Source organism: Ascaphus truei (assembly GCF_040206685.1).
Source record: "Ascaphus truei isolate aAscTru1 chromosome 12 unlocalized genomic scaffold, aAscTru1.hap1 SUPER_12_unloc_2, whole genome shotgun sequence".
In the NCBI taxonomy this organism is placed as follows: domain Eukaryota; kingdom Metazoa; phylum Chordata; class Amphibia; order Anura; family Ascaphidae; genus Ascaphus; species Ascaphus truei.
The window spans coordinates 7,023-79,111 of record NW_027453838.1 but is presented as its reverse complement, the minus strand read 5'-3'; the positions used below and the strand labels follow the sequence as shown (position 1 = coordinate 79,111).

General features: G+C 44.5%; 5 protein-coding genes across 5 annotated transcripts; 3 read left to right on the top strand and 2 right to left on the bottom strand.

Moving 5' to 3' along the window:
• The first annotated feature begins 37,761 nt into the window (after positions 1-37,761).
• LOC142473558 (histone H3) lies at positions 37,762-38,614 on the top strand. Its single transcript, XM_075580715.1, has one exon. It carries the CDS (start codon positions 37,788-37,790, stop codon positions 38,196-38,198), a length of 411 nt encoding a protein of 136 aa, XP_075436830.1. The 5' UTR covers positions 37,762-37,787; the 3' UTR covers positions 38,199-38,614.
• On the bottom strand, positions 38,376-39,630 carry LOC142473556 (histone H1-like). Its single transcript, XM_075580714.1, has one exon. The coding sequence runs from the start codon at positions 39,594-39,596 to the stop codon at positions 38,940-38,942; it is 657 nt and encodes a 218-aa protein (XP_075436829.1). The 5' UTR covers positions 39,597-39,630; the 3' UTR covers positions 38,376-38,939.
• Positions 39,631-49,388: 9,758 nt separating this feature from the next.
• On the top strand, positions 49,389-49,780 carry LOC142473535 (histone H4). The gene has a single exon (XM_075580695.1). It carries the CDS (start codon positions 49,397-49,399, stop codon positions 49,706-49,708), a length of 312 nt encoding a protein of 103 aa, XP_075436810.1. The 5' UTR covers positions 49,389-49,396; the 3' UTR covers positions 49,709-49,780.
• A 16,828-nt stretch (positions 49,781-66,608) lies between these two features.
• Positions 66,609-68,040, bottom strand: LOC142473555 (histone H2A type 1-like). Its single transcript, XM_075580713.1, has one exon. The coding sequence runs from the start codon at positions 68,009-68,011 to the stop codon at positions 67,616-67,618; it is 396 nt and encodes a 131-aa protein (XP_075436828.1). The 5' UTR covers positions 68,012-68,040; the 3' UTR covers positions 66,609-67,615.
• A 249-nt stretch (positions 68,041-68,289) lies between these two features.
• Positions 68,290-68,838, top strand: LOC142473533 (histone H2B 1.1-like). The gene has a single exon (XM_075580694.1). The coding sequence runs from the start codon at positions 68,338-68,340 to the stop codon at positions 68,716-68,718; it is 381 nt and encodes a 126-aa protein (XP_075436809.1). The 5' UTR covers positions 68,290-68,337; the 3' UTR covers positions 68,719-68,838.
• Positions 68,839-72,089: the final 3,251 nt, after the last annotated feature.

Here is a 72,089-nt window from a genome sequence, read left to right as displayed (position 1 = left end):
TAAATTGATTGCGCATTTGGCAACCGCCACTAGATGCGAGATTGCAGCATTATGGAAGCAACAGAAAATACCAATCATCCCCACAATTAAAAATAGGATTTGGCATGTCTGCCGGATGGAACAATTAACGAGTCTAGTTAATGACACCGGCAAAAAATTTCTAAAAGTCTGGACGGAAGGATAGTTGGTGAAGATAGAGCACAGCTGCAGACGCCCTGCAATGTGAAGCAGGGAAAACAAAGCCAGGCCACTCCGCAATAGTAACAAAAAGTGTATTAAGCAAGCAAACACATACAGGGAACAAAAATAGAACAGATAGAACGCACCTACGCGTTTCGTACAATAGTACTTTATCAAGGTGAAGCAAGAGTAAAATAACAGCCTATTTATACCCACCTTAAACACTTCTAATCAACTGGGTTGCGGCGTCATGCGCCGGCAGCTGCAAGCAGTCGCGGCAGAGTGACGCGCATTCACAGGGATCAGGGTGTATCAGGCAGTACACAGGGGCTGCCACGTGACCTCCGTCGCATCATAGGGATGACGTCATCAGCGTGCGGCACGTAGGCCAGTCACGCTGACGCAGAGTCCATCTCCATTAGTTCGGGATATGTCACGTGATCCTAATAGTTTTTTTACAACACAAAACTTTATTAGTGAAACATAATATGTAAACAAACAGTAAAAAAACATTAAAAAAACCAAATCAATGGCTGGTTAATATGATTTCACAAACTGAGTTTTAACAAGAGACTCATTAGACTATTAAGTCACAGACTCCCAGTCTAGGTATAATATATATTATTGTAGAGATTTGATCTATATACTTTCATTGAATAATATATTATAATAATAAACAGATACAGTCATAATACCATACCCATTCCTGGGACCGAAATAGAACCTTGCTAGTTCATGGAGGCTTGTAAAACAGATGTATATATATTATTATTACATCATGATAAAAAACAGTTTGTAGAAATAGAAAACTTGAAGTACAATATACATTTTGAATTTATAATACATCTAAGAGAGGAGAAATATGATACCTATTATGTGTCTTATATACTTTAATTAAGATATGAACACAGACTGGGATTGCATAACTAATATTAAGCATTAAGCAATATCAGACAGTATTTGATACAACTATGATCATTGAAGACCATTATAATAACAAAATATATATATGAAATCAGTATAAAATAGAATTAATGAAAAATTCATTAGAAAATTATTACATTATTAAAGAAAAAATTGATTAATAAAATAAAAGTGTAATCAATCAATCAAAATTATTTAATTATTAATGTTAATTTCATAATTGGTAATACATTTGTTAATCAAAAGAGGGGGGGGATAAAAATCATTTACTGTGATATATTCATAAAGTCAACTAAATTAATCGTTTAATAATCATAAAAAATCACAAAAAATGACTTAGATCCCACTCTGTGTTCATACCCAGGGGTATTCTGGTCTTTAGGGTGAAAATCCAATAGGATTCACGTCTGTCTAAATACTTAGTCCTGTCACCACCTCTTGGGAGCATAGGTATTTTTTCAATTCCTTGGAATGAGAAGGAGTTAGTGTTACCTAGTGAGCAATTATGGAAATGGTTAGACACTGGGTGACTCTGATCACCCATCCGTATTAGACGTAAATGCTCCAAAATTCTGATTTTTAAACATCTTGTTGTTCTCCCGACATATTGTCGCCCACATCCACATTGCAGAAGGTAAATTACAAATGTTGAATTGCAATTTATGAAGGATTTTATGTTATAATTTAAACCAGAATTAAATGAGCAAAATTGTTTGCCATTTTTCATTTTTAAACATACCTTGCAATGTGTACAGGAGTATGTACCGAGGGGTAAATTAGGAACTGCTTTTTTGTCTTCATTAGATTCAAAGAGACTAGGGGACAGGCTATTGGACAAAGTTTTGGCTCTTTTGTACACTACGTTAGGACCCGAAATGATATGTGGTTTCAATACTGGATCTAGGGTTAGCACATTCCAATGTTTTTTTAAGATGTTTTTAATTATTGGCGCTTGTTTGCTATACGGGGTAATAAATGAGGGGCTAACATTGTCCCTATTCGGTCTTTGTTCTTTCCTCAACAGCAAACTTCTGTCTAAGTTGGATACTTCCTTTAGTGATCTGTCCAGATCCGCTTTTTTGTAACCTCTATTGAGGAACCTTAAATATAGGTCATTTACTTGATGATTATAGTCAGACTCACTCGAGCAATTTCTCCGAGCTCTGATGAATTGACTCTTGGGTATCCCCCGGAACATGTTTGAAGGATGACAGCTGCTGGGTCTCAGAAAAGTATTTCTTGAGTTGGGTTTCCGATATAATGTAGTTTGAATATTTAAAGTTGTGTCCACATATAAGCAAAGATCTAAATAATTTATGTGTTGTATATGAAACGAATAAGTGAAAGTGAGATTAAAGCTATTAGTGTTTAGTGATGAAATAAATTTGTGCAAAGTAGTGACGTCACCCTCCCAAACAAACAGCAAATCATCGATATACCTCTTATAAAATAAAATGTGCTCCCTATAAATGTTCAGGTCTCCAAACACGTGGAACCGCTCCCACCAACCCATGAAAAGGTTGGCATAGGAGGGGGCAAAGCTTGCATCGCCGTTCCACGTGTTTGGAGATAGTGAACCCCATTAAACAAGAAGAAATTGTGAGTGAGTAAAAAGTGAATCGCATCCAAAATAAAAGTGTTTTGTGCTGGTGATAAATCTGATTTGTTTAAAAAATAATCCACAGCAGTCAAACCATGTTCGTGGGATATCACGGTGTATAAAGACGTAACGTCTAATGTCACCCAGAGTAAATTGCTTTTCCATTTAAAGTCCTCCAGTGTATTTATTAAATGAGTACTGTCTCTAATATAGGACGGGAGCTCTTGTACCATGGGCTGTAGAAAGTGATTCACATACCGTGAGACACCATCTCCCAAAGAATCAATACTGGAGACAATTGGTCTCCCAGGTGGGGAGACCAATGTCTTATGAATCTTCGGGAGATGGTGAAACACGGGTGTGACAGGGAAGGGTTTGTACAGATAATCCATGTCATTATCATTCAGGACACCTAGCATTGAACCCAAGTCTAACAAATGTCTAAGTTCCCTCTGGTATCTTATAGTAGGATCAGATGGTAGTACAGCATAGGAAGACACATCCCGAAGTTGGCGCAATGCCTCCTTAAGGTAGTCATCCCTATGCTGTACTACCACTGCTCCCCCTTTGTCGGCATTTTTTATTATTAAGGATTTATTACATTTCAGATTATTGAGAGCTATAGATTCGTCATAACTAAGATTACTGATTTTTATATCACAATAACCTGTATTGAAAGAAAAACCTTTCTGTAATAATCTTAGGTCTCTCTCCACAAGGTTTTCAAAAGTGGAAAGATGTTTGCCTTTGACAAAGGTGGGGTAGAATAATGATTGTTTCTTCAGACCTGAGCTAGATCTTCCCAAGAAATTGTATTGGTAGTCAGATTCAGAAATAGGGTTAGTATCTAGGTCTTCTAAGTCCCGGATAAGACATTGCACCTTAAATGAGAAAATGTTAGATTGGATATGATTGGATTCATGCATTGTAACATCTGAAAAATGTGTATCAACATTAGTAGTAATACATTCAGGTTCAACTGATACAGTGTTGACTAATTGATCCTCAACATTATTGATATTCTTATCACTAAAAAACTTTTTCAGTGTACATTTTCTGATACATTTGTTTAAATCAACCATTGTTTGAAAAAGGTCAAAATTGGTATCCGGTACAAAACCCATGCCCTTATTAAGTAATGATAGTTCATCTTTTGTTAATGTTACATTAGAAATATTGATAACTGCACTTTCTTCTCCTAAAAATTCTTCTTTCTTTTGGAGGGTGCTCCCTTGTATTGAGTTTTTGGTTTTCTTGCCCCGTCTTGTTCTTTTGAGTTTTTTGAAGCCGTTGTGTAGTTTGTAGGTTCAGATGAGGTGGATGGACGCGATTTGTATTCTGAAGATCTATCCCTTTGTTTACGTTCCCAGAAAGGTCGTTGTTCTTTAGGTGCTTCTGCCTCAGACTGTAAGTTCTCCTCTTCTTGTGCATTAAAGAAGGAGACTGTGTGACCCAGATATTCTGTATCTGAGGTATCAGAGTCTGCTTTAGATTTTAGGATAGATTTTTTTGCCCAAGGGTTATTAATTTTGTCCTCTGGTGTAGAGTGAGTAGGGTGTGTCGTGCGGCTGGACCTTCTATTGGGTGTAGACCTTTCCCATAAGTACACTTGGTTGCGCTCGTAGTCAAGCTTATCTCGTTCAAATTTTTGTTGTTTCTTTTCTAAAATGTCCTTTTCAAAATCTTTAACTGACTTGGCCAAATTAATGTCCAATGCTCTGAAACCCTCCATTTTGGAGAACTTGGCTAGATGTTTTTGTGATAGCTTAATTTCTTTTTCTAAGTCAAGTTTTTCCTTAGACTTGGCCTTAACAATCAGGGATATTAATTTGGAGGAGCAATCATTGAGAATCATTTTCCACTCTCTCTCAAAATCCTGATTGATAAAGCCAAATGTAGGGGACTTTTTCACCCGTAACCCCCTGGGGATTCTTTTCAGCAGTAGATAGTTTTCCAAAAATATGAGATCCCAATAAATTCGAGTATCAGTAATAAGTAATTTACTAAATTTTAGGAACAAATCATGAAGATCCGATGAGTCCTCACAATCTGGATTTGGTAAATTTTCAAACATACGTTTTGCTTTTTTTGATCTTTGAGTATTGTCCAAGTAATTGGAAACATAATCACTGGTGATATTGGGGGTATCAGTCTCCTCTAATTCCTCCATGTCCATTACACAGATATATGGAGTATAGAATTATGTAGATATGCAAATCTTTGTTGATTGATAAACAGATTTTCAAACAGAATTCAAAAAATTATATTCAAAAATTAATAAATCAAAAATTGAAAAATTTGAAAAAAACTTATATCATGTGTCTTCCCCAGATGGAACAAAAAAAAGGGGGGTTAATCCCCTGTATGTGTGCTGCAATGTCAACCATTGACCTGTTGTAATACTCTGGGATGAGTGTGGAGTGGTCTGGCACATATGATTGATACAAGTCCAATGAGCAACCACTTAGAGGTAGATTCAAGGAAATGTGGTATATGTGGTGCTCAGAATCAGACCGGTAACTTCTGTAACATAATTGTGATTGAGACCATAAGCTTGGTGGTCTGGCGACGACGGAGTGCCCCTCAATAAGGCAATAATGCGTAATAGCTGTAGGGGAAGTGACAAGTGGAGTCAGTTGGGACAGCCACTGTGATGTACACAATAAACACCCTAGCAGTATATAATTGAAGGAACTATGTCCATTGAATAGCAGGGTTTAGATAAGGCACATTGGCACTTTACCTGCACATCCGGGGGGGGCACTCTCAGGATCAGTAGCGTGCAGTCCATCAGATAAGAAGTCCAGAAGGATAGTTGGTGAAGATAGAGCACAGCTGCAGACGCCCTGCAATGTGAAGCAGGGAAAACAAAGCCAGGCCACTCCGCAATAGTAACAAAAAGTGTATTAAGCAAGCAAACACATACAGGGAACAAAAATAGAACAGATAGAACGCACCTACGCGTTTCGTACAATAGTACTTTATCAAGGTGAAGCAAGAGTAAAATAACAGCCTATTTATACCCACCTTAAACACTTCTAATCAACTGGGTTGCGGCGTCATGCGCCGGCAGCTGCAAGCAGTCACGGCAGAGTGACGCGCATTCACAGGGATCAGGGTGTATCAGGCAGTACACAGGGGCTGCCACGTGACCTCCGTCGCATCATAGGGATGACGTCATCAGCGTGCGGCACGTAGGCCAGTCACGCTGACGCAGAGTCCATCTCCATTAGTTCGGGATATGTCACGTGATCCTAGGAAAAACTTGACTTAGAAAAAGAAATTAAGCTATCACAAAAACATCTAGCCAAGTTCTCCAAAATGGAGGGTTTCAGAGCATTGGACATTAATTTGGCCAAGTCAGTTAAAGATTTTGAAAAGGACATTTTAGAAAAGAAACAACAAAAATTTGAACGAGATAAGCTTGACTACGAGCGCAACCAAGTGTACTTATGGGAAAGGTCTACACCCAATAGAAGGTCCAGCCGCACGACACACCCTACTCACTCTACACCAGAGGACAAAATTAATAACCCTTGGGCAAAAAAATCTATCCTAAAATCTAAAGCAGACTCTGATACCTCAGATACAGAATATCTGGGTCACACAGTCTCCTTCTTTAATGCACAAGAAGAGGAGAACTTACAGCCTGAGGCAGAAGCACCTAAAGAACAACGCCCTTTCTGGGAACGTAAACAAAGGGATAGATCTTCAGAATACAAATCGCGTCCATCCACCTCATCTGAACCTACAAACTACACAACGGCTTCAAAAAACTCAAAAGAACAAGACGGGGCAAGAAAACCAAAAACTCAATACAAGGGAGCACCCTCCAAAAGAAAGAAGAATTTTTAGGAGAAGAAAGTGCAGTTATCAATATTTCTAATGTAACATTAACAAAAGATGAACTATCATTACTTAATAAGGGCATGGGTTTTGTACCGGATACCAATTTTGACCTTTTTCAAACAATGGTTGATTTAAACAAATTTATCAGAAAATGTACACTGAAAAAGTTTTTTAGTGATAAGAATATCAATAATGTTGAGGATCAATTAGTCAACACTGTATCAGTTGAACCTGAATGTACAGTATTACTACTAATGTTGATACACATTTTTCAGATGTTACAATGCATGAATCCAATCATATCCAATCTAACATTTTCTCATTTAAGGAGCAATGTCTTATCCGGGACATAGAAGACCTAGATACTAACCCTATTTCTGAATCTGACTACCAATACAATTTCTTGGGAAGATCTAGCTCAGGTCTGAAGAAACAATCATTATTCTACCCCACCTTTGTCAAAGGCAAACATCTTTCCACTTTTGAAAACCTTGTGGAGAGAGACCTAAGATTATTACAGAAAGGTTTTTCTTTCAATACAGGTTATTGTGATATAAAAATCAGTAATCTTAGTTATGACGAATCTATAGCTCTCAATAATCTGAAATGTAATAAATCCTTAATAATAAAAAATGCCGACAAAGGGGGAGCAGTGGTAGTACAGCATAGGGATGACTACCTTAAGGAGGCATTGCGCCAACTTCGGGATGTGTCTTCCTATGCTGTACTACCATCTGATCCTACTATAAGATACCAGAGGGAACTTAGACATTTGTTAGACTTGGGTTCAATGCTAGGTGTCCTGAATGATAATGACATGGATTATCTGTACAAACCCTTCCCTGTCACACCCGTGTTTCACCATCTCCCGAAGATTCATAAGACATTGGTCTCCCCACCTGGGAGACCAATTGTCTCCAGTATTGATTCTTTGGGAGATGGTGTCTCACGGTATGTGAATCACTTTCTACAGCCCATGGTACAAGAGCTCCCGTCCTATATTAGAGACAGTACTCATTTAATAAATACACTGGAGGACTTTAAATGGAAAAGCAATTTACTCTGGGTGACATTAGACGTTACGTCTTTATACACCGTGATATCCCACGAACATGGTTTGACTGCTGTGGATTATTTTTTAAACAAATCAGATTTATCACCAGCACAAAACACTTTTATTTTGGATGCGATTCACTTTTTACTCACTCACAATTTCTTCTTGTTTAATGGGGTTCACTATCTCCAAACACGTGGAACGGCGATGGGGACAAGCTTTGCCCCCTCCTATGCCAACCTTTTCATGGGTTGGTGGGAGCGGTTCCACGTGTTTGGAGACCTGAACATTTATAGGGAGCACATTTTATTTTATAAGAGGTATATCGATGATTTGCTGTTTGTTTGGGAGGGTGACGTCACTACTTTGCACAAATTTATTTCATCACTAAACACTAATAGCTTTAATCTCACTTTCACTTATTCGTTTCATATACAACACATAAATTATTTAGATCTTTGCTTATATGTGGACACAACTTTAAATATTCAAACTACATTATATCGGAAACCCAACTCAAGAAATACTTTTCTGAGACCCAGCAGCTGTCATCCTTCAAACATGTTCCGGGGGATACCCAAGAGTCAATTCATCAGAGCTCGGAGAAATTGCTCGAGTGAGTCTGACTATAATCATCAAGTAAATGACCTATATTTAAGGTTCCTCAATAGAGGTTACAAAAAAGCGGATCTGGACAGATCACTAAAGGAAGTATCCAACTTAGACAGAAGTTTGCTGTTGAGGAAAGAACAAAGACCGAATAGGGACAATGTTAGCCCCTCATTTATTACCCCGTATAGCAAACAAGCGCCAATAATTAAAAACATCTTAAAAAAACATTGGAATGTGCTAACCCTAGATCCAGTATTGAAACCACATATCATTTCGGGTCCTAACGTAGTGTACAAAAGAGCCAAAACTTTGTCCAATAGCCTGTCCCCTAGTCTCTTTGAATCTAATGAAGACAAAAAAGCAGTTCCTAATTTACCCCTCGGTACATACTCCTGTACACATTGCAAGGTATGTTTAAAAATGAAAAATGGCAAACAATTTTGCTCATTTAATTCTGGTTTAAATTATAACATAAAATCCTTCATAAATTGCAATTCAACATTTGTAATTTACCTTCTGCAATGTGGATGTGGGCGACAATATGTCGGGAGAACAACAAGATGTTTAAAAATCAGAATTTTGGAGCATTTACGTCTAATACGGATGGGTGATCAGAGTCACCCAGTGTCTAACCATTTCCATAATTGCTCACTAGGTAACACTAACTCCTTCTCATTCCAAGGAATTGAAAAAATACCTATGCTCCCAAGAGGTGGTGACAGGACTAAGTATTTAGACAGACGTGAATCCTATTGGATTTTCACCCTAAAGACCAGAATACCCCTGGGTATGAACACAGAGTGGGATCTAAGTCATTTTTTGTGATTTTTTATGATTATTAAACGATTAATTTAGTTGACTTTATGAATATATCACAGTAAATGATTTTTATCCCCCCCCTCTTTTGATTAACAAATGTATTACCAATTATGAAATTAACATTAATAATTAAATAATTTTGATTGATTGATTACACTTTTATTTTATTAATCAATTTTTTCTTTAATAATGTAATAATTTTCTAATGAATTTTTCATTAATTCTATTTTATACTGATTTCATATATATATTTTGTTATTATAATGGTCTTCAATGATCATAGTTGTATCAAATACTGTCTGATATTGCTTAATGCTTAATATTAGTTATGCAATCCCAGTCTGTGTTCATATCTTAATTAAAGTATATAAGACACATAATAGGTATCATATTTCTCCTCTCTTAGATGTATTATAAATTCAAAATGTATATTGTACTTCAAGTTTTCTATTTCTACAAACTGTTTTTTATCATGATGTAATAATAATATATATACATCTGTTTTACAAGCCTCCATGAACTAGCAAGGTTCTATTTCGGTCCCAGGAATGGGTATGGTATTATGACTGTATCTGTTTATTATTATAATATATTATTCAATGAAAGTATATAGATCAAATCTCTACAATAATATATATTATACCTAGACTGGGAGTCTGTGACTTAATAGTCTAATGAGTCTCTTGTTAAAACTCAGTTTGTGAAATCATATTAACCAGCCATTGATTTGGTTTTTTTAATGTTTTTTTACTGTTTGTTTACATATTATGTTTCACTAATAAAGTTTTGTGTTGTAAAAAAACTATTAGGATCACGTGACATATCCCGAACTAATGGAGATGGACTCTGCGTCAGCGTGACTGGCCTACGTGCCGCACGCTGATGACGTCATCCCTATGATGCGACGGAGGTCACGTGGCAGCCCCTGTGTACTGCCTGATACACCCTGATCCCTGTGAATGCGCGTCACTCTGCCGCGACTGCTTGCAGCTGCCGGCGCATGACGCCGCAACCCAGTTGATTAGAAGTGTTTAAGGTGGGTATAAATAGGCTGTTATTTTACTCTTGCTTCACCTTGATAAAGTACTATTGTACGAAACGCGTAGGTGCGTTCTATCTGTTCTATTTTTGTTCCCTGTATGTGTTTGCTTGCTTAATACACTTTTTGTTACTATTGCGGAGTGGCCTGGCTTTGTTTTCCCTGCTTCACATTGCAGGGCGTCTGCAGCTGTGCTCTATCTTCACCAACTATCCTTCTGGACTTCTTATCTGATGGACTGCACGCTACTGATCCTGAGAGTGCCCCCCCCGGATGTGCAGGTAAAGTGCCAATGTGCCTTATCTAAACCCTGCTATTCAATGGACATAGTTCCTTCAATTATATACTGCTAGGGTGTTTATTGTGTACATCACAGTGGCTGTCCCAACTGACTCCACTTGTCACTTCCCCTACAGCTATTACGCATTATTGCCTTATTGAGGGGCACTCCGTCGTCGCCAGACCACCAAGCTTATGGTCTCAATCACAATTATGTTACAGAAGTTACCGGTCTGATTCTGAGCACCACATATACCACATTTCCTTAAAAGTCTGGACGCCATGGCTGGCCCAGACAGATATTCCAGGGGTAAGTGCCACAGCAATCTTCCAATGATAGCAACAAATGCGTTCTCCTTTGAGGGCAGCGAGACACGACATCACACAGCGACGGACAGGTAGGCGGACATCAGACGACGGTCCCGACCACACTTAGGGAAGAGATATGTCGGGCTCAAGCTAAAGCCCCTCCGCGAAAAAGTTGGAATGAGACTCCACAGGAACCCAAGACGGATCCAAAAAGCCTCAGAGGTCGACACCTTACCTCGCACAACGACTCCTCATACCCACCCCCCCTCCACCCCCTTCCCCCCCGGCCCTATGTCATGTATGTCTGGTGTGTCGCGTCTATTGTGTTAGGTAATTCCCAATGTTCGTCGTGTTAATATGGTGTTCTTTGTTCTATTAACAAAAGAAATGGTGTACTCTACAATGGGTTGTGATATACTGTATGCTTAAAAACACCAATAAAAATTGAAGTTGAAAAAAAAAAAAAAAAACCTTTTTCACTGACTGCCCCACACCTCTGGAATGCCCTTCCCATCAGTACCCGACTAGCACCCTCTCTATCCACCTTTAAGACCCACCTTAAGACACACTTGCTTAAAGAAGCATATGAATAGCACTGTGGATATTCTGAACACATGATACATAAAGCTTGGCCCCCTGCAGACGCACTTACCAGAACTCCCTCCTACTGCCTCTGTACGTTCTACTTACCTACCAATTAGACTGTAAGCTCCTCGGGGCAGGGAGTCCTCTTCCGAAATATTACTTTTATGTCTAGAGCACTTATTCCCATGATCTGTTATTTATATTATCTGTTATTTATTTCATTACCACATGTATTACTACTGTGAAGCGCTATGTACATTAATGGCGCTATATAAATAAAGACATACAATACAACACACTCGTGGAACCAGATAAACCCAGATATTTGGATGTATTGGCTGGGTAAGTGTATTACCAGCCTAGCATTCCCAGGGAACAAAGAAACACACAATTACACAGGCACAACTACATTTCACAGAAAATACAAGTTTACACATAACATGCTGGCCACATGAGCCACAGGTAGATAGGTGTACAAGGTAATCCTGTATATCCATCAGACAGATATGGGGCCAGGGAGTGGGCTTACCTTTAATACTCTGGTTTCTGGGACCCTACCGTTATAGTGAGCACCACATTGAAGGCTTACCAAGGGTTTTATTCCACTCCCCATTGGGTTGGGATCGTCCAAACCTCTCTGGAACAATATGCAGCAGAAGACTTTCCAATCTCCTGCTTTAAAGTCCTGCTCTCCGCTTCTCCGGCAGAGCCACAGTTCCACAACACAAATCATGTTTGAATTTCCCGCTGGCAAGGATCTCAGCCTCGTTTTCAGGTCGCACAGCATCAGAGCTCAGCGCTTTGTTCACCACCATGTTAGGATCAGAATGAACTCTGGAGCGCTAATCGGGTGCCACTTATCTAGCTTTCCCGCTACCGTAGGAAAGCATGGAAGAGGGGATGGGACCAATCACCGCGTGGAGTTACTCTTGCAGAATACTTTAGAGTAAAACAAATACCTCTGGGGTTAAGATAATTTAATGCCTACAATATTTAGTGACAATAAGTGATGTAACGCAAAAGAAAGTGCTTAGGCACTACAAACCATAAAAATAGAAATACAACCAATATAGAAACTAAATAGAATATGTAACAGTACACAATGTATGCAGGGCAGCCAGGAACACTAGCAGAACACCACCAGAGAAAGCACAAAGAACATATACAGACCAGCACCCAAAAAGTCCAATAAGTCCCAAATAGAGTCCAAACAAATGAAGGGGGGGATAATCCAGTACTTCTCCAAGGCGCCGTGACCTCTGACCCTATGCGTTTCGTGACTGACGTCACTTCCTCAGGGGAACATCCCCTGAGGAAGTGACGTCAGTCACAAAACACGTAGGGTCAGAGGTCACGGCGCCTTGGAGAAGTACTGGTTGTGAGAACGTGTCAGTCAAGTAAAGCAGAGAACAGCGTCATCGAGACATTGCGAGAGAGGCTGTTTTGCATATGTGCAGGTGTGTGTGGATTTCCCTTCCTCGGCATCCATCTTGGAGAGTGCTCCGAAGTCAGAGGAAAATGGGACATACAGTATATCACACATTGGGGAGCCCGCAAGGACCCTTACTGCTGCCGGCGTCTACCTTACTTGGTCACACACACGTGTTATTCCAGTCCTGCTGTAAGTAGGGTTTTGGGTTTTAACCCCCCTGATGACCCGCTGCAGCAGGCTCCGTTTGTTTTAATAAATAGTTATTTTATTTTCAGCTTGTTTGTTTAGTGTTATGTCTCTTGTTATGTGTTCTATGTTGTTTGTTTAATTTTAATATTACGTATTACACTATTATATTATTTTTGTTTCTGTCCCTATGTCACTGACCACCGGATTGGAGATCTTTCAGTGATTGGACCATCTGGATTCTCTCCCCCTTCATTTGTTTGGACTCTATTTGGGACTTATTGGACTTTTTGGGCACTGGTCTGTATATGTTCTTAATAAGTTATGTTGTGACAAATGTGAGAGAATTCTGAAGAAGTGTTCTTTCGATATTATAATCCTAACCACCGAAGAGATCCAGAAACTGCCACAGTACTGATATCTAAAGAAAAAAAGCACAGAATTGGAGAGCAAGATACTACAGAAATTCACCACTGAAGAGATTGAAGCCTTAAAATGTAAAATCAGGCGTGATTGCTGAACTGCATGGACGTATGAGCCATTAGCTCCGTTCACAGCCGGTGGCAAATTTAATAAAAAATAGCATCACAGCGTAAACACCAACACCAGAACCTTACCCATAGCAGCCTTATATAGCCAGGAAGTCGAAAGGGACCCATTCGAAGTGAACCTCCACAGTCCTGACTGAGTATTTTGCGAAAGGGGACTTAGCACGCGCCAAAAGCCAAGAGGGAATGACGCGAAGGGGCTCAGACTCAGAGGAGGAAGACAGAGTGGAGAATCCCAGTGACAATCAGATTCTGAGAAGGAGGGACATGAGGGAATTCTGTCTCGATATCAAGAGATGTTTACAGATGGAACTGGCTGCATTGCGTGCTGATATATGCGGGATCGGAGAGATGACAGACTCCCTAGAGAAGAAAATGGATGCCACAGTGAAAGCGCTACACAGAACCGACAAGCAAGTGGCGCAGGTACAAGAGTCGGTCAGGCATCTCATGGATAGGCAGGAAGATTCCGACAACCGAGACCGCCGGAATAATGTGAGTCAGGGGAGTGCCAGAAACCGAGACAGACCCAGAGGAGTTTATGGGAAGATGGCTCAAACACTTAATGCCCGATCGAGCAGAGCAAGACCTACATCTGGATCATTGCCACAGAGCTTTGAGGTCACGGCCTCAGCAAGGGGACCCCCCACAAGACATTATCACTCGGTTCCATTTCTTCAGAATAAAGGAGGCGTTCGGACAAATGACCAGGAGTGAAGTGGAATTTGAGGGCTATAAAATACAAGTCTATCAGGACATCTCCCCCACCACACTCTTAAAAAGGAAGCAGCTAGCCCCTGTCACCAAAGTGCTGCGGGAGGAAGGAACCCGGTACAGGTGGCTATACCCGTTTGGGCTACTGGTGGTCCAAAACGGAGCGGCCAACACACTGAGGCACCCTGAAGACGGAGCAAATTTCCTCACCAAATTGGGGCTCCAGGACAAAATACCGGAGGAGATGTCCGCAGGGGGATCAGCCCCAGAACCATCCTGGAAGGATAACAGGAGAGGAGACAAGAAAAAGCAATCCCGAAATCCAAAGTGAGGTTGTGCTCCAAGTTGCAGATCAGTGCCTTCACCTACCTGTTCCAGTTGATGTTTCGTCGTTGCGAGCCTATTTAAAGACTTGTTAAGGTCAGTTGACGCTCCCGTCCCTCAGCCCTGACAGCGCTCCTCTGAGAATGGCGGCCATCTTGGATCGGCTCTCGCTCCACACTGGAGAGGGGGCGGAGCAAGATGGCGACGTAGGAGGAAGTGCCACTTCTCGCGAGAGGCCGGATCGCAAAGAGACTTGCCACACACAAAATAGCGCCGGAACCGGATGGAGAGGATGACGATACGATTACCTTCCGGAAGTCTCCTAAAGGGTACTGGCCGGGACCAGAGGCGGCAGTAAAGCTCGGAAGCAACACCACCAGGCGAAGGCACAGTGGACTATGCACGACACGGGATGAGGGGGAGTGGGGGAATGGGCAGCAGCAACAGGAATATAGGACCTACTGTCTCTATTAGTAAATAAAAAAGCTGGAATGTAAAAGGAAAAGGGAAAGGAGTATGGGAGGAAGGGAACACTAAGGGGGCTCTCAAAAAATAAAAAATATTTCATTAAAAAAAAAGAACCCAATCACGCAGCAATATATCATAGCACCCCTAGCAAGAGAGAGTAGCAGTTGGCTAGACATATACATGAGACATAGTAGGCACAACAGGGCTATCTGCTCAAAGAACCCCCACATAACTATCTCCCATTTACTGGGGCTCACTTCCGAGCTACTCACGCTTAGGGTAGCAGAGAAGGAGGGAGTACATAATTCAGGACACAGGCCCTCCGAGCTTTACATGAGAGCGAAGTTACTAGAGTAGCAGGTAGGGTTTAAATAAGTTTGAGGTTAAAGTTGGTAGTTAATGTTTGAAGTTAAACAAACAGAGTTCAATAGAGTCTCAAGGAACAACTAAAGCGAGGAATAGAGAGTAACACTACATGCAAGTTCAGAGGTAGTTGCAAATCTGAAGGGACCGTGACGGATGTGGATCAAGAAGAGTTTAAGATTGGATTATGAGATGAGAACTAGATTTAACCGAAAGTTAGGGGATAGGTTAGACATCACACAGGACCTATTCAGCAACTATCTAACAGCTACAGTAAATATAGGAAATATAGACGAAGAGGGATCCATCGAGTAGCATAGAGAGGGTAGCTTGCAGGTAGCAGGTCATGATCATAAGAGCAATAGTTGCTAAGATAATTCCAGACGCAGTCGCCGGCTGGAGCTGCAGTCTGGTCGGTTCCGTGGGCCTACAACCTCGACTCGGGGCTTTCACCCCGAAGTCTGAGAAAGTCCTTTGGGAGGAGTGGGATCGGAGCCACCAGGTCGGAGGGAGGTGTACTGGAAGAGGCTTCAAGGGATCCCCACATCCCAAAGGCATGGGAAGGACAATGATCATGGTCTATTGATTTCTTTCCCTTTTTGTGTATCTTTCCTTATGTGTCCTTTGTCCCTTGTGTGTCCTCCCCCTCCCCCCTATCTTCTGCCTAGGTGGAGCAACGTTGTGGCCCGAGGTACTGCAGGACAACGCAGGGTGGCAGGGGCTCCCGGGGGTCGACGCGTCACCTAGCATGGGATCTCGACTGACGAGAGGTGAGAAAAGACACACACCATGATGCTGACGGTTATATCACATAACGCTAAAGGGTTAAACTGCCCCCGTAAGAGAAAGGTGGCCCTCACGGATTACAGGAGAAAGGGATCGGATGTGGTCTTAATTACAAGAGACTCATTTTAGCTCCACCAGTTTTCCGAAATAATTCGACAAACATTTCACGCAGGTATTTCTATCCTCTGCAAAGGAGAAGAAACGGGGAGTTGCAATACTCATACAAAAGAGAGTAGATATGGTTGTAGACACAATCAAAAAAGACAGAGAAGGGTGGTTCCTCCTGTTGACAGGATCTATACATCAGCAACCCATCACACTAGTGACGATATATGCTCCAAACGGTCATGATACTGATTTTTACGCAGCAACTTTTAAAGCAATCTAGAAGCACGCCAAGGGCACCCTAATAGTAGGCGGAGACTTTAATGCGGTGCTGAACACAGACCTAGATAGATCAGGGGCCCCCAGGACTGGATCGCAGAAAAGACCAAAAGCTCTAGAAAAGGGTCTACGAGATTTAGAATTGGTAGACATATGGAGGGAATCTCACCCCCTGGACAAAAACTATACATTTTATTCACATCCACATAACTCCTTCAGCAGAATCGATTACTTCTTTGTCATTAGTAGACTGGTCCTGCAGATCTCCCACACTGGGATCCACAATATTTTGTGGTCAGATCATGCACCCACTGAGCTAAGGTGCGCACAAATAGGGCTGGACAGGCCGGGAGCAAATTGGAAACTGAATGAATCCCTAATTAAAATACCGGAATTACAAGAGAAGATAGGAAGGGAAATTACACATTTCTTTAGAGAAAATACAGGAAGCGTCAGATCTCATATCAACCTCTGGGAGGCACATAAAGCAACACTAAGAGTGGTCCTCATCAGTATAGCGGTCAAAAGAAAGAGAGAGAGAAACGCTGAAAAACCTGTGGGATCAGCATAAACGGTCTCCTGACCCAGCTACCCTTCAGAAGATTAAGGACACACCGACCAAGCTGAATTTGCTACTCACCTCTCAGGCTGAGAAGACGCTGACTTGGTCAAAGAGGAAATTCTTTGAAAAAGCAAACAAGCCAGATACCTTGCTGGCCAAAATGATTAACCCCAAGGGTAAGACTTATAACATCCAGGCTATAAGATCACAATCAGGCACAATTTCCGCCAACCCTAAGAATATAGTGGGGGAATTCAAAAACTTCTACGAGCAATTATATGATGGAGGGAAGGTGACCCGCTCCTCTGGCACAGAAGGGGCCCTGAAGGATTTCCTGAGGGGCACGAATCTGACAGGTATGAATGAGGTAGATAGAGAGGTAATGGGAAGAAATTTTACCCCAGAAGAAGTCATGGAGGTTATCACACATCTGAAACCCTCTAAAGCCCCGGGTCCTGACGGATTCTCAACTTTGTATTACAAAAAATACAAAAAACAATTCACCCCGTATCTCCTCCGTATGTTCAATCAAGTATTAGGCGGCACCCCTTTCCCACGACACATGCTCCAGGCGTCAATCTCAGTAATACATAAGCAGGGAAAAGACCCCCAGGACTGTGGTAGCTACAGACCAATATCCCTGATTAATTCGGACATCAAAATTTATGCTAAATTATTGGCCAATCGTTTGAGTCTTGTCCTGCCCAGGCTGGTGCACCCAGATCAGGTCGGGTTTATCACGGGTCGGCAAGCCGCAGATAACATCAGACGAATTATTGATCTGTTAGAAATAGCCAATTTGAGATCGATACCATTTTTGGCGCTCAGCCTGGATGCAGAAAAAGCTTTTGACAGGATAGACTGGCCGTACTTAGAGGCCACACTTGGAGCATTTGGTCTGGGAGAGAAATTGACAAAAGCTATATTGGCCCTATATTCAGATCCGTCAGCGAGGGTGACCCACCAGGGATTCGCTTCGGATCCCTTCTTGATTAGGAGCGGAATGAGGCAAGGCTGCCCGCTCTCCCCACTTCTCTTTGCATTATGCATGGAACCCTTAGCTGCTCAGATACGAGACAGCAAAGACATCTCAGGTATTGCCACCGGAAGCCAGTCGCATAAGGTGGCACTGTATGCGGATGATGTTTTCCTGACAATAACTAGGCCCCTTACCTCTCTACCAAACTTATTCAAATTACTGGGGAGATTTAACAGGATCTCCGGATTCAAAATTAATCAATCTAAATCTGAGGCCATGAATATAAACTTACCAAAACCGTTGGAGAAGCTGATCACCCTCAACTTCAACTTTAAATGGCAGCAGACGCAAATTAAGTATCTCGGAATAAACGTAACTAAGACAACCAAACTGCTGTATCAGGCCAATTATCCCAAATTGATACACGCCCTGAAAGGGGACGTGAGGCGATGGGCCACCTACTGTATAACATTTCTTGGATAGGGAAGATCCACTGCATTAAGATGAATCTGCTACCTCGCCTCCTATATCTCTACCAAACAATACCGGTGCCACTTCGATTGAGGGACACCCTCGCGCTGCAATCAGAGATAGATAAATGTATCAGGGGAGGGAAGAGAGCGAGGGTGGGCATGCAGATAATGCGGAAACAATCAGGGGCAGGAGGGCTAGCGGTACCTTGCTTGTTTTCCTATTACAAGGCGGCACAATTATGCCAAATTGTGCAATGGCACACCGACCTGGACTCAAAAAGATGGGTCGAGATAGAAAAGGAGATTTGCTCCCCAATTGAACTGAAAAGTCTAATTTGGCTCCCCAAAAAGGTGTGATCAAACACCAAAATGCCGCTTTCCTCAATGACCAACTCACTCTCGGTGTGGGAGAGCATGAGGATCAAATGCAACTTGACCCACAAAACATCGGGTATGACCCCCTTATGGGATAATCCTCTATTTTCTCCGGGACTGATCAGTACCGATTTCACAATCTGGAAAGCTAAACACCTTAATAGATTAGTAGGCCTGGAGGGTAGAAGAGGCATACAAACATTCGATATCCTTAAAACCAATTAAAACATCCCAAATGCTGAATTCTTTAGATACCTCCAGGTCAGAGCATTCTACCAGGCTCATATCGCAGTTGTACAAAGAAGTAACGGGTTCGGGCGCTGCAGTGATAGAAAAACTAGGTTATATGACCAAATGGGAGATGGACTTAGGGGAAGTCTTGGAACTGGAGGAGTGGACGAAAATTGCAGCGGCAGTTTCCAAAAGCTCCATGTGCACGATCCTAAGGGAGAAAGCATATAAAGTTATGTTGAGATGGTACTAGACCCCCACAAAATTGGCTACATGTCTTCCTAGTTACTCCCCATTGTGCCCTAGACAATGTGGACAGCAAGAAGACTTGTTACACATGCTGTGGTCTTTCCCCAAAATAGCTGTGGTCTGGGACTCAATCAAAGATTGGCTGAACTGAATCCTAGACGTAGAGGTCCCGTTAGACCTGGGGCTGTTCCTCCTTAATAGACCGTTAAAAGGCCTACACAAACATGCTCATAAATTGATAACACATTTCGCAACGGCAGTACGGGGGGAGATCACAGCACGTTGGAAACAAAATGAGATTCCATTGATAGCTAAAATTCGGAACAGAATTTGGACAGTCTGTCAGATGGAGAAGTTGACCACAGGCGAAAACTACCTAAAAGTCTGGATGCCGTGGCTGGCCCAGACGGATATACTGGGGGTGGAAAGGTCCACGATTTGGCAGTAATAGAGAGAAATGTGTTCTCCCCTGGGGTGGTAGTGCAAAAATAGATGGACATGATGATTAAGAGTTATCAGGACTGATCTGAAAGGAGTCCCGCGAGGGAGGTGCAGACCGGGGAGACTCCAATCCCCAATCCCCCCAGTAAGCGATGAGCCGGAAGTAATAGAGCTCACAGCGGAACCACGGCAGAAGATATCACCCCCCTAACCCCCTCCAGACACCCCTACCCCCCTTCTATTAGATTAGCGTTGTATGTCTGTTTGTATGTCTCCCCAGTACGTCTTGTGATGATATGTGGTTAGTTAGAATGCATGGACACTGGATAATGTTCTGACATTGATGTGGATAATAATGTATGCACTGCCTGCCTGATGTACATGTGAATTACCAATAAAATTCAAGTTGGAAAAAAAAAAATGTAAAATCAATGAATGTATTGATAAATTCCGGGTTAAGCCCATCTTGTTACCCCTGAAACCCCTGTGGTCCCTGGCAGCTGCATAGCACCATAAGCCATTTCCATGGGTTATAACATGTAAAATTTAAAGTGTCCCCTGTTTTTCCACTTTTCATGTTCACTTTATCCCAGACTCATGACACTTTCTGTGTGCAACTCTTATATGGGAATTTTTGGTAGAAATGCAGTGGTTTTGTTTGCAGGAATTTGGGGGACAAATATACCTGTAGTCAACTAATTATCCCCGGTGTGCAGGCATGATTTTCTGGTATGCGGGTTGAATTACACCGTGGCTGCCCTGTATCCCCCAGACTCCAGGTTTTCAAGCTCAGATATCCCAACTCTATTTCCCTCATATATATGGGTTTTCCCAAAGTATATCATGTATTTAAATATGGTTTATCATGGTTGTGCAATTTCTGTAAATGTCTATTCAGTCAGTACAGGCTCCATACAAGTTCCGGGAAGTCTGGATAGATATCGGAGTTCAAAGAGGAGAGAGGATGTGGGGTGTTATGTGGCTAGAGCATGGTGAAGTACTGTATCTGGAGAACAGAGACCCCCTGTGGGGAGGACACTCTGATCTGCCAGAGTCAGTTGAGCCTGCAGTAGGTGGCAATGGGTTGACTGGAGGAATCCAGAGAATATCAGTGCATTTCCCATTGGTCAAATCATATGTCCCACCCATTTGGACAAGCTGAGCTGGCTTAACTTTCCCCCTCCTCTGATGTCAGCCAAAGAATGAGCCCCTATTCCTAATAGGTAGTGGGAATAAATTCCCACACTCTGATTGGTTGTTCCTCCATGCTGAACATAGAACAGTGGAGGGTATGTAAGGAGGTAGCCGACTGAGATAGCCATACCTTCAACTGGCTTGTGTCGATGAAGCTAGGTCAGGCTTTTCAAAGTTGCTCTGTTTGAAATTGCTGAGCAACTGGCTTTGTTTTGAAGCTAGGACAGTCTGCCCTGCAGGGACTAAGTCAGACGTGAAGTCAAAGTTCTGAGAATTGAACATAGCGGTCGCGGCTAGGATCTTTAGCCAAAAAGAGGACCAGGAAGCCCAGGTGTATATCTTGGTCATGGTAAGCCTTCCGAAGCAGGCACCTATTTGAGCCTAGATTTCACTACCCAGACCCCCAGTAAGTGTGTATGTTGTCTGTATTTTGTGTATTCATTGTGTGCATGCGGGTTTACCCGAATAAACTTCATTTTTTTTTATTACCTTGTTTTGCCTAGTGATTGATCCCGGTATAAATATGTAAAAAGTTCTGATCTCCCGTGACAAGATGGAAAAAAATAACGTTCCAAAGGGATCTTTAGGGCTACCAGTCGAGCAGAGTGAATCGTTGGACATATCAATGCTTTGAAGCACAATGTGGTTCATTGCCCTTCCCGAGAATATTCCACACTAGAAGTTATTATCATCAATCCTCAGACTCTAATCACTCTGATTTTTTAGAACGAGGATACTCACAACATCCCTCACCGATCATGACCAGTATCACGGGAGACCAGCAGTATTATCACACTACCACTGGGATCACTATCACCAGACAGGGCACAATAGTTGAATAAACAAAAGTTTATTCTGGCAAGCCAGCACACACACAAATCACATAATCACAGTATGACACTCACCAAGTGGGGCAATAATCTAGCCTCAGGCAGGTGCAGGAGCCTGCTTCGGAAGGCTTGGCATTAACGGCTTCTTCCCCGGCTTCTCTGTGCTCTTCTGCAAGCAACACTTTTAAAATAGCCCACCAGCCGTGACATCACTGTCTCCGATGCACTCTGCAAACTTGTATGGTACTGTGATCGGCTGTGCTCCTTACATAGGCCTAAGTCTCCTATCTTTTTTGCTGGAGCAGAGACCACCGGCCAATCAGAGCACAGATTGTGACGGTGCAGCCAATCATAGGATGAGTTCTTGTCCGGTTGCATCAATTAGGGCAGGAGTCTGGCTTATTGACTCTGGACTGCTTCTCGGGGTGTGAGCTGCTGGCGGGTGGGAAATTAGATCTGGCCAATGGAAATCATGCCTACGGGGCTGAGACCCAGTAAAGGATCCCCTGGCCAGCCCAATTTCTCAGTGTCTCGGGGAACAAAGGCTCTGAACTGTCGATTACCAGTTCCTGGACCTGAATTACAGCCCTTACCCACTCACCATTGTCCAGGTACTCAGCTGCTCCAAAGCTCTGTCACGGACAGACATTGCTCTGTATGCAGCCCAGCTAAGTGAATTACTGTGTCTGCATACAGATAAATGCTAGCAACACAAAGGACAATGCTGGATTACTAACTGTGTGGGGAAAACATAAACACAGGGAATGACAGTGATTTTTTACAATCCCGGCTCCCCAAGACACATAGTTTTCCCCCCTTCTAGATATCACACAGTGATTATCTCTTTTCTGGAAGAGATTTACACAAAACACATTGCACAAAGGCCAAAATGACCCTGACAGAAGTGGCAATTAAACATGGATTTGGGGTAGCCTGCCTGGCTTAACTTTTATTATGTTAGACTGGCTACCCCTACATTCACAACCGGTCTAACGTGGAAAGAAATTATACCGGATAAGGACACAAATGCAGGTCAGCTAAGAGTCGGATTGTCACAAGATCACAAAGCCTCAGGTTTTACCAATGGTGAATATTTCTGATTTATATTCTCACGGACATAGAGACTAATAAGATGCAAAAATAACTGATTTGTGCCCACAAATCGGGTTATTTTTTTTTAACTTGATTTGGATTTGATGAAGTTATTTCGGAACTTGCTTTGGAAAGCATTATTTGTGCCTACCGGAGTACGCTCTTCTTCGGACATGGTAGGTACACAGGTTAACATACTTACCAACAGTATGACAACAAGCATTGATAATTATGTTATTAGTCAATGAACGTCTACCAGGGGTGCTCGGCAACGGCTTCCCCAGCTGACAGGATATCTCCCCCTGGGCTGGCACCGCTCTGGCTGGGGAGGCAGCAAATGTGCATGGCCCGATCTCTGCCCCTGGATGCTGTTGCCTTTGTACTCTGCCCCTCTCCTCCCCCTCCAGACCCTGCAGTTACTATTTTCTTTTGAAATGCTGGCTGAACAAAGGGTTTCTCAGCCCTGCATGCCCAGAGATGTTAAATGCATTTATTTATTCCCTGGGCATGCAAGCTGGAAAAATACAATTACCCAGTCTCCACGACCATGAACCCTGGTTAGGCTGGTTCCACAGGGAGTTTGTAGACAATAGAGGATGGGGATGGGCAGGCCTCCAATCTCACAGGCGTCGGTCCGAAGAGCAAAGTCATTGTCTGCCCAGACAGAGGCCAGAGGGAACACAGAAGAATTCTGCTGCCGGTGCTCAAGGGCCAAAGCGTAGAATGTCTTATTCTTAGAACATAATGGCACACATCTGCAGCATATAACTATCACTCTAAACAAGCGGATTAAGAGGACCCAGTGGAGCAGGCTGGGGCAAGGGGTAAGGTGAGGTGACGCTAAGAGGCGCCAACCATCCAGAGAACAGCCAGGCTGACGCTAAGTCACCCACCGTCTCCTCTGCCAATGATAATATCTGCTGTCACGCTGCTTGATCCGGTGTAGCCAAAGAGATAAAGTTGAAGAACCGTTGAGTGAATGCCTGCAGTGATATGTGTCCTGGAATCCACGTGCAACCAGCAAAGGTACCGGAACAGCCAAACAAAGAAGCGGTGCACTGAGGTAAGAAGAGAACCACACGCAGTTTTAACAAAAAAACGACTAATTTATTGAAAAAAAGGGAACAAACATCATGAAGCTAGGAACCTCTTACGCGTTTCATCCCGTAAGGGACTTTGTCAAAGAGTGAGTGGTGAACTATCTCATACACCTCTATATACCACCAGCTTGACTGTGATAGGTCAATAATAAATTGATTTAGAACGGCAACTCCTATATGCAGCTGCAGGTTAATTAATGAGACTGCCGTTCCATCTATACAAGCATAGTGGTGTGTAGAAGGGGAGAGAAGGATAACAACATACAAGTGTATACATAGTACATATATAACAACAAATAAACAACTTATTGCAAAACTACTGTAAAATAGTATAAACAGTAGTAGCAAAAGATCATTTAAAACCAACATTCAAGCAACATAGATGAAAACAAGGAATGGATTAGAATATAAAGAAATGATATAATAAAGAAAGATAAAAGACAGGTACAAAATATATATTATATTACAATAAGCAATATTGAAAAGTATATTATAATCACTCAACATAATAAAACAATTATAATAATCATAAATAATAACCTGTCTTATATCAATATAAATGAAAGAAATAAAAATAAGAAATTGTCAAAAATGAAAACCATAATAAAGAAGATAAATATAAAAATAAATATATTAATAATAGAAATATAGCATATCATAAATATACTGATAATAAAGTATACATAATATCCCATATGGTGAGCAACAACATATATCTAAATGACATTATAACAATACCAGAGAAGCAAAAAGCAGAAGCAAGCAAAAACTTAAACATATTTCTTTAGTTAGATTAGGAAATGTTTAAGCTCCCAATCGGTATTAATACCGTAGGGATGCAATGTATTCATGATATAGATCCAGTGCCCAGACACAGGCACCTATCTCACCAAGAGATAGTGAGCTGGCACTGAGAACAGGAGGGAGGTAGGCGCTGTTGTCATTGTCTGGTTCATAATTCCCACCTTCCTTGCCTCAGCCTCCCTGTCACAAGCTCAGACCGGATTGGCCAACACAGATGAGCCCTCATTCTGTGATTGGCTCCCCATTCAGCATCAATGCTGGGATTGGTCGTTGCCCCGTTCTCCATGATTTTCCATTGAGAACTGCAACCTAGAAAAGCAGCGAACAATTTGAGTTCCACAAGCCTCTCCTGGGTTGGCGTGAAGATAGACTAAGCGGGGGGCTCTGAGGATGTGCCAGAGACACCTGAAGTCGAGGCTGCTTGTACGCCAAGCTGGAGATTTGAAGTTACCTTTCCACAACTTGCATCCAGCGGTGCTTGGAAACTCATGACCTACGGCAAAAGTGGAATCTGCTCCGTTAAAGTCATGTTGGTGGCGTCGGCCGAAATTAATACCCGTTTATTTGTTTATCTCTGTGTCCTCTCTGGTGCTTGATCCCACAAAAGAGTCCCGGTCTCTTGACAGAACACATTAGAAATAAAGCATTCCATTTACATGGGATGCAAGGTGCAACCAGGCATGCAAAAAAAACCTGTATCTCAGGGGCCTTGGAGCCAGATGAACCCAAGTGACAGGGCGTAACCTTTATTAACCGGTCCCTGGGCCTCATTCCATCACAAGCATAGCTAAGGTCTCTGTACATGCAGGGCTGAGAAACCCTTTGTGCAGCTCGCATGTCGAGAGAACTGGCAAATTCTGCGACTGGAGGTGAAGAGCGGTGCAGGAATACAAGGGGGAGTGACCGTGGGAGAAGATCAGACCAGGGGGCAATCAACCCAAAAAGCAGAACATTTTGTCATCCATCCAAATATCCGGATGCCGAGCCCAGCATGGGACATCTTGTCAGCCATGGAAGCCATTGTTGGGCCCCGTTGGTGGATGCTGCTCCCATTGGCCGATTTATATTTCTATCCGCTGCCCTTTAATTTGCAATCACCCACTTCAAGCCCTGATTGGCCATTTCAGACAAGACCATGTGTCCTGAATGGCTCCTGTGCATCATTAATGCTGTGATTGGCCACAGCCCTGTTTGCATGATTTGCTAGGGAAGCGTGAAATCTATGAAATGGGAACCCAATCAGTTTCAGATCTTATTCTGATCCTAACGTGGTGATAGATTAAGATGTGCCCCCTGAGACTGTGCAACAGACACTCGAAAATTAGATTGTAAGCTCCTTGGAGCAGGGACTCCTCTTCCTAAATGTTACATTTGTCTGAAGCACTTATTCCCTTCACCTGTTATTTATATATTATGTGTTATTTATATGATTACCACGTGTATTACTAATGGGAATTGCTATGTACATTAATGGTGCTATACAAATAAAGACATAGGGGGTCATGCACTAAGCTTCGTTAAGTCGTTTTTAGAGCGCAAAGTGCTCTTAGAACGTGATGTTACGCTGAACACGATGCACTAAGCCACGCAAACAGGCACTTTGCGCTCTAAAACTGACTTTTCTCAGGAATATTTCAAAGTCCAACTTTGCTCGTTCGTTACCCTGTTAGCGTTAAATTCTGCCCTTAAGCGGGATGCACAAAGCTACGTAACTTTAGCATACGCGAAAGTTGCGTTCAACAGAACACGTCAGCTCAAGGTAGACGCAAAAAAAGCTGGACTTTGAAAAATTTCTTGCTCTACATTTTTGCATGCGCAACTCCCATACAACAGGCCGGCGGGTGTACCCGGCTGACCCCACGGGGGTCCCCGAGAGAGGTCGGGGGTCGCGCAGGTGTCCCCGGCTGACCCCGCGTGAGTCCCGTGGTACCCGCGGGCCTGCGGTACCAATGTTGTGCCTACAAAAATACTAAACATTATTTCTAACTAAATACACCCCCCTAACACATACAGTACAATAATGTGCAAAATAACTATTATTCAGATATGGATAATAGATTATTTGCCCATTATTAAATACTGCATTAGCATACATAAATAAAGTAAATAAATACAGTTATACTTACCACAACAACAGGTCTGTCTGTCCTCCGTTGAAAGAAAGCATACAGAATATACATAATAAAGACATTCTAATGGCCCCTAACCCCTTAATCACCTTAGCGTTTACTAACCGCTATAGTCATTAAGGAGTTAACCCAGCCTGCCCCGATACAAACCCGGGAGGCCTAAGCACCCACCCTGAACTGACTATACCCACCCTGTACCCATTGAGTAGTATAGTGGTACATCATACCCATATAATAATAATATGGGCATGATAAGCCTCTATAGCACTCAACGGGCACCCTAATTACAATACATTAATGCACCAGATACACAATAATAAAACCTAACTCCAAAAAAACATACTTCACTAAATAAAAACAGTAGCCAGCTAATCCAATGAATACAATCAATAACAACATCAACAATGAATTAATTAAACCATTAACCAATCAAAACAATTAATTCCTAAACCAACTCAAAATGAATAGTAACACTAACCAATCAAGCCAATTAATTACTACAACATTAATGAATGTAAACATTAAAAGACAAAGAAATACATTCAAACAATATCTGAAATAACCATTAAATGCATTAGCTAACATAATACAACATTAACTACAAATGAACATGTTAACTACAAACGCCAATCTGATTGGCTGGCATCATTCCCTTTAAGTGACGTCATGTAAAAAAAAAAAAAAAATTATAGTCGGAACATGGTTTTAACAGCCAATCAGGTGACTGTTAACCATTTTGAGGCTAAATGTGACATTACATGCCGTATTTAAGACCGTGACGCCTCATTTGAGCCGAAGAAGACGACGAGACAACAACGGTTGGGATTCACCATGGGGTTTTTTGGACTGACAGATGAAGATAGAAGATGGTGATTAAAGAAAGAAAAAAGAAGATTTGGGTACCTGATCTGAATCTTCATGGCGATGGCATCGGATGCTGTTTGAGGCCTTCAAGGTACGTGAGCTTCCTATTACCCCGGGAGTCGGAGGGGCACCGCTTCTAATGGTAAGTACTATATTGAATGTTTGTAAATGTCTATTATTACAGGTTTCTTCTTTGGATGTGTTTTTTTTTATTTTTGGGGGAGGCACATTGACTGATAATATATTAATCTGTACCACTTTAAGGTTCAGATGCATACATTACTATGACAATATTTGGGGGGCATTTGTGGCTTGGTATTGCTGTTGGTTGTTTTAATTTCAATTTCTTATGTGGATGTGATTGTTTGTTTGTTTCCTGCTTAATGCTAATAAAATGTTTGCGATTGGTGTTCGTTTGTAGTTAATGTTGTGTTATATTAGCTAACGCATTGTATGGTTATTTCAGATATTGTTTGAATTTATTTCTTTGTCTTTTAATGTTTACATTCATTAATGTTGTATTAATTCATTGGTTTGATTGGTTAGTATTACTATTCATTTTGATTTGGTTTAGGAATTAATTGGTTTCATTGGTTAATGGTTTAATTAATTCATTGTTCGTGTTGTTTATTGCTTGTATTCATTGGCATAGCTGGCTACTGTTTTTATTTACTTTATTTAGGTATACTAATGCAGTGTTTAATAATGGGCAAATAATCTATTATCCATATCTGGATAATAGTTATTTTGCACATAACTGTACTGTATGGGTTTGGGCGGAGAGTCGTGTATTGATGTTTGTTAAATCTTTTTTTTAATATACATGTGTTTCATAGTGTAGATGTGCAGGTGGTCTCCGGAGCTGACCCGCATTGGTTTTATGTCCGGTGACCCCCTGCTTCCCGAGATACAGGCACCTTTATGGGGTGCCGGTATCCCCTGCAGTTTCAAGCTTCCACGTCACGTGACCGGGACATTTAAATGCTGCAGGGGATACCAGCACCCCATAACGGGGCCTGTATCTCCTGAAGTAGGGGTTCCTCGGACCTGAAACCAATGCGGTTCAGCTCCGGAGACCCCCTGCTCATGTACACTATTATTAAAATGATTTTAATTAGTGTACAATCACCTGTAACAGCCTTGCATGGAGATGGCAAATCACCATGCAAATGTTACATGCAGCTTTTTTTTCTATCAGCTAGCGTATGGGAAGTTTAAGAATGCTAGCAGGGGGGAAAAAAGCAACACGTACGCTGTGGGTGTTTTGAGCACATACGTTAAAAAATGGGCTCAAGGCCTTAGTGAATCGCGTCCCCGGCCTCACTTTTTTTTTTTTTTTTTCCAACATTGAGTTTATTGAAAGAGTTTTCAATACATAGAGTATCACAGCACACATCAAATGAGTCTCTCAAACATAACACTCCTGTGCGATACCAAAGTACTCCCGCGAGTACCTATTCAGTCTGGATCGTAACATAACTCCGGTTTTGCATTGTGTGATACAATTAAGGTGCTGCGCTATGGGAGAAATAAAATAAAAGTGAGGCTAGGGGGGGGGGGGGGAGGGGGGAGGGGGGAAGGGGGGGAGGGAGATGGTGGCCCCGCGAGTGCGGTCCTCTCCGGCTTTTAGGCTAAAAATTGGTACTCAGATCATGATTTACATCATCCCTCAGCTCTCGTTGGCGTATCTCTTTGGTCTTTTATGTCTTATTGCTTCCCTGTGTGTGCCTGGGATGCCTGCTGCAATGTTCCCGTCCTTCAAATGGAAACGCATTTTGAACTATTATTGCCAGATTGTGGTAACCTCAATCCCCGGGATATCGGTCTGTTCCAACCAAGGCAACCAAACTTTTAGATATTTATCACCAGTGTCATTAACTAAACTCGTTCATTTCTCCATCTGGCATATGTACCACATTAGATTTCTAATCCTGGGGATATTTGGGGTTTCGGGTTGTTTCCACATAGCTGTGATCTCGCACTGCGTTGAATTTGCGAAATGTCCAACCAATTTATTACCAGTTTTAGAGAGTCCCGGCCATGGTCTATTCAGGAGGAACAGCCACGGGTGCGGGGGAATTGTGAGATCAAAAATCTTCTGGATCCAATTTCTAATTTCTTCTCAGATGGGTGAGATACGGGGGCAAGACCACAGCATGTGTAACAAGTCGGCCGATGCTCCACACTGTTTTGGACACAGCGGGGAGTATCCTGGCACAAACCTTGATAATTTCAGTTGGGTGAGGTACCATCTCATCATTACTTTATATGTGTTTTCCTTTAAAGTCGTGCAAATAGAGCTTTTGGCTGCCGCCTCAAATATGGCCGTCCAGTCCTCCTCTTCCAGGACTTCACCCGGATCAGTCTCCCACTTAATTCTATATGCCAGTTTTTGCTCTTGTCGTGTGTTCCCAGAACCCACTATTTCTCCATAAATCTGCGATATGAGTCCCCGTGTGTCTGTTTCAGTCAGTCAGAGCTTTTCGAATGTAGTTAATGGTGGGTATGGCGTGTTCTTGTTAAAGTACGCCCTGAGCTGGAAGTACCGGAAAAATTTGGAATGTGGGATGTTTTTCTCAGATCTAATTTGTTCAAATGATTTAATTTTATTTGGTATCCCCTCCAGGTCTCTCAGTCGATTATATCTATTTTGTTTCCAAATTTCTGAGGTGTGTTCTGGTAATCCTGGTGCAAAGTCGGGGTTACCCCATAACGGGGATATCAGCGAGTGTTTGGATGTTAGGGCATATTTAAATTTAGCGGCCCCCCAAATCACCAATGAGTTGATCATCGAGGAAAGCGGCCGGTCAGTCCATTTAACGGCTGTTTTAGGTAACCATAATATATTGTCTAACTCCAATGGGGAGCAGACTGATGTCTCCAGATCTACCCATCTTTTCAATGCTGGTTTGATCTGCCATTGTGTGAGTTGACACAATTGCGCCGCTTTGTAATAAGATACCAGGCAAGGTACCGCTAGTCCCCCTGTCCGAATTGTCTTTCTCATAATTGTCTTGTTTACTCTCGATTTTTTCCCACCCCATACAAAATTGGAGATTTCAGACTGAAGTGAGAGTATTTCCTTCAGTCTCAGTGGCACTGGTAGAGTCTGAAAAAGGTATAGGATACGGGGGAGGAGATTAATCTTTACACTATGTATCCTACAAAACCAGGAGATCTTATATGGCATCCACTTTCTCAGATCATCTTTTAGGGTTCGAATCAGTTTGGGATAATTTGCTTCATAGATGACCTTATATTCTTTAGTGATATGAACTCCTAGATACTTAATATGTTTTGGTTGCCAATTGAAATTGAAGTTCAGACTCAGTAGTTTTTTCTGTTGCTTTTGGGAGGCTGATATTCAAGGCCTCTGATTTGGTTTGGTTAATTTTAAATCCAGATATCCTATTAAATTTATCCAACAGGTCAAATAGGTTCGGCAGAGAGGTAAGGGGTCTGGAGACCATCAATAAGATGTCATCAGCATACAGGGCAACCTTGTGGGATTTCGAGTCTATATTGATCCCTGAGATATCCGGGTTGTTGCGGATCTGCGCTGCTAGTGGTTCCATACACAGGGCAAATAAAAGGGGAGATAATGGGCACCCCTGTCGTGTACCGCTTTTAATTTGAAATGTATTTGATGGGAATCCCTGGTGTATGACCCTAGCAGCGGGGCCAGAGTACAACGCCATTACAGCGCCACTCACCTTGTCCCCAAAGCCAAACGCCCCAAGCGTCTTTCGTAAATAAGGCCAGTCAATCCTGTCAAAAGCTTTTTCTGCATCCAGACTCAACATCATAGCTGGTATTTTCTTATTATTGGCTATCTCTAGCAGATCAATGATTTGTCGGGTGTTGTCCGCAGCTTGTCTACCTTTAATAAAGCCGACTTGATCTGGATGTATAAGTCTGGGCAGGATGTGACTCAATCTATTGGCTATTAGTTTGGCGTATATTTTAATATCAGTATTAATGAGGGAGATTGGGCGATAACTTTTGCAATCTTGCAGATCCTTTCCATCTTTATAAATCACTGAGATAGACGCTTGGAGCATCTTCTCCGGGAACGGGGCTCCCGCCAATACGGCATTAAACATTCGGAGCAGCCATGGGGATAGGTTCTTAATGAACTTCTGATAATAGAGCCCTGTGTAGCCATCAGGGCCTGGGGCCTTAGATGGCTTGAGGTCAGTTATGACCTGGGTAAGTTCGTCCATTGTGAACTCCGCTTCCATCACCCCCCTGTCCACCTCATCTAGCCCCGTCAGTTTGGCGCTCGTCAGAAAATCTTCTACGGCCCTTGTGGTTTTGATACTATGTGCCGCTTTCTCTCCATTATATAAATTTTCGTAGAAAGATTTGAATTCTTCCACTATGTTTTTCGGATTTGATGTAGAGGCTCCAGTTTTTAAGCGAATCGCCTGTATGTTATAATTTGAGTGTTTGGTTTGTAATTTGCCCGCTAGCATAGTATCTGGACTGTTTGCCTTTTCATAGTATTTCCTCTTTGACCAACTCAATGATTTGTCTGCCTGCGAGGTCAGCAGAAGGTTTAGTTCAATTTTGGTGTTCTTTATTTCCATTAATATCTGCGGGTCAGGTCGTTTTTTGTGCCTTGTTGTGAGGGCATGTAGTTTATTTTGGAGCGTCACCAATTTGGTGTTTCTCTCGCGCTTTCTGCGCGCTGCTATACCAATTAATGTGCCCCTTATGGTTGCCTTATGGGCTTCCCAGAGGGTAAAGTATGATTTTACTGAACCATGATTAATCTTAAAGAATTGGTTAATTTCCTCGCCTACTGCTCTGCAAACATCTGGGATTTTTACCAGCGATTCATTAAGTTTCCAGTTCGCACCAGGCCTATCAGAACGAATATGATGAGTGCACCGTAGCTCTATAGGTGCATGGTCAGCCCACGAAATATCATGGATCCTCGTAGAGGAGACCAAGGGGACCAGTCTACTAGAGATGAAGAAATAGTCGATTCTGCTATATGCGTCATGGGGATGGAAATAGAAGGTGTAATTTCTCTCTGTGGGATATAACTCCCTCCAGATATCAGTCAGCTGATTTTTCTTAAGTCGCTTCTTTAGTGCTTCTACTGCTTTTCGCTGCCCATATCTGGGTGTGCCCGACCTATCCAGGTTTGGGTTCATCGCGAGATTAAAGTCACCAGCCAGGATAATGTGGCCTTTGGCTATCTGGGCCAATTTTTGGAAGAAGTCTCTGAAAAAGTCATGACTTTGCTCACCAGGAGCATACAGCGTTGCTAGGGTGATCGGTTGTTCGTGGATAATTCCCATAACAATCAAGAATCTGCCTGCCTTATCCCTCCTGAGTGTCTGCATTGTAAAGGGTACACTATTATGAAAGAGGATCCCCACTCCTCTCTTTTTCTCTGTGGCAGACGCTAGGTAGAATTGCTTATAATGGTTATCTAAATATTTAGGGGAGCTGCTAGTACTGAAGTGTGTTTCCTGCAAGAGGAGCACGTCTGCTTTTTTCCTTTTGTAATCTATGAATGCGGCCTTCCTTTTTATGGGGCTGTTAAAGCCATTGACATGGTTAGAGATGATATTTAACGCCATTTAAATCGTATTATGTGTATGCATTTTCCTGGTGTGTAACATTGTTGATACCTCATGATCTGCATGACCTGGGTGGTCCCAGAATGGGCCTGTAGGACCCCGAATGGAGTAGGTGTGGGTGATATTTTATTATGTGTGTTCTGCGCATCGATATGGCGAGGTGGCCTGGAGGGGGAGGGTATGGGGGGAGCGTGGGAGCACGCAGGAAAAATAAACAAAGTGGGAAGAGCCTTGTCTGGGGTGAGCCAGTACCGGCTCTGTGGCCCTACGGACTGGACAGTTGCCTGGCACCACTGGGTTGTGCTACCAGGCCTATATAGATCTGTCCTCTGTAGGGGAGAGCGGTCCTCATGGGCTAGCTCCATGAGGTACCTTTTTTGAGGCGCCGACGAACTAATAGGGTAGTTCGCACCGGCAGGTCAACAAAGTGTAAGAAGTGAGATAGTGTAAGTGTAAAAGTGTAAAAGTGTAAAACCTCTAAACAGTTCTAAGTAGTTTCAACTAAACCTGACTTAGCTTTAGTTGAACAGCTGTGGCTGGACGACCGGAGACCCCTGTCGATCGGCCGCCCTCACTGCCTCACCTCCTCCTGCAGTGCTGCATACGCCAATCTCTGCTTCGCCTGTATCCTTTGGCAAGGACAGGGCTGGGTCAGGTTCCACATAACCCTCAAGCAGAGGGGTACCCGAGGCACACATCCCCACGGGCGTCTCCGGGCTCCCAGCCACACCATCTGCTGCAGGGATAAAGATAATGAACATAGAATAACATTAGGCTGTCTCTTAAACTAGACGGCAAACAAATGGGGTATTTTTCACCACGAGCAGGGCAAATGGGAACAACCACCTGTAGCGGGTCCCCTTTTCTTGCAGGACTTTTGTTATAGGGCCTAGGCTCCTACGTCTGGCAAGGGTAGCTGGCGACAGGTCTTGAAAGACCTGAAGCCTGAAGCCCTCAAACTCCAGGGATCTCGCCTCTCTCGCCATCTGGCAGACAGCATCTTTTATGCGGAAATAGTGGAACCGCACTATTATGTCCCGAGGGGGGTCTCCCGCTTGCGGCCTTGAACGGAGCGCTCGTTGGCAGCGGTCCAAGTGTAAATCCTGCTCCGATTTATCTGGGAGCCAATGCTCCAGCCATTTTTGAACAAAGTCCTCGTGAACTGTAATAGTTTCTGGGATTTCCCTGATGCGGACATTGTTCCTGCGTTCTCGGTTTTCAGAGTCCTCTTGTTTTGTCTGCTATCTCTCGGACCTTTTCTGCCAATTGGGATACCGTTTTATTAGTTTGTACTATGGCCCTCGTGTTGGTATCCATTTTTTTCTCAAGGGTCCCGGTCCTTTCACCCACCGCGTCCAAATCTCTCCGCAGGTTCCAGAGTTCTTTGCGGAAAAAGGTCTTCATTTCCCCGCAGAATTCACGGAGATCCTTTCTCCTGACCAGTTCCTGGTCATCTGCTAGTGGGGTTAGTGTCTCGCTGTCGGACTCTGACTGCATAGTCGTGTGGGTGATACAGAGCCTCCTGCTGCTGACGGTGTGGCTTTGTTGAAATATGTCTTGACCGAGGGGTCTTTTTGCTTTGATTTAGCCTTGGCTGGCATCCCCAGGTATTCCGCCAAATTTATCAGCCTTCTGGAGGTTTTTATGGTGATTTTTATTGTCACTTTGCTATATGATTCTTGCCAGTGTGAAGGGAGCTAATTCCCTAAGCTGCCATTCACCCTGGCTTCCGGGGGCGAGTCCCCCGGCCTCACTTTTTAACGGACATGCATTTTTTTAACATCAGAACGCAAACCCATTGAGCTTAGTGCATAGCCCCCATATAATACAATGAGGCTGGAGCTTTCAGGCTTTTCGTTCTCTCCCTTTATTTACATTTCACAAAACAATCTAAAAGCTGTTTAGATTACAGATATTCTAAGACATACTAACATATGTTTTAGAAATATAAACTATATTTTAAACATAGGCAGAATTAAGGGATGGTATCCCTATAAACGGGTCTCAGCTGACTCAGGGCAAAGTGCATGCAGACTAATAATAATAACCTCTGTGATCAAGGTATAGGAGCAAATATAAGTGCTGGGGAAATGCAGATAAACCATGTGTAATGGTACATGAAGTGGTATATGTGTACTGATGGCGTTGTGTGGCTAGCTCAGGTCTCCATATATGCCATAAAGTCCCCAAACAAGCCCCAACAGAACCAAAAAGTACATACCAAAGATGATCTTCGTTTCAGTGAGATTCCCCTTTTGCAGCACAGCTCTTTCCTTGTAGTGGGTGCTTCACATACATAAATGTACATAAAAAAGTATTCCCAAGGGGGGCACAGGCGGAGCACTGCCAAATCAATGAGGGAGAAAAGGGGGCTGCATCCAGTAGTTATTAAAAATGTATTTATTAAGTGGTCAAAGCAAGAACATAAACACTTTTACGCGTTTCGGGAATTGCGTCCCTTTCTCAAAAAGTTTTTATGCAGATTGATACATTGAATCAAACACTGAATGTTTTCAATTTAGAGAGATACCTTCCCCCTGAGATTATTATTGTAGATTGGTTGCAACATATATCAATGTTACACTAGTTTGTAAGAGTAGCTAATGATAGCAATTGTATAGGAGATAGTTACTTAGTAGGATTGGTTAGTGGAGATTGTGACACATTTGACTAAGTAGTTATTTGCATAGAAAATGATCACACTAGTGTTATTAACTTGGTCGCTTGAGCACCTGTTTAGGTAAAAGTAATCACCATGTTGGTTTAGGCACATAATAATAATAATAATAATAATAATAATAATAATAATAATAATAATAATAATAATAATAATAATACTATTATTATTTGTTAGATTTCATTCACTGAGGTTGTCACAAACAATGTATTAATTTTATTTTACTTATTTCTGTGGGGCAAAACTATGGTCTCCAAGAAATTAGAGTATTTAATGTATTGATTCCAATACATATGTAATGCATTTTATCTATAAATAATAAAAGAACAAAAACAGCATTGGATACGTTATAGATAATATATTAATTAGAGGAGGTGAACTATTGGAAAAAAACAACTGTTTTTCTCTTCACCACTTAAAATAAAGATTGGTAGGTTCATGTGTAATGTTTGTTCATAGTAATAGTGTAACAAGTATTAAAAGTGAAGGCTTATTAAGAATGGGATATTGAGTGCTGCTTTGGGGAAACTAGCTCTTCAATTTGTAGTTACAATTAACTAACTGACTTATTCAGGATAAATATGAAATCTATAGTTTAAAAAAGAATGAACAGTATGAGAAGATACATTAATTAATAATAAAAAAAAAAAAAAAAAAAAACATATTGAAACAATGGAAATATATCCTTATCCATATCTGCCTAAATGGTGAAATAGTTTGACAAGCATTGGAAAATAGATGCAAAAACACAGCAACAATTAATGCATAATTAAATAGTCAGCTTAAATGCTAATATTGTATCTGAAACATAAAAAACAAGTCTTGATATAGTTCAGCTTATGTTTAAATGTATTAGATGGTGTTTATTTACATTGGTAATTTTAATATTTCATATTCAGTAATATAGTTCAATAAATAAGGAATGAGGATAAGTTTAATAGATATCTTTTAATACAGGCCCCTGTTCAGTCTAGTTATATTACTCTAACATCAGATGTTCATCTTTATTTAGAAAATACATAATACATTATGGAATATTTAATTTGTGCTTAAACTATAACACATTGTGTATACACATATACAGACTTGGTATTTTAATTAAAAGCAAACTACTGTGACTGGAGCATTAGAGGGAAGCCAAAGAGCCCGGTTAGGAGCTGATCAGATCACACAGAGCAGTGACAGCGAGAAGACATTGAGGGAAGCCCCATTTATAGCGCAGCACTGCCACCGTGTGGTGCTCTGGGAACTGCAGGCATTAAGGAAACGAGCCGCGCGGTTCCGCTTCTTTGTGTCTCTGTGTTCGGGTTTATAATAATAACACAATGTGAACATTAGAAGAAGAGGAACCAAGAAAGTCCCATTGAAGCAATGATCTGGGAAAGAAAACCCCTCATATTACATTTCACCGATTAAAGATCATTTGAATACTTGGTATAAGTACATGTTCCATGTCAGAGAGCTCTGTGCTGTATCTGTGCAAACACTAATGTTATCACATTAAATCTTTTTAATTGTCCCACTTACAAGCACTAAATATATAATAACTTTATTAGGACGATATCGGTCTGAGGCGGGATTTTTGAACATCGCAACGGCTTTCACAGAACCAATCAGAGCGAAGGGCGGGACCAAAGCAGCCAATCACAGCGATCTGCAGTCCATAACTACGCAGCTGCAGCGTTTTTTTTCTTTATTAGTTCCTGACCGGAGACGCGCACTGACACAGCAGCACAGGATGGCCCGGACCAAGCAGACCGCCCGGAAATCCACCGGAGGGAAGGCTCCCCGTAAGCAGCTAGCGACCAAGGCTGCCAGAAAGAGCGCTCCGGCCACCGGCGGAGTGAAGAAGCCTCACCGCTACCGGCCCGGTACTGTGGCTCTCAGGGAGATCCGCCGCTACCAGAAGTCCACCGAGCTGCTCATCCGCAAGCTGCCCTTCCAGCGCCTGGTCCGGGAGATCGCCCAGGACTTCAAGACTGACCTGCGCTTCCAGAGCTCGGCTGTCATGGCTCTGCAGGAGGCCAGCGAGGCTTATCTGGTGGGGCTCTTCGAGGACACCAACCTGTGCGCTATCCACGCCAAGAGGGTCACCATCATGCCCAAGGACATCCAGCTGGCCCGCAGGATCAGAGGGGAGAGAGCTTAGGCCGGCTGCACCCTGACTTCGTTTACACCCGAAAAACAAAGGCTCTTTTAAGAGCCACCACATTTTCAATGAAATGGCCTGATCAATATTAACACACGGATACTGATCTCAATATAGAGAATGAAAGAAGTGTGTTATCCTTGTATCAACATATGTACTTGATGTGTGACAATATAGATAAACGCACCTTCAATATTTGTGTATTCTTTGTCATGTGATATATAGACTTGCATGCATAGTCACCATTTCATGCTGTATATGGGTGCACGTAAAGACAAACCTGTAAATGTCCCCCCTCCCATGTGCCACTGGTGATCAAACTGAAGTGTTATGGAATAGCATGTGCTTGATGCTTTCAATGTGATGTAAACACTTTTTTTAATAACATGGTGATAAATACGTTTTTCTGATGTAAACTACACTTTTTTTAATTTTATATAAACCGTGTATGTGAATATTATGTAGACACAAACAAAACCATAATGTCACCTAATATGTCAGTTTGTCTGAGAAACATTTATTCGTGCAATAGGTTAGGGACTACAAACTTACACATGCACCTTACAGTGCTCGCAGTATCAATTCATATACACTTATGCTCTGGCAGTGTAACACAAACCCCTGCATGGGATAAGTTGGAGAAACATTCCCAGTTACACATTATGTGCACAGCTCTCTATGTGGGGTTGTGGTGGCTCTTAAAAGAGCCTTTGTGTTTGTAAGAGGCTGAAGTTGTCGGTCTCACTTCTTAGGAGCTGCCGCCCTCTTGGGCTTTGCTGCTTTGGGTTTGGCTGCCTTGGCCTTAGCTGGACTCTTAGCAGCTTTTGGCTTCGCAGCCTTTTTAGCCGCCGGGCTCTTCACAGCCTTCCTGGGCTTGGCAGCTTTAGACTTCTTCGGGCTTTTTGCTGGCTTCTTGGCGGCCGCCGGTTTCTTGACCTTTTTGGGGCTTTTCTTCACTCCCGCCGGAGCCTTTTTGGGTTTCTTGGGGGACTTGGCGGGTTTCTTTGCCACTGGCTTCTTGGGTTTCCCCACATCCTTTTTCTTGGCCGCCTTCTCCTTGCTCTCCAGCTGCTTCTTATTCAGCTTGAACGATCCGGAGGCTCCGCTCCCTTTCAGCTGGATCAGGGTTTCCTTGCTCACCAAGCCCTTGAGAGCCAGCTTCAGGCGGCTGTTATTCTTCTCCACATCGTAGCCTCCTGCAGCCAGAGCCTTCTTCAGAGCGGACAGGGAGACCCCGCTGCGCTCCTTAGAGGCGGACACAGCTCTCACTATCAGATCGGACGCGCTGGGACCGGACTTTGCTGGGCGGCTTTTCGAGGCTCCGGCCGCTTTCTTCGGCTGCTTCTTCTTGGCGGCGCTTTCAGCTGGAGGAGGAGGAGCAGGAGCGGTCTCGGCCATTGCAGCTGCAGGTAAAATATCCCAACACACTGACAGAAAGTTATACTGGGGGCGGGGACCTGCCGGGACTTATATAGAGAGCCTGCTGCTCTGTGATTGGTTAGTTATCGGAGTGAGCTTCTTTCTCATTGGGTATAATCACTAAGCCCCGCCCTGACTCTCATCCTCCCGGATCACAAACACTGCTCTGACTTTGTGTTTCTGAGGCTGCAAGAAAAGGGCATTTTATCCCCTAATTATTACTCACATCCCCCCTTCTTGCATGCAATTTGTAAGGAATTATATTCTCTTCACTGCTGTATCATTTTTCTGCTGGGAAAGTACAAACACAATTAGGAATAATGGGTGAAAGTTCGGCTCTGTAGCCCGGGATTTGCCAGATTTCATTCATATCTGTCTATTTCTGTCACTTTTACTTTGCTCAGACTAAATGTGCAACCTCCATCCTCATACAGTGACACTAAGGACATATTATTCTACAGTATCAGTTTAAAATAATGTGCATATAAATATATAAACATTGTCTGGGGATTCACTATATATGTACAAGTAGCACAATAATTCCTGTGCAGTGTACATTGCTATTTCATGTTGTTCCATTTCCCCGGTACTAAGCTCTGTATTATTCCATTGTCAGTTATGAATATTGGTTATTAAATGGGAGATTCGAAAAGTTTTGTATTCCATCTGTTCTACAAATGAATAGTTTATAATGATATGTATGTAAAATTATGTTTTCTAAAAACAAAATCATAGTAACATACACATCATGTGAATGACAGTAAATATATTTTAATAATGTAATAATCAAACATCTATTTTGTTTAAGCTTTATAATACAATTGGGAAGTGTTAAAAATATGTTTATTTGTCGGTTACAAAAAATATATATATGTGATATTAATGGAAGATTAGGTTATTTTATTAGTCACCCTGTGTGTTACATAACTATGTAATGTCACTATTAGCACTGTGTATAGGAACTGACATGTTTTGTGACCATTGTCACCAGAGACCAGAACTTTTAACATCTTTACATCAGGATCACTATCACCAGAAAATAATAATAATAATAAAAATAATAGTACGTTCTTGTATAGCGCTGCTAGTTTTATGTAGCACTTTACAGGGACATTTTGCAGACACAGTCCTTGCCCCGTGGAGCTTACAATCTATTTTGTTGGAGCCAGAGACACAGGGATATAAAGTGACTTGCCCAAGGTCACAAGTAGTTGACACTCGGAGTTGAACCAGGCTTCAAACTCACTCTCAATGCCAGTGTGTTTTACTCAGTGTTTACTCACTGAGCCACTCCTTCTCCCGAATGACACACTAGATGAATAAACAAAAGTTTATTCTGGCAAGCCAGAAAACACACAACACACATGTGACGATAGGGGTAGCCAGCCTCACATAATAAGGTAAAGCCTGTCTGGCTTCCCCTAACACAATAGGCTTCCCCTGCAATAGGTCCCTCCGGTCAACCCCAAATATCCCGCTGGGAAGGCGCCACCAGGTCTGCGGGAAACCATTGGCTCTAGCCCAGTGAAAGCCGGACCCCGGACCTTATTTCTAGCCCTTTCCTGCTCACCATTTTTTTTCACCATGCGCCTTAATGGTCCCCAGGCCTGAGCCTGGGGTGGGCATGCTTTCCCCCGATGGGGAACAATGAAAGCCCTTGTGCTTTCTTCTCCTCCCAGCACAAGACTGACTAAATGTGATACTGTGAGGATTCGCTGTTCTGCTGCTCCTGACCCTTTAACCCTCACTTGCCCATTGGACTACCATAACACTCAAGAGTGGCAAACTGGGGTGGAACTTACGCACGGTGCGCGGTTTCTGTGCAGTCCCCTTCGGTCTCTGGGCATGGAGCGCATTCTTGCTCCTCCTGTTTTGATGCGCAGCGTGCATGCGTGGTACACGGTCTTCCCAGTGGTCTGTGGTCTCCGCCCCTCTGTCCCGCCCCCATACTGGCATCACCCCTATGCAGCACGGTTACGCCCCTCACTCCGCCTCTACCTCAGCGGGTCCTGCCTCTGGTACCCGGCCCTGTCCTGATATCACTGTTATGCGGCGCAGTTGCGCCCCTTCTCTATCTCCACGGGTCTCGCCTCTGGTTTCCGCCCTCATGGCGGTGCGGGTGTCGTGGCGCACGATGACAGCGCGTGACCAGGTCACCTACGGGTTTTGCGGGGGGCATGCACACATTCTGACGCGGTAGCTATTGGCCGTGTAATAGGACACACCTGCATGATCCAGCAGCCTATCCTGTCCGCACGTCTGCTTCCTGGTTGCCTCCCATTGGTGGGAGGTCCTATAAATATGCTCTCAGAGCTCCCAGTCATTGCCGAGCATAACCTCTGTTTGTGTGACGCTGCACTCATCACCTAGTTCCTGTCTGCCTGAACCCTGCTGCCTGACCCTGCATGGATACTACTCTGTGATGCTCTCCTGCACTGACCTTGGCTTTGGCAACGACTACTCTACTCTCTCCTGCACTGACCCTGGATTTGGAACCACGGCGACGCCACTCTCTCCTGCACTGACCCTTGCTTGGCTCCACGACTACTCTACGCTTTAAAACCCTGACCCTGGCTACGTACCCCAACAATCCACTGCTCTATACTCCAAGATTCGCAAGTACCTCACTTACCCTGTCTTCTGTTACCCTGATCCGGCCTGTACGACTGTCCTATACTCTAGATGTGCCTTCGTGGGTGTGGTTGGCATTCTATACAAATCCCTACCTCAGCCCCATGGTCACGCCTCATTTGTAGTGAGCTACGGGTTACAGATATTCCCATTTGGAAGTCTCTGCAAGGGGCGGGCTCATGGACTGTACCCATCTTGGATAGGCTTACACAGGCCATGAGTCACCACCTTACTTCCTTCACTGGGGGGTCACTGGCTCATAGATTAACCTGTTACTGCTCTGAACATAATAGGGACTTGCATAATAGATACACTATGTGGGAAAGAGAGGTATTATGGGACATACCCTGTTACACTGGATAGGGGTAGTTTGGGCAGTTAACACGCAGGTGGCCCAGCCAGTTACACAAGGAGCACTGGCCCTCGTGGGCAACCTCCATCGGCTCTACTTCAACACCCCAGGTTTTTGACTTCTTCCCCCCTAGTTTGGTGGCCTGGGGAGGGTCAGCTACCTTAGGTCTTTTGACCGCCAGCACTGGAGTAAGGGTAAGGAAACGCTATTCCAACTGTGGCCGTGTGGCCACTGTCACGATGGACGGAACGTATCAACAATTTTATATTTTAGGGAAATAGATTGAGCACACAAGTTGAGCAAAATAAACTGACATTTATTTCCTTAATAGACAGACACACGACAACCTTAGAATATACTTGACAAAACACTTACTGAGGAAGAGAATGGGATAGAATGTCCAGAAGTAAAACAAAGCACCAGAATATTGTCTTTTAAAATGCTGTCCTTTTGCAAGGGGTGTAAATTGCCAGCCCAATAAGTCTGTGAATATTGCAAAGTTCTTTCTGGTCCATTGGGGTTCGTTAGATAACCCCCAGCACTAACGGAATCCTGAAGAAGAGTTATGTCCTTGGTTCTGATGTAATTAACTTGCGTTAGGGAATCGTTGCTGCTGCTCTTATCCGCTTGTAGAAGCAAAGTGGAAATTTGTTCACATTGTAAAAGGGAAACAAAAGACAACGGGGATAGCTTAGGGAGCATGTATATAGGGTCGGCTAGCATATCTATAACATACCCGCCCAATCCCTTTCGTGGGAACCTCCATCCCACCAATCTCCATCTTGCCCCCAGTTTGCAGAGTGGGCACTACAGGGATTTCCAGTTGATACAGCGCCTGTGCAACTCTGACACCTGGGCTGCTTACCATATGGGTGCTCCCCTTTTTACCTGGTGTCTCCCAGGCTAGGAGTTGGACCCAAGGTGTTAACTAGCCCAGATGACTAACAGGATCTCCTGGTCAGCGAGCATCCCGGCTAATTCACACTTTGCGGCTCTGGGGCTTTCATCCGCAACACTGCCCGAGACCCATAGCCATTTCCCTAAAAGGGGGTCTCTGAAGTTTGCAGAAGGAAGTGCCCCCAGCTCATCGGTGTAAAACATGTGGTTACTGGTTGCATTACAAAGGCAAGTAGAAAAAGCCTCATCCTGCCTGTACATTTAAAACTGCAGCCAGAAAGGCACTTTATTAAAAATATATGTTCTATTTGTCCTAAAGTCATCACAGGAGATATCGGCATTCGGCCGTGCCTGGGATGTCTGCTAGCAAGTAGGCAAGCCAGGTGACAGTGCGAAGGCTCCCCTTAGACCACCAGCGGGGCTAGGTAAGCCCTTTCAGCACAAGGTTGTTCAGTGGGACGGCGGCATTCACTTTCTGTAGCCCATCGCTGGGAGTTCTGGAGAGCCGGATCCTGCCTGATGTCCTTGGAGAAGCAAGGCAGGGAAGCTCAGTGTAGCAGGCCAGGCTCTGCCCAACGCCCTGGCAGTAGCAATGGGAGAAGGCTTAGTGGAGCAGGGTGATATAGATCTGAAGCTCGCAGCTCCCCAGTGAGAGTGAAAGCAAAGCACGTCTCCCCAGTGAGAGTGAAAGCAAAGCACGGCTGACTACCCCAATACCGTGTGCAATGGCCACCTCTGCCAGGCTTATTGTGCCCAATGTATAGGTTTTTTTCTTTGTGTAACCCTTCCAGAAAAGAGCTAATCACTGATGTCTGGAAGTGGAAAACAGTATAAAGTGGGGATAGGGATGTGGTAACTACACATCAACACACACATTTTATCATGCCGTGATGGTCTTCACCTACCGCTGCCGCCCGCCCACCCCCAGTCTTTACTTCAATCCTCTGCAGATGTGGGACCTGTCCTGTCAAGGCCGCCCGCTTCATTCTCCGCTGACCTGGGACCTCTCCTGAAACCTGGTAAGTGAGAAGTAATGTTCCTTGATTGTAAGTGTCAAATCTATGGTGCGTCTTACAATCACTGGCAGCTTACACAAGAGGAAATACAGTAATACAAATAACACATATAGTCCAGGTCCCCTCTGGACTTCCCCCTTGGTTCCCCATATTAAGAGATACACCATTGCTTATAGTTTATGTTATTGTTTCTTGTTTATTTATTGTAAGGTCCGGGGGAACAGCTCTCTCTAAAGGGGCTCCCCCCGTGACTTTACTCACCCCGCTCCAGCTCTGCCTTCTCGCCGCTGCGGGCGGGATCTCCCTTCTCCTCCGCTTCCTGCAGCGGCTTCTGATCTCGCGCATACGCGCGCACGGCAGAGGACTTTTACGTCCTCCCTCAGGGGGAGTTCCCGCCCCCAGCTGAGGCCGCGCACGCCTCTCCCACGCGGTGCACATGCCTGATGCGCGTGCACCGCTCACAAGCTGCACATCTAGCACAGCTGTGGTGAGTTTCTCCCTACCAATCTCTATCTTTCCTGGGACTGCTCCCTCGTTACTCCCCCTCTCCCTATTGGTCCTTCCTCCTACTTATACCTTGCTCAGCCATTCATTCTTTGGCTGAGCATAGCTTTGTATGACCTGTGTTAACCACGATCGTGCCTGCCTCAGTTCCTGTCTCTTTGTCTCCTTAGTGATCCCTTGCGTACTGAACCGGCCTGGCTGTGGATCCGCTCTGGTCTTCTACCCTTGGTTTGTATCCTGACCTCCTGGACTCCCCGACCCCTTCACCTCGGTTTGCGGATTCCGACCTACCTCCCGGCTCTGGACCCCAGGCTCTCGGTACCACCTATCTTCTGGAACCTCCCTTCTCGTCTGGCGAGTATCTTACTTTATCTTATACTCCCAGACGGTTCCAGATGCCTATTTTCCACTTTCCAGGCATGTCCCCGTAGCTGTGGGTGCAGTTTGTTACCCATCTCACCTCAGTTTCGGTGTCCCTCCTTGTCCGTGGTGAGCACAGCGTAACATTTATTTAACACAGATATGATCGCACAGATTAATTTACATTAATGTTTTATAAAGTACAAGTCATTTTATTAAAATCTATCCCTATTAAAAATGTATTCTATATTTTATCAGTGAGTAATTATATACATTTTGTTTACCCATTACACCTCTACAAGGGTTCAAAACACAACACAACACACACACCATACAGCAAAGTGGTTAGGGATAAATGCGTGCAACTGCGCGCTGAGAGGCAATTGAACCTGCGGGCTGTAGGGAGCGGGAGCTTGAGCGGGAGGGGGGGGTGTGGTTTGAGCGGAGGGCTCTCCGTGCTGACCCTCCTCCCCCTCCACCTCCTCCCCATCCCCCTTACCCGTCCCCACACACACACACACACCATATTTATATATACACATATATACAAATATATACACATATATACACATATATACACATATATACACATATATACACATTTATACACACATATATACACACATATATACACACATATATACACACACACACACACACACACACACACACACACACACACACACACACACACACACACACACGCATACACACACACATACACATACACATACACACGCATACACATGCACACACATATATACACACGCGCACACACACTTCCCCCCCACCTTTTGGAGGTGGGGAAGCTGCCTCTAACACTCCTGACCCGGCGCTGATAGACTCACCAGCGCACCACGTGACGCGTCACCGCTCGGGATCGCAATTCTCTTGCTTCCCCAGGCGGCTGACGCGTCACAGCGTGTAGTGAGCCTCGCCGGAAGGAGGCAGCGGGGACAGATGGGCAGGAGGTAAGGGGCTGGTGGTCCGCTCGCGTGGCCGTCCGCAGCGGGTCCTCAGCCTTAGGGCCGTTCTATAGTGGTTGGGGTGCGCACGCACGCCAGGGAGCGGGGAGCCGACAGACAGCGGCGAAGGAAAATAATCTTTTTACGCTGCTACTGGCGCTGAATGTATGTATATGTGTGTATGTGTGTGTGTGTGTGTGTGTGTGTGTGTGTGTGTGTGTGTGTATTTGTGTGTGTATTTGTGTGTGTATTTGTGTGTGTATTTGTGTGTGTGCACAATGTAATACATTTGTGCACGGCTGCACACACTATATAACAGCCTCTAGGCCGTGCTTATAGTGCCTACGACAGCGACACAACATCTCACAAACACAAAAGCTTTGCCGCCGCCGCCGCCGCCAAGTGCACTTATAGTGGAAACTTGAAGCCGGCAAATTTGATTTTTCAAGGGCCGTCGTGTCACGTGACGGTCCTTGAACCAATTAAATGCCCGGAATCCCGCGCCGTCGCGGCGAAACATAACTTTCCCTCTCACCCTCCCTATCTCCCTGTCTCTCTCCCTCTCCCCCTGTCTCTCTCGCTCTCCCCCTGTCTCTCTCGCTCTCCCCCTGTCTCTCTCGCTCTCCCCCTGTCTCTCTCGCTCTCCCCGTGTCTCTCTCGCTCTCCCCCTGTCTCTCTCCCTCTCCCCCTGTTTCTGTCCCTCTCCCCCGTCTCTCTCCCTCTCTGCCTGTCTCTCTCCCCCTGTCTCTCTCTCCCTGTCTCTCTCCCCTGTCTCCCTGTCTCTCTCCCCCTCTCTATCTCCCCCCTCTCTCTCTGTCTCTGTCTCTGTCTCTGTCCCTCCCTGTCTCTGTCTCTGTCCTTCCCTGTCTCTGTTTCTGCCCCTCCCTGTCTCTGTCTCTGCCTCTCCCTGTCTCTGTCTCTGTCCCTCCCTGTCTCTGTCCCTCCCTGTCTCTGTCCCTCCCTGTCTCTGTCCCTCCCTGTCTCTGTCCCTCCCTGTCTCTGTCCCTCCCTGTCTCTGTCCCTCCCTGTCTCTGTCCCTCTCTGTCTCTCCCTCTCTGTCTCTCCCTCTCTGTCTCACCCTTTCTGTCTCTCCCTCTCTGTCTCTCCCTCATCTTAACTGCCGTATACCTACACCGAAGTAACCTACCCTGCTTTCTTCCAGATCTGACTCAAGTTTCACGCGGGAGACATCGGAAGACAGGTAGGGAACACCTCCCCTCCAGTATAGTACCTTGAGGGACTGTGGATCAGGTAAGATCCCAGCCGGGATTGCTGCTTTAGAAATTGTGAAGAGGGGGCATCCTGACACTGGTTAAGGGGTACAGAAGTCATTCACATCTGGCTTTTTTTTTTGTTCGATTAGTGAGGCCATCCGACACACACTCACGTAACTAGGACTAATGGTAGTAAAGTATAAGTGTAATACGATAAATAAACTGTTAATGTAAAAAAAAAAAATTGTGTCCCGGTTTTTCATTTTCAAAATCTGGTCACCCTATTCACATATATAGGCAGCGGGGACAGATGGGCAGGAGGTAAGGGGCTTGTGGTCCGCGCGCGCGGCCGTCCGCAGCGGGTCCTCAGCCTTAGGGCCGTTCTATAGTGGTGGGGGTGCGCGCGCACGGCAGTTATAGATGGCTTAGGTGAGTCAGCCCTTCTATACAAGGGCCGCGCGCGCACGCCAGGGAGCGGGGAGCCGACAGACAGCGGCGAAAACGGGAAAAATAATCTTTTACGCTGCTACCGGCGCTGAATGTATGTATATGTGTGTATGTGTGTATATATGTATGTATGTATATGTGTGTGTGTGTGTGTGTGTGTGCATATATGTATGCATGTGTATGTATATATGTGTGTGTGTGTGTGTGTATGTGTGTATATATGTATGCATGTGTATGTATATGTGTGTTGTGGGTATGCATGTGTATGTATATGTGTGTTGTGGGTATGCATGTGTATGGATATGTGTGTTGTGGGTATGTATGTATGCATGTGTATGTGTGTGTGTGTGTATGTGTGTGTGTATCTGTGTGTGCACAAATGTAATACATTTGTGCACGGCTGCACACACTATTTAACAGCCCTTAGGCCGTGCTTATAGTGCCTGCGACAGCGACACAACATCGCACAAACACAAAAGCATTGCCGCCGCAGCGTGCGCTTATAGTGCACACAACACACAACGGCGACAAAGCGACGGAGCAACGTCGCCGTCGCGAAAACTTGAAGCCGGCAAATTTGATTTTTCAGGGGCCGTCGTGTCACGTGACGATCCATGAACCAATTAAATGCCCGGAATCCCGCGCCGTCGCGGCAAAACATAACTTTCACCGGTGGCGACGGGTGACGTCACCGGTCGTGTCGCCGTCACCATCGGCGGCGCTATAACTATAGGCACAGCCTTAGACTTGTGTTATGGCTTTATAGTGATTTCATGTAACTTCATTCCCACGTGACTTCAATTTCGAAGCAGCACTGCCACCCTGTGGAGTAACTGTCAACTTCAGACATTTCTACTGGAGGATTTGTGTTTGCTGAACTTGTTTCCCCGGTCTGCATTTCTCCCACGTGTCACCTCATGCAGGGTAAATTAGAAATAAAAGCAAATTTATAAAACAGGGGTATTTATATAAAACAAAAATACTGATGAATGTAGTTGATCATACACATCTAAATATTACAAATGAATTACATTTACAGATATATAGATGCAGACACAATATAATTAAATACATGAAATAGATGGCACACAAATGTGTTCGTGTGAGTTGGGCAATACTAGGCAAAGCAAATGTGATCACAGTTTTAATGAGATAAACTTCCAACCAATCCCATTACCACGCGGCCTTTTTTTATAAACAGTAACGGCTTTCACTGAGCCAATCAGACGAAAGACTTTTTCAGCCAATCAAAATCAAGGAACGTCTTCCAGTGCAATTCACTTTCTCCCCTCATGGGGTGTGTGTGGTTTTCACTCAGGTCCGCTCATACTGCATATAAGCAGCAGCTTTACCGCAATTACCTCATTCGCTTCTTGTTTTAACACTTTGCAGAATGACTGGTCGCGGCAAAGGAGGAAAAGGGCTCGGGAAAGGAGGTGCCAAGAGGCACAGGAAGGTTCTTCGTGACAACATCCAAGGCATAACCAAGCCAGCTATCCGCCGCCTGGCTCGCAGAGGAGGAGTGAAGCGCATCTCCGGTCTCATCTATGAAGAGACCCGTGGGGTGCTCAAGGTTTTCCTGGAGAATGTGATCCGGGACGCGGTCACCTACACCGAGCACGCTAAGAGGAAGACAGTCACCGCTATGGACGTGGTGTATGCTCTCAAGCGCCAGGGCCGCACTCTCTATGGATTCGGAGGCTAAACGGTGACACTTCTTACCAACTGATGATACGGAATTCACATTCATTTAACCCAAAGGCTCTTTTAAGGGCCACCCACATTCTCCTGTATAGAGCTCTGGTTACACCGCCATCTTATTCTTACCCGTTTTCATGTTGCTGTCTCTGACGGGACTCAATATTTCATATTGGAAACGGGTTAGAGAAATACAATTCACTACAAAACCACCAGTATGTGACAGCATTTTGTTAGAGCGCTTTATCTATGATTCTTTTCTAAGAATTGACATGTACACTCGTGAGTTATATAAACTTTGCTATTCTCCCTTCATGCTATTAACTGCTCATTCATAAAGCAAACTACAAATATTGGTTTCACTTTTTGATATAACTTCTCTGAATTAGAAGTGCCTGCACTTGACAGATTTAAATACGTGATTTTAATTGCTCGATCCATATACACATTTTTTTACATTACACATTGGTACAATCTGCAAAAGAAAATGTATATGATAAATGCCTTATCTGTATTGATTTTAACCGCTATGAAAACAATTACATTTTTATAGACTTGTATAAAACAATGACAATCTTTGAGCATTCATTCATTATTATTTTGCTGTCTTTTCTGCTCTTAAAACAAAATCCCCAATGCAAATGCTTCATAAAATAGTCACTCCTTTTATATTCCATTAAATAGTCCCATATATTGGGCATCATGTATCAGCTTTTGATAAGAAAAAAATGCAATCGGATTTTCTTTAGCACTTTATGTGACATTTATGATAATTTGTCACAACTGTAAATCTCATACATATTGATCACGTTTTTTGGTTTTATGATCATAAATACAACCCCGCATTTCATGTGTAAAACACTCGGTTTGGGGATCTCGGAACAATTATACAGAGAAGGTAAAAAGGCGCCAAAGCTTTACTATCTGTCATTCAAACAAAGACCACACGGTGGCAGTATTGTTTTGGAAATGATCTGGATTCTGGAGACCTGGATTTTTCACAATGATCTGAATCAAAGGTTTCACCTCCAGATATTTGTGTTAAATACGTTTTGCGGATTCCCTTTAATATAATTAGTGAATTAAGTTTAAAATCAACAGGACTCTAGCATCACTTCTTAAATCGCACAAACATGTGACTGATGTGGGGGCTGAAACTGCCAAAGATGCCACATTTCCCACACAATCTATACAGGGAAAACACAGCAGCACCAAAATAAAGGCAGCAAAACACACACACACACGTGTGTAACTCACATTAATAAGAAACACTTGGGGTCTTACTTACTTTGTGAACAATGTTTCTAAATCAATCTGTTTTATTAATTCAATGATCCTTTGTTTTTTTTATTTCAGTCACACTTTATCTCAAAGATTATCACGGAGACCAGAACGTAACCCCGGGATCAAGGCACCAGAACGGACAAAGCGTTTCAATAAAGAGAATTTATTCTGGCCGTATCCAGCCCAGCACAAACTCACAAAGCACTTACACTCCCCAAAACAGGGAATACAGGGGATTCTAGGTGCCAGGCGCCACTTCCAAGGCTCCCCAGGGTTTGCTCCCACTCCTGTGGGGTTTGAGACTGCAGAGCTTTCAAACCTGTTTGCTTTCTGAGACTCTGTCCCGCAGCACGGAACCGTTTTCACATCTCCCGCTGGATGAAGCTCCCAGCGCCGTGTGAAGGTGTCTCTGGCGCAGCCTTGGGGCGCACAGCTTAGTTCCCTGCACGCTGGGATCACACTGACCCTGAGCGCTGCTGGGTTCCCCTTACATACAGTCCCCGCTGCTATAGGAAATCGCTGTAGATGGAGCCGCGACCATCATGTGTGGATACTGCATGGGAGACAACACGTGAGGTCACATCTGCATTGGCCAATCATGGCTGGGCGCGGGGTGGGTGAAAGTTAAAGGGCTTTTGGAGAAATATGAACGTCCCTGTGGGAGCAGCGCCTGTCAGTGGGAGCAGCGCCTGTCAGTGGGAGCGGCGCCTGTCCCATGAGCATCGGCGATATCTCGGGATACAGCGCAATGCTGCACTTTTAGGGTGTTTGATCGTCAGCCCGATCTCTTCCCCAGCCACTCTCCCTTTGTTCCTGTCCCTCTCCTCCCCCTCCACTCCAAGCAATAGCAGTTCTCCGGACATGTGGGCTGCTCAGTGGGATTCTCAGCCCAATGTACAGAGACCTTGGCTATGCTTTATATATGCACACACACAGTGTATACTTTGGTACAGTTTACAACACGAGAGTAAAGAATTACAGTTACAGGGTATGGAAGGGGTTGCATGGCACATTAAACTGGGGCAGCTCTAGGGTCTGGTGACCAGATGAGCCCCAGGAAAGGACAGGTAGGTGGGAGGGACGGAGTCCAGAATAATACAGGTTAAGCCTGGTCCCAGGGGTGTGTACTGAGGTCTGGGGAACTGTGATTGTTTCCACACACATCAGGCACTCTGATGGGTCACCACCCTATCTCCATGATTTGCTATGGACACAGGAATCTAGAAACGGGGTGGCAGATATCAATTCCACAGATCATTTCTGGACTGGCATGGAGATGGACTAAATGGTATTCTCTGATGTCATGCCAGAGACACCCAAGACAAGGCTGTGTGCTTTTCTGAAGCAGAAGATTTAAACTTGCCTGCTTGCAACTTGTTTTCAGCACTGCCGGAATTCCTGATCCTCTACAAGAGTGGAAGCTGCTCCGGGTAAGCCATTTCTGTGGCACTGGGCACCTAGGACTGCTAGGATTCCCCCTGTATTCCCTGCTTGGTGCGAGTATAGCTCTGTTAGGAGATTCTGTGCTGTGTCTGATGGCTACTGCTGAAATAAACACCTCTTTATTTGATCGCTGTGTCCTGTCTGGCACGTGATCCAGTGAAAGAGTCCTGGTCTGCTGTGGCAACTATTGTTAGTAAGCAATATGTAACGAGAACTATGCTCCCCTCCTTACTATCCGGCGTGACCTGTTTCATATATTGTTCTCATTCTTGCTCGCCCAATGCTCAGAACACATTGTTCCCTCCCTCAGTGCCTTGTTTTGATTGTCCACTTCTCAAGTGTTTCAAGATTTACCTAATTCTTGTTGTAATAGTTTGTGGGTTGCTCCCTTCCCCAGTGTTCCCACTCTGTATTATTTCCCGCTTCTACTGCCATGGCATTCCTAATGCTTGGTTTCAAGTACTAAGCAATGTAGTGTCCCTCAATTATTCCTAATCTATTGTAGTGAGGAGATTGGCCCCTTCCCCTTTGTTTCCTAATCAGATTGTTCCCTTTCAAAGTGTTCATAATCCATTGTTCCCCAGTGATTTCCTAACTCATTGTTTCCATCCACAATGCTTCCAAAATCTGATTGTCCCCTTCCCAGTGCTCTCAAAATTTACAACTCCTCTCGCAAATACTAACGCATGACTGTCCTTATTAAAATGATTCTCCCATGCCGCTCTCACCCCCAACCCACCCCTCCCCTACCCACCTTCCCCTCCTTCTCCAATTCCGCACACACATCGGAAGACAAGGCTAAGGCCTAGCTGTCCAGAAATCTCATCTACCAGGCCTCCCCGGTGTAAGTCATTTCGGATGAAACCATAGAGTCTAAAGGGTCTCCACCCAGCCCGCCTTCACTGGAGACCGTTTTCGGACCAGCCCCCAAGGGTCTTAAACCCCACTAACCGGTCCTTTACTAAAGACCGGTTCAACACCTTTTAGACCCCATTAGGGTCGACTTTCCTTTCTTTTTCTAGCCGCTGTTACTGTCCCAGCGGCCCCTTACCCAACCCTCCCCCTCTGCCCATTTTGGCTGTTTCTCTCCAGCACTAGTCCAAGGACAACACACGCGGTACCCTCTGGGAGGTCATTATGTCTCACCAAAAAGCACTAAAAATTGTCTCCCTAAATGTGAAGGGCCTACACAACAATAGAAAGTGACGCCTGGCCCTCCAGGAGATAAAGAATACAGTGGGAGATGTTGTTTTCCTCCAGGAGACGCACTTCACGTCTCAAGAACCGCCTAAAATATTTCAACACGCGTTCCCATTGAGCTATTTCTCATCATTCAGCAGCAAACGCAGAGGGGTTGCCATTCTGATCCGTCAGGGCACCCCATTTAATTTAACAAAAATTCAGGCAGATGCAGAGGGGAGATTTATTGTGGTCTACGGCTCACTTTCAGGCACGACAATCGCCCTTTTTAACCTATATGCCCCGAACGAGAACCAGACAGAATTTCTGAAGAAGGTTCTGGAAGAAATTGACCCACAGTACCTATCCTCGCTACTTATTGCAGGTGATCTTAATATGGCTCTCAACCCAAAAGAAGACAAATCGAGCCACCCAGGACAACAACACTCCACTCAGTCACAAAGACTGGGGAAAAAATTCAAGGACATTGTTGGGTACTTTTCTCTGGTGGACATTTGGAGAACACAACATCAGGGGCAAAGGGATTATACCTTTTACTCGGCTCCTCACCAGTCTTATTCCCGTATTGACTACTTTCTTGCTACCAAGAACATCCTAGAGGCCACCACAGACTCAGACATCGGCCCAATTACGTGGTCAGATTATGCCCCTATCACCATGACCCTATCCATTCCATTTGGGAAAATTATCTCATATAGCTGGAAACTAAACGATTCCCTACTGAACCACTCCGGGACAGTGCTGGAACTCAAAAAATCCCTCAGGGAATACTTTAGAATAAACAAAGGCTCTGTATCTTCACCAGCAAGCCTGTGGGAAGCCCATAAGGCGACAATCCGAGGAAATCTTATCTCGATTGCCTCCCACCGGAAAAAAACATAAACTCAAATTAACTAAAGAGCTTACAGACAAAATAATCAATTTAGAGCAGCAGCATAAAAATAACCCCTCCCGGAGAATTTACAAACAATTGACATCTGCTCGAAACGATTTAAGAATAACCCAATTGGAAAATGTAGAAAAAGCTCTTAGATGGACGGGTCAGAGGTACTATGATAAAGGGAACAAGGCCGATAGACTTCTCGCTAATAAGTTACGAGGAATACAGAAAAAGTCACAAATAACGGCGATCAGGAATAACTCTGGTGAACTCCAATACAACGAGAGAAATAAATAGCAGAGGAATTCTCCAAATTCTACACCAAATGATATAACTTAAGGACCCACTCTGCTAATTCTAGTATAACGAACTCGGCATTAGCCGCTGATTACCTATCCGATTGCAATCTTCCATCACTAACAGAGGAAGAAAATACTTATCTAAATGCAAAAATTACGCTGGACGAATTAGAAGTGGCCGTTAGGGCCTCAAAGATCTCCAAGGCGCCGGGCCCTGATGGTTTCACAAATACATACTACAAGAAATGTTTCCCCATCTTGTCCAAACACCTATTGAGCTTGTTCAACTCATTCTTAGAAGGGAGTCCTATCCCATTCACAATGTCGTCCGCAAATCTGGCGATAATACTTAAAGAAGGGAAGGACCCCACCCAATGTGGCAGTTACAGACCAATCTCATTGTTGAACAACGACCTTAAACTATATAGTAAAATTTTGACGAACAGACTTAACCCTATCCTCCCGAGACTAATACACAAGGACCAGGTCGGGTTTGTCCTGGGCCGACAGGCCTCAGACAATACACGTAAAATAATTAACTTAGTAGACCATGCCCACCTTTCAGGCTCAAAGGCGATGCTATTAAGCCTAGACGCAGAGAAGGCATTTGACAGGATTGACTGGCTATTTCTAGACCAAACACTGATAAAATTTGGTTTCGGAGACTCGTTCTTAAAGGGTGTTCAAGCACTTTATCAGAACCCTTCTGCCTCAGTACGACTCTCGGGCGGAGGCCTTGAACGATTCCAAATCAAAAATGGTACCCGACAAGGATGCCCCCTATCCCCCCTCCTCTTCGCCCTCACGATTGAACCACTGGCGTCTAAAATAAGACAAACCCGAACATCCAGGGAATCCCTATCGATAAAGCGCAATACAAAATTTCCCTATTCGCTGATGACATCATTCTTACTTTGACTAAACCCCTAACTTCCCTCCCTAACTTTCAGAAGAAACTGACGGAGTTTGGTAAAGTATCAGGATACAAAATAAACAGCGACAAATCAGAGGCTCTAAATCTTAGTCTCCCAGATCCCGAAGTCAAACTCCTCAAAACTAACTTTAACTACAGATGGTGCCCTTCATACATTAAATATCTGGGAATTAATATGTCAAGGCACTACCGGGATTTATACCGGGATAACTACCCGAAGTTATGGGACAAGATCAAAAAGGATCTAGATCAGTGGGAAGGTTACCAGATATCGTGGTTCGGTAGAATGATATCTACTAAGATGAATATACTCCCAAGAATGTTATACCTTTTCCAAACACTCCCGACCCACGTTCCGGGCGCTGATCTAAAACATATTCAGAACAGATTGTTCCACTTCATTTGGCAGGGCAAGAGATCCAGAGTCGCCAGATCGGTCCTGCTGGCAGCAAGATCTAGGGGAGGACTGGGAGTATCAGACCTACACAGATATTACTTAGCTGCACAGCTCAAGCAGGTAGTAATGTGGAACTCGGACCCGACCCGTTGTAGTTGGGTAGAGATAGAGACTCGATGTGCCAAAATGCCTTCTCTGCAAGCCTGCCTCTGGAGCCTGGACAGAGGAGAGGGGCATACACACAATCTTAAACTACAGGCCTCACGTTTCACGTGGGACTTCTGGATAAGATGTAAATACAAATATGGCCTTACCACCAAAAGTTCCCAATTGACCCCCATCTTTAACAATCCGAAGTTCCCCCCCGGGATGTGGATCTAAACTGTTCGATCAATTCAACACATGGGGTATAGAGGCGATTGCGGACCTACTGAGCCTAGGGAGGCTTCTGAGCTACCAAGAATTGAGGACCAAATATAAAATTAGAGAATTGGACACATTTAAATACCTCCAAATCAGAAACTTTATTAGAACAACATGCCCTCTCCCAGAATACCCCACTCTCACGACGTTTGAACAACTTTGCGAGACAAAGACCCACCAGAAAGGTCTAATCTCTGACATATATGGTGCTCTAGAGCGCTCCTCGACCCCCAAAGAGCATGATTATATGCTAAAATGGGCAGCAGACCTGAATATAAATATAGACAGAGAGACTTGGGAAGAAATCTGGCAGGCAGCCTCAGAGACCTCCCTATGCACTACAATAAAGGAAAACATTTATAAAATTATGTTTGGCTGGTATCTTACCCCAGCACGATTAAACCAGATCTACCCTCTGGCATCAGACCTATGTTGGAGAGGCTGTGGTCATAGAGGGGACATGGCCCACATCTGGTGGACCTGTCCAGAAATTGTGAAGTACTGGGCTAAGGTCCAAATTTTGATAAAAGTGGTCACTGACCTGGAATTACCTATCGAACCACTGACCTACCTGTTGGCCGCACCAATGACTGACATAGTCCGGCAAACCAGTAAATTAATATCCTTCATTCTTACCGCGGCAAGATGCTGTATTGCGGCCTCCTGGAGGAAAACAACCACGCCGGCACTGGGAACGTTCAAAAAAAGAGTCGGCGAGGTGATGATCATGGAAAGGCTTACCGCTATCGTGAGACAAAAACTCCCCGCCTACGAGGACATCTGGGAACCGTGGATTTCCTGCAAAAGGTTCAGACAACCAGCTCAAACGTGACAGAGGTCTACCCCCTCCCCAGAAGTGAACTAAAACTACCTGCGAGACCACATCCCCAACAGCCAGATGGGACTCCCAACCCCCTCCGACCCCTCCCCCCTCTCTCCCCCCCCCTCACCCTTCCAGTCCCCCCCCCTGCCTTCCCTCTCTGAAGGCACTCCCCCCTCTTTACTGACAACTGAGGTTGTCAATCTGTTTCCCCCCCAAAAAATTGTCGATTTAAAAATGTTAGGCTATATCGCTTATTGTACCTGCATACATATCTAAATGCCTAATAAAATTATTTGAAAAAAAAAAAAATGATTCTCCCATTAACTGTACCTGTTAAACCCTACATAGATTGCTCCATTATTAACTGACACCTCCATTAATTATCCCCACTAAAATTACCACTAACCCTTGATGAACTACCACTGTTCAACCCAACCTCACAAACCATAATCAGTCCATCACCAACTATCCTCTCCTCCGCCTCATCCTATCACAGCCTCACGTAATAAAGGGGAAGCTCGGCTCGCTGCCCCAAAACTGTGTGTAATGGCTGCCTCTGTGAGACTCATTTGGCCTGTTTATAATGTATTGAGTGGTAACTTCTTCCAGAAAAGAGCTAATCACTGTGTGATCCCGGGGGATGTGTGTAAAGGTTCTGGTCTCCTGTGACAGGTTTTTTATCTGGTGGATAGTAATGGACATCACTTGGCCCAGTTCTGAATCTCTTGCGGGACTTTCATTTCTGAGTAGTTCGTGATATCAAGACCGCAGGACCGATAGTTCCACACATAATGAGCATAGTCCAGTGCACCTCTCACCGGAGTTATATTGTGCCCAGTTTAGGGCTCTGGACAAAGGATGCGGGGCACCTACATGGAGTTCAACTCCTGGCTAGACCTTCACAGCCCACGGTGAGTAGCCAGATGCAGAGTCACCTCGCTCCTAGACAGGATGGACATCGTCATCCGTGAACAGTTTTTGCCCAAATGTGTACCGGAGGTGCGGGAGTGGGTCATAGAGCATAAGCCGAGAATGCACCAGACGACCGCCATGATGGCAGATGATTTTGTGACCATGCGGCCACAGTTGGAGAAGTGGGTCCTGACCCCCGATCCAGTGCCAGCGACAACACCACCTAACGTAGCTGACCCTCCCAAGGCCACTAAGCTGGGATGGAACAAGTGGAGTGCCGGAGGTGCTGCAGCTAAAGCCTGTACAATTTGCCCATGAGCGCCGGTTCTACCAGTGCAATTGGCTAGGCCATCTGCGGGTGGACTGCCCCAACCCACCCTGCTCCAGTAACCCCAATATGGGGCAATGCTCACAAGCAGCGAGACCAATCCCCTACGTGAGATTGGCCCCAAAAGCATAGCAAGTGGAGGCCGTGCAGAATGTGCAGCAGCAGACCTAGCAGCAGCAGTCAACGATGCAGAAGTGGATCTGGAGGGACATGGAATCGCAGCCATCGGGCTGGAACCCAATGATGTCCGCCAACAATATTTGTGCCCGGTTACCATAGGCCATCTCCGGGTGGCCGGCCTGATGGACACCGGTGTTACGGTAATCTGGTGCAACCTGATATGGTCAGCCCAGAGAAACTTCTCCAAGGCACGGGGATGCCGGTGAGAATGCTGGACAGAGCCCCCAAGTTATTGCAAGTTGTCCGGGTGTTACTTGATCAGGGCACTAGTAGAGGAGTCTGGGATGTCACAGTGTAACCCGGCTTGGACACCAACATCCTGCTGGGCAATGACTTCGGGCACTTTATTTGCTCCTACTCTGAGGAGAATGCACCAGTGGCTGCGGTCACCCCGAGCAAAGGTCAGGCAGTTGCCCAGGTGGAAGTGCCTTTGGCATTGCCGCACACCACCCCAATTATCTCTCCCCAGCTTTTGGAGCCAAAGAGAGCTGAAGTCCCGGTGGACACCAAGCATGTAAGCCAGAACAAGCCAGACATTTGTCCCGAACCCTGTCCCAACATTTCCTCTGACTGTTTGACAGGGCCAAACTACCAGAACTGAGCTAGGAGTTCATGGACATTGTGTGATCGGACCCCAAACTGGAGGGCATGATACTTCGGGCGACCGAGTCTGACTCCAATGGTGTGTCCCATCGGTTCCATTGGCACCACAGTTTCTCATAACAGGAATCCAAGAGTGCTCTGATCAGATCAGGGACATTAAGGCGACAGATAGTTGTTACTCATGAGTATAGGGCACAGTTGATGCAGATATCCCATGTGATCCTGCTGGTAGGGGCATCAGATAGTCACTCATACTAGAGCCCGGCTACTACAGACTTTCTACTCACCGGCGTCATGACAGGAGGTATTGGTGTTCTGCCATAACTGTAATCCCTGCCACCTAGTGGGCAAGTCGAGTGACCACACAAAGGCTCCCCTGAGACCGCTACCGGTGATCGGTGATCGGTGAGTCCTTCCAGCGTCTAGCTGTAAATATAGTGGATCCGCACATGATCCCAGTTGCTCTGTCCTTGATTGAAGCACGTCAATTGGCAGAGTCTTTGATTGAGATATTCACTAGGGTAGGTTTCCCAAGTGAGATCCTGGCTGATCCGGGGGCACAGTGCATGTCCGAACTGCTCCAATGTCTCTTGGCAATGTGCGATCAAATCTCTCTGTACAACCCCCTACCATCCACAAACGAATGGATTATGTGAGCGGTTCAATGGGACCTTAATGTCAATGTTGCAAGCATTTGTGGAAGCTGAAAGGGTGAGACTGACAAGCTCACTTACATCACCTGCTATTCGCGTATCTAGAGGTGCCAAAGGAGTTTACCATCCGTTCCCCCTTCAAACTCCTCTATGGGTGCCATGTCCGTGGACCACTCAATCTGTTTCATAAGGGCTGGGAGGGGGAGATACTTATGCTTTGGTGCTACATTACGTGGTGGGGCTCAGGGACCAGATAGAGGAACACATGGGGTTGGCACAGGCTAAACTTGAGGCAGCTCAGATCAGGCAATAGCGCTGGTATGATAGGAGTTTCCGTAGTAGAGAATTAATCCCAGGGCAGCAGGTGCTTGTTCTGAAGCCCACTTGGCAGAACAAGCTACTTGCCGCCTGGGCGGGCCCGTACACGGTTCACCAGTGGGTGCATGAGTGTAATTATGTGGTAAACCAGGATCCAGAGGCAGGTAGGCACATAACATACCATATCAATATGCTAAAGGAGTATCACAAGAGCGGGTCGGAGGTGTTTGCTATTTGTAGCCCGCTTCTGGGTGATCCGGCAAGCCAGGCTCTGCCTGATCTCATGGGAGAAACCCGGCAGGGAGGCTTAGTGGAGCAGGTGGAGATGGGTCCCCAACTCGCGGTTCCCAAGCTGGTGCGAGAGATGCTAGAGCAGTACCAGGTCATGTTTACAGATAATCAGGGCATTACCCATCTAACCGATCACCCGGTCAACACCGGGGATCATTGGCCACTCCTCAAGAAGTGTAATGGATCTCTGCGGAGGTTAAGTGGAGCATTAAGGGGGAGGTTGAGGAGATGATGGCATTAGGGGTAATTTCTCGTGCTCAGTGTCCTTGGGCTTCCCCGGTATTCGTGGTGCCAAGGAGGGTGGGACCACTTGGTTCTGTGTAAAATAACGTCAGCTTAATACTCAGACCGTGGCAAATGCCTATCCTTTGTCCCACATGGATGAGCTCTTAGATGAGCTCATCGGGGCCAGGTATCTGGCCACCATGAATCTGTACAGATTCCATTGACCCAGCAGGCGTTGGAAAGGTCGGCTTTCAACATCCTTGGCTTGTAAGAATTTTTGGTCATGTCATTTGCGATGAAGAAAACGCCGGCCATGTTCTAGCGCCTTGTCAACCGGTTGCTGGAAGGGATTAAGGGCTATGTTAGGGCTTATCTGGACGACTTAACCATTTGAATTAATGACTGGGACACTCATCTGGTTAATGTAGCAGCAGTCCTAGATAGGATCAGGGAGGCTGGCCTGACACTAAAGCCATCCAAGTGCCAAGTCGGCATGGTGGGGTTATTGTAACGCAGCTACCGGGTAGGCCGGGGACATCTCAAGCCTGAGCCCACGAAAGTTGTGTCAATAGTGGACTGGCCAGTCCCCCACACTATAAAGCAGGTAATCACTTTTATAAGTACCACCTGCTACTATAGAGTGTTTTTGCCCCAGTATAGTGCCCTGGCTCAAGCCATGACTGATTTAACAAAGAAGATGCTATTGGTGCTAGTTGCCTGGTCTCCTGAGTGTGGGCAGCGTTACAGGCTTTCAAAGATGCTCTAGCCAGTGCTCTGATCCTGGTGGTCCTCGATAACATCAAGCGATTCTTGGTGCAAAGGACGCGTAGGGTGGATTATTCTCTGGCAGAGACATTTTGGCTTCCTTCCATGTTAGCCCTTCCACCTCCCTCCGTGGCCTTGGCTGTCTGAGCCCTTAGCACTTGCGTGCGTCCCTCCCCTGTTCCGGCTCACAGCGGTGACATCATTGACTATCGCGAGACCTCTGGTCTGCGTGACTGTCCCAGTGAGTCCTTCGGCGGCACTGAGTTTGGGCGGCTTTCTACCCAAGAGCTGACCCGCGTTTGAGGACAGTTGTGGCGGCTGGTGGCGTGGAGCCACAGGAGTTGTGCTTCCCAGCGGTGCAGAGTCTCTAGGCGGTCCAGCTGTATCATCCTCCCTCCAGGCCCCGGAGTGTTAAGTGTGATTGAGCTACAGGCGTATACATATCAGGAAACAAAAGAAAACAGCGCACAACGCCAAATAGTGAAGCAAATTCAACAATATATTATAGAATTAAAAAGGGGGTAATATATCTGCGTACATGAAAAAAGTTGGTAAAAGGCATGTAGTGTGTATCACACTGTTTACCACTCGGCAGCTGTTAGCTGTAGATTCAGGTGCTTGCTTCCCTCTGCTGCTGCAGCTCAGTTGATTCTGGGGCATGACGTCAGTCTTTTCACTCCCAAGGGGATTTCCCTTCATGCAGCCAGGTTGAGCTGAGCCACCCCTGCGAAAAAATGCTGAGTCACCCCTGCGTTTACAGCTGCAGACGCCATTATCCCCAACACGGTTATGTGGCACTTATTATTTAATGTATAATTATCTCACTGTGGGAGTTGTGGTTTAATTTTTTATAAATTTTTTATCACTAAATTGATGGTATAGTCACTGCACTGTATATATTTATACATTTAAACTTTATAGGTAGTTAGGTAGTAGCGCACAGTTTTGTTTTTTGTGTATACATATCAGCATTGCTGTAAGTAGGGTCTCAATTTTAGCCACACTGGATGCCATCACTTCATTAGTGGTTTCTGCCCAACTAGCACGTTTGTTGTTTTATATTTACTTTTTAATCATTGTATTAAACTGCTGTCTTATTTTGCATACTATATCAGTGATTTGTTGTTTGTATTTAGTTGCACTATGATCTTTTTTTTTTTCTTTTTTTCTCGTTCATGTTGTCGTCTTACATGTCTGTTTGTCTGAGATTACATTGAGGACACTTCCATGGAACTCATCCCAGCCTTTTGAATCGGACTATATTTGGTCAGATTTTTATTTCCTTTAGGCGCCGGTTTATCTGTTTTTACTGTGTTTTCTGGTTTGTGTCACCTATTTTTCCTGGCTGCCTTCACCTCAATATTTAGGGGTGTATGTATATTTATTAGTTGTCTAATTGTCACTAATTTTTTATTTTCATTGCATTAGCGCTGTTCCCACTGCCCTTCCCCTTAGGCTTTCAAAGATGCTCGAGCCAGTGCTCTGATCCTGGTTGTCCTCGATAACATCAAGCGATTTTTGGTGCAAACCAATGCTTCAACTTATGGCATCAGTGCTGTGCTAAGCCAGGTAGGTGAGGATTGCAGCGAGGATACGTTCACCTACCTAAGCTGCAAGCTGTTGCCTTGGGAGTTCACCTATGCCACAATCGAGAAAGAGGGTCTCAACAATGTGTGGGTTCTCAAGAAGTTATAGGTCATGTTTACGGGAAGCCTTTCACTGTGATCACTGATCGCAACCCCCTTAGCTTGTTGCAGCGGGTGTAAGGTGAAAATGGGAAGTTGGTGTGACCTCCAGGAGTTTAATTTTACCATTCAACACAAAAAAGTGCAATGAGCACAGCAGCGCCAATAGTCATTCCCAGCATGATTATCCCAGCCCCGATAAACGGACTTCCAGGGTCTTCAGCCTTGGAGAGACACCTGATGGGGTAGCTTTCCCAGAGCCTTCATCTTAAAGGGGGATATTTGATGGTATGGGGAAGCCTACCTCACATAATAAAGATGAAGCCCGGCTGGATACCCCAAAACTTTGTGTAATAGCAACCTCGGTGAGGCTCGTTTGGCCTGTGTATAATGTATTTTGTGTAACCTCTTCCAGAAAAGAGCTAATCACTGTGTAATCTCTAGAAGGGGGAAAACGGTAGGAATTGGGAACAGGGATTGTATCGGTAAAAAAAAGGCACTTTTGTGCCCTGTAGTAGTACAGTATGTTCCCCATACATTTAGTAAGGCAGCCAGCACTGCCTTTTGTTTTGCTAGCATTTCGGAGAAAAGCTGCTTTGTGACAGAAGGTGGGGTCGGTGTGAGTATGAGGACAATGGTGAGCAGGGAAGGGATGGTAATCAGGTCCGGGGAAATGGTTCTCGTTGGTGCAAATACTTTTTTCACCTGAGAGGCTGAGGTGCCTACCCAGCAGGATGTATGGGGCTGGCTAGTTCAACCGTTGCCGGGTCTGAGTCCCATAGGCACAATTTCCATTGGCTATTTCAAATTTCCCACTCGCTAGACCCTCCCTACTCGAGGGGCGGTCAAGAGTGACTAAGCCGGCCCCCTCCTCTGATTTGTACAGCCGGACAAGACAACGTCCTCCGATTGGCTGGTTGCCCCTACTCCATGAAAAGTATAGGAGCCCGAGAGCTATGTAAGGGGAGAAGCCGATCAGAGTACCAGACACGTTTTGAAGCTGATCGGACAGGCAACTGGCGGGATTTTAAATAGTGCTATTTGGACAATAGCACTGAGAAGGAGCTGTACAGGGCAAATCTACTGAAGCAGTCCCCTGCACCTAGTTGAGGCTAGATTCTTCTCCCTCAGACCCCAGTTGGCGAAGTGTGTTAAAAAATCTGGTCTCCCGTGACAGGCTTCTTCCCCAAGCTGCGTGGGAAAGATATGGAAGCCTATCAAGCAATGGTTTGGGAGGATGCTGGTGACTACCAGGTGGTAAAAGCACTGCTCTGGCCTCAGTATGAGATCACGCCCGAGACTTACTGGACCCAGTTTCATGCCATGCACAAGGGGTCCAAGGATTTGCACACTGACTCTGTGGCCCGGTCAGCCCATCATGCAAAGAGGTGAGTAACTGTGTGTTCAGTGAGTACCTTCAATGTATTCCTTAACCTAATCGTGAAGGAGCAAGTTGTACTCAAACGTTTCCCGGAGGTGAGTGAATGCATTATGGATGGCAAACCATCAATGGCTCAGCAAACTGCCAAGATTACGGATGAGTTCATGGCGGCTCGACTCCTATTCTGGCAACAACCCCAACCGAGTGTTCCAGTTCCTGGCCACCAACCTCCTCGGCACACATAAACCCCAAGGTCCGATGCATCTTTGTGGAGCTGCCCAGTGCCCCCTAGTTCCAGAACCCGACCACCAAGTTTACCCATAAGTGGCAATGCTTTGGTTTCAACAGGGCGTGCCACCCGAGGGTGGATTGCCCCACTGCACTTTGAACCGATCCACCTGCGATGGGAACCACAACTCAGCTCCTCATATAAACGCCAGGGTAAGTCACATTCCCATGCTCGAGCAATAGCAGGTGACCAACCATATCACCCAGGCAACCCAGGTCCCAGTCTCCGAGGCTGCCGAGATTGCTGCCTGTGCTGCAACACAAAGAGGAGCCACCATTGGGCTAGAGCAGATCATTGTGCGGTTGAAATATTTGTGCCCTTATACCATCAGCACTATGATGGTGGCCAGCCAGTTGGACCCTGGCACGGTCATAACTCTTGTCAAACCTGATATGTTTGGGCCAGAGCATCTGCCACCTGTCCGATGGTGCCCCTAAGTCCCTGCAGGTGGCCCGTGTTTTCATCGATTAGGGCATGGCCCAGAGCATCCGTAATGGCAGAGACCTCCGAGGCCATAACACCAACATGTTGTTGGGAACTGATTAGGGCAATTTTATGTGCCACTAATAGGGGTAGAGTGTGTCCGTCGAGTGTGCTCTATTGTGGGAGCGAAACATGTTAGTGTGTTTCTCTGGTTGCCAATAACTATGTTTTTACCACACCCTCTTCATCTGTTCCTGCTCGTGGTGCAACGCTATCCTTGGCTCTTTGCCAAATTTATTTCCCATTGTGGCTGTGACCTGCTGTCAGACTTGAGACCTTGCCACCTCTGACACTATGTTTGTTCAGGGTCCCAAGAATGAAACCATCACTCCCCGGACATTGGAGTTCATCCCTTGGATGTCTTGGAGGAGACCAGTAAAGTAAGCTGGGTGTAACCTGACCAAACTGACAACCCTATCCCTGCCAGTATGACTAGGGCCAATGAGCCAGAGCACAGTCGGCAGTTCCGCAATACCTTGCTGTCAGATCAGAGCTTAGACGGCATGTGGCAGCACGCTGCCCAACCGGTCATTGAGTCCAGATCCGATTGGCTTGTGAGTGCCGCCAGCTCCCATACAGGGAACAGAGCCCTGGGACTCCGGACTGACCATGGACGGGGGTATTAAAACATTTAATACGTAATGTGTTGGGGCTCAGAATAAACTGGTGCACGCTTTGTAGAGAGTATTTTCATTGCTGCTACATTTAGCTACAACTGATTGTGTGTTAAGTGCACATTTTTTTTTTCTATAATAAACAGGGACCTGAGACTCTGGTAAATAATTACATATTTTGCCTAAATTATCCAGTGATGTACGCACATAGATGGGATTGCAATTGAGTAATGGGTTAATATAAACATATTGAAAGTACCTTGTGCAGGAGAAAGGTGAGTTGGCTAGAGTAGCCGTGTGTATTAACCCTGGTTGCATATCACATGCTCACTTGTGTGCAGTCCGTGACAGAGAGTATATGGGCCACATGCTCACAGATGGACCGTACATGACATTGCTGTTCCTCAGATTTAAAAAAAAAAAAAAGAAAAAAAAATGACACCAGGGACAGGTTCTGTAATTTTTAGTTTATAGCACAGAGTATATTAGTGGTACAAAAAAAAATTCTGATTATTGTTCTTGCTCATAAAGGAATTAATTTGATAAATTGTACCTCCAAAAAACTTGTGCTGTTTATTTCGAAGACCAGATGCTGTAATTATGTGTTCTGCCTTTTGGTTATTGAATTTTTCTATACCATTATGCTATTTTATTTTCTAACATGTCAACATTAATTATATTATGACTTGATTTTGCATGTTCGAGGGCAATCTGTAAACAACGTTGGTTGAATAAAATTATTTTTTTAAATTGTTCTTGCATCAATGTTACTCACTTGTCTTTAATGATACATTATATACATTTTCAGTATAATAAACCTTCATGGCTTGCGAATTTGTGTCCGATATAAAAACAGGTTTTAGCCTTTACAAGCCAAGTAATGAAGATACCGATTTCTAATCCAACAGCGCCACCGTGTGGTAAATTGTTTCAAGAATAGACTCCTAATACCAACACGTTGCGCCTTTTGTATAATCACAAACAGAAACAAACACTACTTTATAGTGTATTAGCCATGCTGCACTACTTTGTTTTAATTTATTTAGGGATGAACTAGAAACAGTTTTTTTGTTTAGCTTTATAGTTATGGTTCCAGCAAACTAAATGCATACTTTAATCAGTTCATCAATTTTATGGGATTTTTTCCTTAAAATCATCATGTCGGTAATTAAAGTTCACCCCCAAGTTATATATACAGTAGGTGCCTTTATGGTATTAAATATTGATTTGCTTTCTGCAGTGTCGTATCAAACGCAGTACTGTTTCTAATGACAGAACTGACACCTCCACATACATGGACTTAATTATACATTACTTTACAAATGAAGAGAACTATTATCATAAACAATTAAAGTGACTTAGAATGGAGATAGAAATATAATAAAAACATGTCCTGCAGGAAATGTGAAATACTATAACGCTTTTTTGATGCTGTGGGTGGCTCTGAAAAGAGCCTTTGTGTTGGGTATGTGGGGATCTCTGCTCCTGGTCTCGGGGGTGAAGCTCACTTGCTGCTCTTGGCCGGTTTGTGGCTCTCGGTTTTCTTGGGCAGTAGCACGGCCTGGATGTTGGGCAGGACACCCCCCTGAGCGATGGTGACCCCTCCGAGCAGCCTGTTCAGCTCCTCGTCGTTCCGCACAGCGAGCTGCAGGTGCCGGGGGATGATGCGGGACTTCTTATTGTCCCGGGCGGCGTTACCGGCCAACTCCAGGATCTCAGCGGTCAGATACTCCAGCACTGCGGCCAAATAGACCGGGGCTCCGGCCCCCACACGCTGAGCATAATTTCCCTTCCGAAGCAGCCTGTGCACACGGCCGACTGGGAACTGCAGCCCAGCCCGAGATGAGCGCGTCTTGGCCTTAGCGCGAGTTTTCCCGCCTTGTTTGCCTCTTCCAGACATCGTGTATCACTCAGACAGCAGCTCGGGTAACAGGAGAAGTGACAAACCCCGCCCCCTGTGCCCTTATTTATACACGCAGACAGCAGCTGAACTCCTCTGTGATTGGTCAGTTTTGAAAACAGCCAATCAGTTCCATAATCCTGTAACCACCAATCATCTAATTTGAAAGAAAACTGATGATGTCATAAACGGTCACATGATAAAGTCAGCCAATAGACGAACAGAATGCTGGGGCTGCTAGTTTGCATAGGACTCCTATAAATAGAGCTGCTGGGGGTTTAGGTGACATTGTTTCTCTGCTGTTTGGAGAAGAAGCATCGCCCGACATGCCTGAACCAGCCAAGTCTGCGCCAGCGGCCAAGAAGGGCTCTAAGAAAGCCGTGACCAAGACCCAGAAGAAGGATGGGAAGAAGCGTAGGAAGAGCAGGAAGGAAAGTTACGCGATCTACGTGTACAAAGTGCTGAAGCAGGTTCACCCTGACACCGGCATCTCCTCCAAGGCCATGGGCATCATGAACTCCTTTGTGAATGATATCTTCGAGCGCATCGCAGGGGAATCGTCCCGTCTGGCTCATTACAACAAGCGCTCGACCATCACTTCCCGGGAGATCCAGACCGCTGTGCGCCTGCTGCTGCCGGGAGAGCTGGCCAAGCACGCCGTGTCCGAGGGCACCAAGGCGGTCACCAAGTACACCAGCGCCAAGTAACCCCGATCTCATCACTGACACACAAACACAAAGGCTCTTCTAAGAGCCACCCACTTTATCACTATAAGAGATATGCTCATATGTCATCTGTGCTCGGGATAAAAGGGAAGTGTTCTATTATACATTGCACTTTCTCAGTTATTTGCTTTTGTAGCTATTATATATTATAAAGTATCTTATGTGATGTATTTTTAGCTCTTTCTGGCTTCCTACCCAGCCACGTGTTTGCTGCACTTGTGTTTTGTTAGTAAGAGGCGGGAGAACCGCAGACAAAGTGACAATCGCCGAGAATCCCCTTCAGATAATCTGCAGGTCACACACATCCCACAGGGTGGCGCTGCTGTGTTAGTAATGTAGTTCGTGCTCGGGAAGTAGGATTTGGGGTTAATAACCTGCGATTATTTTCCCTCATTTACTTTTTTTGAGCCTCACTAAAATACAGATTATATGTGCACGTGTCAGAATAAGTGTGCATGAAATGATGCCCTCACACCCGCATGGTATATAACGCATCTGATCGGGGGAAAATCCTAGTGCAGTTTGGGATTAGTAACAGACCATGCAATCCGTGTTTGCCACATGCGTTAGATACGAGCACATGCATTTGCATTATCAAAATTGGCCTTTTATAGTTTGTCGCACGTTTTTTATTCCATTTACATAAATATAACAAGTGATATTTCTCATTGTCCTGTTGGGTTGGACATTAATTTAGAAATCGGTCAAATCTGCATTAAATAGGCTGGGAGGTGTTACATTAAAGGCTTCTATTGTCACCTTGTTCAATCTGTTATCAGGGATTGCACCTTTTTAGTATAAAAACAAGGCTGAGCAACATGTGTTTCCTCAGATTTCAGTAGCAGTTGATGTGGTTTTGTGATAACTTGTCAGAACTCTAAATCGCAAATATTTATCACGTCCTGTTTTTTTGAATCCTAAAACCACACAAAAAAAAAAAAGCAACACAAATATACAGAGAAGGTAAAAAGGGCCAAAGGATTTAATATCTGCCATTCACACACAGACCACACGGTGGCGGTATTGCTTTGGTACTAACGTGTATCCCGGAGACCTGGATTTCTCACGTGATCTGAATCAGGTTTCACCCCCAGATAGTTCTGTGACACACTGCACGTTGTGTGGCTTCCCTTAATAGAATTGGTGTGAATTAAGTCCAAATCAATAGGACTCTGACATTGCTGCATAATTCTTGATACATTTAGGTTTAATCCCTTGAATAGCCCATAATGTAATGAAAAACATTGAGTAAAATCCTGAATTTGCAAAATGATAACTGAGCAAAACACATGTACAGGTGCTGAGACTGCCAGAGATGCCACATTCCCCATAACATCTATAGAGGGAGAAAGGCAGCAAAACACAAATGTATAACTCGCATTAATAAGAAACACTTGGGCTGTTCCTTCACTATCCCAACATCACTTGTGACATTTTTACATCTATTCAATTACTGTCTCTATTCTAAATCCAAGCTCCGTAATATTCATTCAAAGATCCCATGTTATTCCAGTCACATTTTTTTGCACAGTTTGGTTGCCTCATTCCTCTGCCCTTAGTTATCATTACACTCAATGGGATCTGCCCAAAGTAATCATGGCCGCCGAGTGCATCATCTATCATCTCTATGGTGACCGAGACTCTTGATAATGGGCATGCGCAGTAAGGTCTCCATTGCAATACATTACTATGCATGTCCCTGACTCCCAGCTTCACTTCCCCGGAACTACATCTCCCGTGATCCCCCGCGCACCGGGCTTTAGTTCGGAGGCTGCACGGTGGGTGAATGTGGTTCATGTAATAAGACGGAGGAGCAAGAGGAGAAGCAGCGGCGGCCATGTACCTAGTGCTGTGCGGAGGGGGTGGGAGGAGGTGGGGTAAGGGCTCTGTGATAGCTTTCTATGTGACCTCATAGTTTAATGTCATCCATCATTGTCAGGAGGATAATGATTTCTCTGCTAATTAGTCTCCACAAATCCCCCACTGTAAGGTGATCCTGGTTAGGCAGCTTATCCCATCATCGTCACTACAGACACATAATGGTGAGATGGAGAAGTGAATGGACTCATTATACAAATCTGTTATCTGAGATGTAGGTTTTGCCTTTTTATTTATATTTATTTTTATTTATATATTACATTTTATTTTGAATTCCTCAATGTTTCCTCTTATGGAGAAACATTGACATAACATCGTATTTGAAACCTCTTAGAAAACTTATTTTTATATGAGCTGTTTATCCTTAATCACAGCAACATTGGGGAGTAGCACAACCATAAACTAGGAACCTGTGGGTGTGCAAAATATCTCCCCCTCCCCACCCCAAAATAGTGGGTTTTAAAAACTCCCAATAACACGTTTCTATTTAATTTTCCATTGTCTAGGAAACGTAACCTTGAGAAACGAGATGCCAACGGTCTACTGTGCATGCAAAGCCCAGGAGAGAAACAGACGCACTCCCAGGAAAAGATCCGGCCCTCATCTCACAGCTGGTCCTGGGGAGGTGAATATTATTTGCAGGTTGTGATATCAGTCACAGGAGACCAGGACACTTAACATCGGGAACACACACACACACACACACATTTTGAACGAGGTCGACAGACGGCGCTACCCACAGTTTAGGCACAAACTCACCCAAACAGGGAATACTTTCTCAACTAGGTGCCAGGCGCCGCTTCCAAGTCTGACCCGGGAGGCTTCCACGCTCCGTCCGCTGTGGGTAGCGCAGTAATCCAGGGATGATATTTGCACTATAGCAAGTTCAAATTGCCTGCTCGCCTCCACTTACACGCCTCACTTTGGTTTATCTCCGGCACAAACCTCGGATGGCATAGTAATGAGAAATTGGCAGCTCTTTACAGGGTATATTTCACAGAACATGTATATGCATTTAGCATAGGGACCTGCTTTTGAGACTTACCTTGACGTTGGTTACCAAGCTTGGCATTATTTGATAAAAGGATGTAACCAAAAGTCTCCTTTGTCTTATAGATTTAGTTTTCACTATGTATATTTATTTCCCCATTTATTGCTACCCATTGATTGAAGTGCAGGGAGTAACTTTCTGTCTTTACATAGGTTACCTGTCTTAATAGCAAAGCATGGAAGACGGGGTGCTGACTAATCACCGAGCAGAGGCTCGTCTGATTAGCCAATCCGGGACACAGGAGGTGACTGTGCCCCTAAGACACCCCACAGAGGTGGGTTTGAAGAGGTGTGGGAAATTCAAACTGACAAGTAGAAATTGTACCTACGGGGCTTATACCCAGCAACGGTTCCCCAAGACAACCCAATATATCCCTCAGAGATAGGCGCCTCAGAATCTGGACTGAACAATAGCGCCACTCGGT

What these genes read in the sequence shown, in the direction of transcription:
- LOC142473555 (XM_075580713.1), bottom strand. Translation starts at nt 68,011, where the DNA reads ATGTCTGGAAGAGGCAAACAAGGCGGGAAAACTCGCGCTAAGGCCAAG.
- LOC142473535 (XM_075580695.1), top strand. Translation starts at nt 49,397, where the DNA reads ATGACTGGTCGCGGCAAAGGAGGAAAAGGGCTCGGGAAAGGAGGTGCC.
- LOC142473558 (XM_075580715.1), top strand. Translation starts at nt 37,788, where the DNA reads ATGGCCCGGACCAAGCAGACCGCCCGGAAATCCACCGGAGGGAAGGCT.
- LOC142473556 (XM_075580714.1), bottom strand. Translation starts at nt 39,596, where the DNA reads ATGGCCGAGACCGCTCCTGCTCCTCCTCCTCCAGCTGAAAGCGCCGCC.
- LOC142473533 (XM_075580694.1), top strand. Translation starts at nt 68,338, where the DNA reads ATGCCTGAACCAGCCAAGTCTGCGCCAGCGGCCAAGAAGGGCTCTAAG.